Genomic DNA, 72,089 nt, shown 5'->3' with positions numbered 1-72,089 from the left:
AGACTTAGCTCCAAATAAATGTGGTAATGTAATAAATTTACACCATATACCTTTACAAGTTCCATTTAGAATTGTAAATGTTACATTGCGGGCAGCATCATTACATTGCGTACGTTTCAGGTCTGGATTTATAGTCAAATTGGTATTAGTCAAATTTAACAGCTTCATCCATGCATTATAATGTGCGGTATATAGAGTAAGTTTCAATTCATTCTGTTGGGCTTCTTCTTCTTATCGTGTCCACAGACAGTCTATTCATGGCCCAGCCAGAACTGGACAAATTTTTGCGCCTTGTTGAATTCAGCAAGATCTGCAACAGTGCAGGGTTTCTCTAGCGATAGACATTGCAGGAGATGTTGCATAGTCTGTGGCTCAGTTCTACATTCACAAGTTTTCGGGCAGGTTGTATATCCCCATTTGCTTAGTGACACCTTTGAACGACCTACACCAGTCCTAAGTCTGTTAAGGCACTTACAGGTTGCCCAGTTGCAATTAGCTCCTGGGGGAAGGCTTTCATCCGGTAGAATTTCCATCGCTGGGGGTTGTTCGAGACTGGCGAGCCGATCTTTCCACAAGGCGATGCGGGCTTCAGATGGGGTTGATTGTAATGGAACAACACTGTTCATGAAGCTCTTCCTTGACTTTAGGCGGCTGGGTGTAGGTATATGACTGTGTAGAGGGTGCCTCTCATCTGATGTTTGACGGAGTCGCTCTTTCTTGCTGGCTACCGTTCTTCTTATATCACGGGGAGCGATACCCGCCAGGATATATAGGCTGTTGGTGTTTGTTGGTTTTAAAAAACCTGTGATAAGTCGGCAGCTTGCTTTCAGAACAGCATCCATCTTCTTAGCATGAGTAGATCTTTCCCATGCTGGGCAGGCGTATTCGGCAGTGGAATAGCAAAGAGCAAGTGCACTGGTTTGCAATGTTTTCGAGCTTGTTCCCCATTTTGTGTTAGTGAGCTTATTCAGGATGCTGTTTCGTGCGCTCCCTTTTGCCTTTGTCTTTTCAATGTGGTTCTTGAAGGTGAGGCATCTGTCAAGGGTGACTCCTAAGTAGATAGGGTGCTCGCAATGTGTCAGTGTTGCTCCACACCAGGTTACTTTAAGCTGGCGTTTGGCTTCACAGTTTCTGAAGTGGAATGCACAAACTTGCGTCTGTTGGGCTATCTCATACAACTCCATCAAATTGCAATGTGTTAGGGCAAAAAATAAGGTCTCATGTCCATCCATCAGAGGTATAATGATCCGCAGAAGTAACCACGTCATCTTCACCTGTAATGACATAATGTAATAGCTGCTCTTATTTACAGTTTCACTCTCTTTTCCTCAGTTTATCAGTATTTATACAGGTTGGTATATCTTCATTCTCAAGTAACACCCAATAGGTATTACCTTCCCCATGTGCCAATACTTCTCCTTGTACTGTTTTTTTATTAGGGTAATGCACCCATACTTTTCCACCTTTACATACATTTTGTTCAGTGAACTTTAGCTGTTGGGGAGGGACTCGGTTCTGCCCCATCATCCATTCAATAGGAGCACCCCAGGCCTCGGCCGATTGTTAAGATTGTATTCTGCTTGAGCTAATACTTTCAACCATCCCCTCAGAGTTTGGTTGGGGGTTAGCAATTTGATATGTTGCTTCAATAGCCCATTCATTTGTTCAATTAATCCTGAGGCCTGTGGATAATGTGGTATAGGATACACCCACAAAATCCCATTGTCCATTGCTCATTGCCCGACTTCTTGTCCAGCAAAGTGTGAGCCATTATCTGATTGCATCTCATTAGGGACACCGTATCTGCACAAGATACTTTAACCCTTTTATTGTTGCAGCTTGGTTTGCTTTCACAGTGTGATGGGTGGCCATATAACCTGAGTACGTATCTACCATCGTAAGTACATACTGATATTATTGCTGAAGGGGTAAGGGCCCTATATAACCAATTTGCCAGATTTGCCCTGGTCCCACCCCCCTTTTTATCTGCCCTAAGGATTTCTTCTGTAGTGGGAATTGTTTCACATTCTGGCATGTTGGGCATTCAGCAACTATCATTCGTGTGGCATCATGTGTAACGGGGATTCCTCTGTCAGATGCCCATGGTCGGGTTCCTGCCACCCCTAGGAGTCCGGATTTCCAATCAGCCCATTGTGCAAACTGCTTAACTTCCTCTTCTTCAACTTCAATAGCTCAAACTCTTGTCATGTCATCAACATTTGCATTGTTCATGCTAGTGGATGTGGTAGTTTTCATGTGGGCGTCCACATGATTTACATACAACTGTCTTTTATGGGCTTCTTCCCATATCTGAGTCCACAAATCTTTTCCCCAAAGGGGTTTTCCATGTATCGCCCACGGATTATCCTTTCACTTTGGCATCCAGACTGCCATTCCATTGGCTACTACCCAGTGTAAATATGTACTGCCGGTCCCTCCTTTATCCTCTTTTTCTCGGCAGCTGCAGCAGCAATTTTCTCATGTATCTCAGCTATCAGTTCTCGCATTTGCAGCAAGGCTCGCTCTGCACTCAGAATATCCTCCTAGTGTGGCACTCCACCCTTGGAATCCTTGCTGTTGTTAAGATCATTAATAAATGCTGCACATTGGTCACAAATATCGTGCAACTGTTGGTGCCACTGCATGGTGCTTGAATCTGCCTTTATCTGCAGCCCTTCTTTACGACTGGTTTTCTCTTGTGGAACAGGCTTTACTATGTCAGCTTTGACTTCCTGTTTTTTCTGATGTGCTTTCTCCTCCTCCTTTATCCTCTTTTTCTCATACGTTGCACCAATGTAGCCAAAGCTTCCCCAACTATCTCTTCAGTTGGTCCTCGCATTAGAATATCATCAATATAGTGGGCGGTGCTAATTCCTGGGGAGAGGTTACAACTTTCCAAATCACGTGCTATCAACCCATGACATAGAATTGGACTATGTAGATAACCCTGGGGCAGTTTCTGAAAAGTATATTGCCTACCATCCCATGTGAAGGCAAACTGATTCTGTGATTCTTCATCCAAGCAAATGGAGAAGAATGCGTTGGCCAAATCAATCACAGCATACCATTCACTTGTACTTTGCTATGGCGGCTCTCCCTGATTGCCTTTATCGTGTGACTTATCTGGTTTCTTTAGGTCAGACACCGCTTCCCGCACCAGAGGTGCACTCAGCTCCCTTTTACCCCCACACTGTTTCTTCCATAATGCCTACATAGTCCCAGCCGGGATACCATCTATTTCTTCCTCAGGTACCCCTGACTTCAAGAGAGCTATAAACATCTCTCGTCTGGTAATCTTCCTCCTAACATCACCATTCCCCTTTTTATCTCCCCTCGGTTTCCTTTCTCCACTGTTTGTGACTCTGGCTCTCGCTCGCCCTTCTTCGACATCCCCTAACTGTCCTAACAACATTACTAAAGTTCCCACTGGTTGTCCTTGTGCCTAACAAAGCGCCTTTTCAGTGTGGAGGACCATGTCGCATTAATCGATTTCACATACCAGCCGTAAATGGCTCAAGATCTGGTCCCCGAAAGTTTGCGGTAAAAATCCTTATTTGGGTCGCCATCTCTCGCAAATAGTTACCCGCCTAGGGTGCCTGGACTAATGTGACAACCTGTGAAGCTGCCTGCACAGCAGTGGCCAGTCGTACAGCCACTTGTGTTGGCTGATCCTCAGCCTTGGCTGCTCGCCCCTGAGCAGCCTGCACTACTTCAGTGAGAGCAACATTCTGCTCCTGCAATCGGGTTATCTTTTCCTTACTCTCCTGCAATTCTTTTGCCTGTCTTTCATCTTCCCATGTAAGATATCGAACTGCAGTAAGCAGAATCCACCCCACTTGACAAGAACCTTTCCACTTGGGGATGCCCGCTTCCTCCAAACACTCCTTAATAGCATAAGGTAATTTATTTGCCCTATTCTCTATCTCCTTGCCCCAACTTTCGGGTGACCCCACTTTAGCTAACATGCTCGTTACCATCCCAAAATGATCTGAGGCAATCTATCCTGGCACCCGACACATTCTATCACCCTCAGGGACACTAGAATCTGCCTTTTTCTTCCACATATCCCTCAGATCCTGCCGACTACGCCAAATGTTATGTTGCATGCAATATAACGCTTTGTTCAGATCTGACCGATATTAGTGGAATCAAAGGAGACAACTGATTATAAATGTTACTTTATTATATTTACAAAACTACAAGCAATAATCTCTCGTCCTTCTGCCCGTCGGGGACCCCGTGGCGACGGCTGGTCAAGAGATATCCTCATGTTCCTTGGCACCGGTCGCGAACCCAGTCCATAGGTGAAGTCCGAATTTGACTGGGCGGTCCCCACCTTTATAGTATGGTATAAACAAAGGACTTATCTTCTTTGCTACATTCTTTTTCGAGTTAGTCATGGCCATCTGGTGTTTGCAAGCATTAGACAGATTATACTATATTAACCCATGAGTATCATTCTGAGACCGTAGCAATCCGCAGAGTCCCACACCACCACCAACACAGAGTGGCAGCAGTGTGTACCATGTACAAGATACATTACAGAAACTCACCAAGGCTCCTTTGCTTTCGCCTTCCAAACCCATGAGCTCTATCAGCTAAATGGGCAAGGGCAGCAGGTGCATGGGACAGCAGCACCTGCAAGCTGTCCTCCACTCCATACCCCATAACTGTCCCTTCACTGTGGCTGGGTCAAAATCCTGCAGTTGCCTCCCAAACAGCACAGCACATGAACTGCAGCTGTTCACGAAGGCAGCACCCCACCACCTTCTCAAGGTAACAAAAATGCTGGTCTAGACAGTGAAGCCCATGACACATGACAGAATAACAAAATGAGTGGTGATATGATTTTGCAATGAGTAGAAGCTTCACTTAGCCTAGGGACGCAGATTAGATCATTGACCCCTTTTCTGCACTGCAGGGCATTCTTCCTATGGACCCCACGGGCACTGACCACTCTTGTGACCTCCTTCCAAGCCACCGTGGACAGTTGGAAGGGCCTCCTGCTGACATCCCTTGGAAAGAGGACTTCCTTCCATGGCCTGGAGGAGATTCTCCAGGGAGGCATCGCTAAATCGTGGAGAAGACAGCCCCACAACAGGAGGGAGAGAGACAAGATGGCAGGTGGGATGCCAGAGCTGAGGAGGTTGCTGCCTTCTGCTGCACATCTTCCTGCAAAGGGTCTGACGCCGTTAACTAAAGGCTGTCTGAGTGCCTTTTAAATATGGTGCCTGGACACGATGGCAGGGGAACGGTGGGTCCTGCCCACCCTGCCATGAGACTTGATGTCAACCGTGCACATGCATAAATAATGAGGCAGGGACAGGTGATTGTGCGCAATAGCCCACCCAGTTCAACAGTGAGAGTCACTCCGACTTCCCACTCCCACCACAGGATTTAGTCCCAGAGCGGAAAATTCCGTCCATTATCCAGTGGTACTTATAATACCACAGCTTGGAGACAACCTGCCACCCGCCTCCCAGTGACCTGTGATTCATGGCATTCTTGTACCTCTCCCTGTAGGTGGGATGTTCATTGAGTTCAGATGCTTCACTTTTTCTTGCTGTCTAGGAAAAGGGTACAGCAAATGTCATTAGTTTGTATCATTCAGGGTTATTTTTGTATTTCTCTTCCTGTTGGTAACTGCCAATAGTAGCAATGTTGAAATTAGAAGCTCATCATGTGTGCATTCAGATAATCCCAAATCCAGTCAAACTGTGCTGCAGCATTCCTGATAATATCTACTGAGCAGCACATTGTTGGGCTTTGAGACTCGAAAAAGTTAGTGACTGACACTGGGTTTGGTCATAATAAAGGAAAATATGTTTTGCTATAAATGAAGGCAGCTGGTATTTTATTAAAATGTTATATTAATGTCAAACTACACAACACCTTCCACTTTATTTGTTTACTGCCAATTCCTCAAATTACCTCTGCACTCACTACAAAATAGCATCTGTGCTGACTAGTTCCCTTTTTTACTGGGTTAGACTTTAATATTCAGTATAATTCACACACACACACAAGAATCTAACCACTTCCCCTTGACATTCAATGGCATTACTATTGCTGAACCCCCCCACTATCACTGTCCTGGGGGTTACCATTGACCAGAAACTGAACTGGACTAGCCACAGCTACGAAAGCAGGTCAGTGGCTGAGAATCCTGTGGAGAGTAACTCACCCCCTGACCTGTCCAACATCTACAAGGCACAAGTCAGGAGTGTGATGGAATACTCTCCACTTGCCTGGATGAGTGCAGCTCACACAACACTCAAGAAGCTTGACACCAACCAGGACAAAGCAATCCACTTGATTGGTACCCCATCCACCACTTAAACGTTCACTCCCTCCAAAACCAATGCACAGTGGCAGCAATGTGTACCATAAACAAGATGTACTGCAGCAATTCACCAAGACTTCTTCAACAGCACCTTCCAAACCCATGACCTCTACCACCCGGAAGGACAAGGGCAGCAGATGCATGGGAACACCACCACCTGCAAGCTCCCCTCCAAGTCACAAACCTTCCTGACTTGGAACTGTAACACCATTCATTCAATGTCACTGGTTCAAAATTGTGGAACTCCCTTCTTAACAGCACTGTGGGTGTTCCTACGAGACATGGACTGCAGCGGTTCAAGAAGGCAGCACATCACCACCTTCTCAAGGGCAATTAGGTATGGGCAATAAATACTGTCCTAGCCAGCGGCGCCCACATCCCATGAACAAATAAAAAAATCCACATGCTCAGAGCCCTGGATATTTGCTACCAAGTCTGGAAATTTCCTGACTCGGCAGACTCTCTTTGGTTTAAGGGGCCCTGTTAGACCCAATTTTTGCTCAGAGGAGGCGGGGGCAAGTTTAGAGTCTGGCCTTTTGATCATGGAAACAGTAGATGGCCACGGGGGCGGGTGGGTGCTGAGGCAGGCTGGTTAGAAGGCATGCCTCGGTTCTCTGGGACTTCATCCCAGTTATTTCAGAAGCTTTAAGTCCTCTATCTTTCACCTCTACACCCCCTCATCTCCCAGCCCACTCTACATGCTCCCTCCATGCCAATTCATGTTCCTCCATGTCCTCTGTACCACCTCATACCCCCATGCCACAATGTGCCAACTCATGTTCCCTTAATGCCACCCAAGCCCCATCCATCCCACCTCATACCCAACACCACCTCCGTAACTGCTCACCCACTGTGGACAGACCTCAGGAGCCATGGCAATGCCTCTACCACTCAGAGTCCACTTGCAAGCCAATCAGTATTCTTTTCTCATACAGTATAAATTTGTTGTTTTCATTTATATTGGTATTCTTGCGAATTTCCTAATAAGTGCAAGATGAAAAGCTTTCACAAAAAATATCTCTTTTTTCAGCAATAATCCTGTTCCATTTAGATTTAGTCTCACACTCCAGGGTTTTCCCCATTACCATGCAAATTAATCTTTTCAAGTGTCTATCCAATTGGTTTTTAAAAGTTCTTTTTGAATCTTATGACACCACTCTTTCAGGTAGTGCATTCCAGATCTTAATAACTACATGTGTGAAGAAATTTCTTCTTATTTTCCCTCTGTTCTTTTGCCAATTATTTTAAATCCATGATCCTCAGTTGCAGTTGAGGAAATATTTTCTTTCTACTTGCTCTTTTAAAACCCCTCATAATTTTGAATACCTCTTTTGGGTTTCCCTTAATCTTCTCTGCCCTAAGGAGAAGAATACAACTTCTCCAATTTCTCCATATAACTAAATGCCCTCATCCATGGTATCATCCGAGTAAACTTCAAAATTGTACTGCCTATATCCAAGTCCAGGTCATTTATACTTAAGAAGAGAAGTAATAGTCCGAATATCAATCCATGGAGATGCATGGCACTTATAATCGGTCAGAAAAATATCTATTCCCCACTACAGACCTATTCCTTAGCCAATTACATACTCGAGTTACCACCATCCCTCTAATATCATTTGCTTCTATTTTCCAAATAAGTCTATTTTATCAGTTACTTTGTCAAATGCTTTTTAACAGTCCATAGATACAACCATCATCTGCCCTCTCTATTACTTCATCAAAGAACTCAATTATGTTAGTCAGATTTCCTGTTAAGGAATCCATGCTGGCTGTCACTTATTAACCCATACTTAAATATTGGGAAGACTGAAGCCATTGTCTTCAGTCCCTGCCACAAACCCCATGCCACTGATTCCATACCGCTCCTTGGCAAATGTCTGAGGCTGAACCAAACTCTTAGCAACCATGGTGCCATATTTGACCCTGAGATGAATTTTCAACCATATATCCACGCCACCTTTAAGACTACCTAGTTCCACCTCCAGAACATTGTCTGATTATGCCCTGTCTCGGGGCTCCTGCTGCTAAAACCTCATCCATGCCTTTGTTACCTTCAGACTTGACTATTCTAATGCACTCCTGGCTGGACTCCCACATTCTACCCTTCATAAGCTTGAGGCCATCCAAAACTCTGTTGCTTGTGTCCTAACTTGCATCAAAAACTATTCACCAATCACTCCTGTGCTCACTGACCGACACTGGCTCGAGGTTAAACAATGCCTTGATTTCAAAATGCTCATCCTTGTTCTCAAATCCCTCCATGGTCTCACCCCTCCTTAGATCTGTAATCCACTTTGTATTATAAAGGGTTAATATCCAAAATGGAAATAGACAGTCTCCATCATCAGTGATGTAAGGTCACATGACAACAGAGTATGCTAAGCCTTATACTGTACGTAGTTGGTAGAATGTTCAATAAAAGGTAAAGTTTATCAACAGCCTTCCCTCCAGCAGTTACTATCAATCCTGATCTAAGACCCACAATAACAGATCCTCCAGCCCTACAACCCTCCGAGATATCTGCGTTTCTCTAATTCCAACCTCTTGAGCCACACTGACATTAACTGCTCCACCACTGGTGGCAGTGCCTTCAGCTGCCAAGGCCCTGGCCGAGGAATTCCCTCCCTGAACCTCTACCTTTCTATCTTACTTTCCTCCTTTAAGACACTCCTTAAAACCTATCTCTTTGACCAAGCATTTGTTCATCTGTCTTAATATCTCCTTATGTGACTCGGTGTCATATTTTGTTTTATAATGCTCCTGTGAAGTGCCTCGGGATTTTGTATTACATTATAGATGCTATATAAATACAAGTTGTTGTCGTTTTTTATCCACTCTTGGTGACAGCTTATGCGGTCTTTCCAGCCCCTCAAATACCTGCCGGATTTGGCTGTCCTGCACCTGCAGTGGCGACGTAATCTGTGGAGGACCTCTCCCAGGATTCAGAAGCTGTTGGCTGGAGATCATCTCTGTTACAAAAGGCTTAGAATATCACAGCACAGCCATGCACCACTAATGTCCCTGGTCCTCCATTTGACACTTTAGCACAGCATTAATAACAGCAAAATGAGACACCAGGGGTAGACATGGTTACAGTCAGGAAACTTGTCTGTAAATATAAATGCATGGAGAAACTTGGTCTGTCCTTTGTTTTCTATGTTTGAGAGTATGCTTAGTCAGTTTGCCACAGAAGACAAAGTTCTTCTGTGCCTCACTAAACCTTTGCCTCCTTAAGAAGATCTTTCCTGAGACCTCCACTGCATTCATTGATGACTTAATGGGGTAGAATGCCACTTACCCAAATTTGTCAATGACACAAAGATAAGCAGTGTTGTAAGCAGCGTAGATCGGAATGTAAAAACACAAAGAGCTGTTGATAGATTAAGTGAATGGGTAAAACTGTGGCAAATGAATTTCAATACAGGTAAATATGAGGTCATTCACTTTGGACCTATAAAGGATGGAACTGGTACCTTCTAACTGATGAAAAGCTAGAAACAGTGGAAGTCAAAGAGACTTGGGATCCAGGAATATAGATCATTAAAATATAATGAGTAGTTACAAAAAATAAACAAAAAGGCTAATGGAATGCTGGCCTTTATATCTGGTGGACTAGAATGCAAGGGGGCAGAAGTCATGCTTGAGCTATAGAATGACCTTAGATTAACACATCTGAAGCACTGTAAGCTGTTCTGGGCACCACACCTTAGGAAGGAGGCAGTGCTGTGTAGATTTACCAGAAAATACTTGGACTTAGGTATGCAACTGTGATTAAATGTATTCCTCGAGGTTTCATCACATGACTTTCCCCCATGTTCCAGTCATTAGTCAGCCAACACATTCATCTTTGTGACACACTGCCTTCCTATGTCAATTGGAAAACAAAAAGGCTCATTACCCAATTGATGATGCTTGACTGTCAGCCAAACAGCCTTTTTTTCCCCCATTTCCACTATTTTCATATCTGGTAAAGAGAAATGTTCAAAGAAAATGACAAAGAGAAAATCTGTTTTGATGTCCCAATGATTTTTCTCCAGAGTTGCATAAGGCAGTGTCCTGGAGTTTGATCTTCAATTCCTGAAGACTCCAGATGAATCCTGGAGGGTTGGCAGCCCTACTTGGACGCCAAGGCTTAACCTATGGAGAGAGATTAAACAAATTAGGGGGTGGGGGTTTGCATCCCTGGAATTTAGAAGGTTAAGGGGTGATTTGATCAAAGTATTAAAGATAGTAAGGGGGACAGGGGGAACAGATAAGGTAGATTGTGAGAAACTATTCCTGTGGACAGTGCAGGGCTGGGGAATGATCATAATATTATAGCCAGACCTTTCAGGTCTGAAGTTAGGAAACACTTGTTCACTCAGAGGATGGTAGAAGTTTGGAACTCTCTTTCACAAACTACAATTGATGCTAGATTAATTGTTAATTTTAAATTTGAGATTAATAGATTGATAGTTAAAGGGACATGGGGTATAGGCAGGTATATGGAGTTAGATCATAGATCAGCCATGATCCCATTGAATGGTGCAACAGGCTGAAGGGGTGAATGGCCTATTCCTGTTCCTATCTTCCTAAAATGAATAAAACAGGAAAAGGAAATTTACAACAAATGTCAGCTATAGAAGGCTAGTAGAAAACCAGGCAGAATACAAAGAGTGCCAAAGTTAACAAGTCACTTTGTCCAGATGGAATGCATCTAGGTTCCTTAGGCCAGCAAAGATGGAGATAGCAGAACCTCTGGCCACCGTCTTTCAATCCTCCTTGGATATTTGGGCAGTGCCAGAGGACTGGAGAATTGCAAATGTTACACCCCAGATCAAAAAAAGGGATGAGGGATAAACCACATAACTACATGCCAGTTAATCTAAAGTTAGTGTTAGGAAAATTACTGGAGACCATTAACAAGGACAAAGTACATTATCAATCTCTGACTCCTACTACACCCCCCCCTCCAACTCTGACTCCAACCCCTCTGCTCTCCCACCCCACCCTATTCCACTCCACTCTCCTTCTTCCCCCTCATTCACCCATACTCTCCCTCTGTCACTCCCTCTCCAGCTATTTTGTGTTAATTACCCCAATTACGGCCTATTTGGGGAGTCTAACCTCCACCTGCATTATTTTCCTTCCCCCCACCCTGACCCCCCCAGCCTCCACTCCAGCATATTCAAGGCATCGTAGCCTGTAACTGCACATCTTAAATGTCTTTCATTATTTCAATTGGCCAACCTCACAACTTACATCAGGATCAGTGCCATGATCTAGAAGCAGTTAAACATTTCTCTGCCCTTCAGTTCCAAAGATGTATTTTGCACCTCTTATGTTTAAACATACTTTGCAGAACTTATTTAAGCATAACAAAATGAGAAATATCACACAGTTACGTTATTTATCCATGATAGTTATGCATTTTGTTCAAAATAGCTATCACTTGCACCATCATAAATTATGACAGAAACCATGCCAGTAATGAATTAAAATTAATGAGAATTACTAAAGCATAAACTTAGTGCCAGGCATTACTCATTTTGTTCATTATTCATTCTCCATTCCCTGAAGAAACACAACACTGTAAAAAGAATTATGAAGCACAGATCAGAAGCGATGAGAAGCAGGTTGACTCGTGTTAATGGTTTTCATTTTTCTCTGCCCCTCTGCTGAAAGCATGGACTCTTGCTGTGAACCAAGACAGAGATAGCCAATAGGCTAAACTATTCTATTCAGCGGCAGTGTGGAAGGAGAGTGTACATGGGGTGTATCAAAGCTGCACCTGGTCCTCTCCTCAGCTAATGGCCTCATGAACACTTTCTAGCTGGCATCACTGAATAGAGATCAAACTTGGAATCTCCTATTCTGTGTGTTTCCTTTTTACATTGTGAAGTGTATCATCATCTTAACAAACAAGGGAGCTGCCTCACCGAAAGCAAAATTCTGCAGATGCTGGAAAGCTAAAATGAAACAGAAAGTAATGGAAATACTCAGCAGAGCTGGCAGCATATCTGGAGAGGGAAACAGAATTAACATTTCAGGTCAATGACCTTACATAAGAAATGGGAAAAGTTAGATACATAATAGGATTTAAGTAGGTCAAATGGGGAAGGTGGAAAAATAACAAAAGGAAAGGTCTGTAATAGGACAAAAGACAGGAGTTATTAAATGACAAAAGAGTTGGTGGGACAGAGCCAAAGGGAGTAGTAAAAAAACAAAAGGTGTGTCCAGAAGAGGTGTGAATGGCAGAATAATGAACAACTGCTGTCCAAAAGCAAAACATGAGAAATGAAAAGATTAAGACTGAACCATACAAAGTAAATGAAACAAAATTGGGCAGCAATTACGGTTTGAAAGGGAGCTGCCTAGTTTACTCCTTTTTAAGAAATATATTGTAAATTACAGGTTATAATTGATAGCGGAATGGAATTCACATGGTATACTGGTGTTAACTATTATGAGAAACTAAATTATAGCATATTATCACTTGTTCATATCCAAATTGCAAAAACTGTAAATAGATTTGATATTATGTAGGTTTCACCCCATGTTTTGATAAGCAAATTTCACCCTATTTCCTTTTACTAACGCATTTATAAGATTTGCTTTGAACTGTCAGTCACACTTTCCCTTTGAGAATCTCATACCTTTACATAAGGAACAAAGCTCACACCTATAAATATATAGACAATCTGTCACTGAACAGTAAGTGCATGTTTTAATGCTTTCAACTCAAAGGCAGATATTAATATGAGTGCAATGTTCTCCAGACACAGAATTTTATGGCATCATAGAATCTCAAAAGTGCAAAATGTCTTCTTCCTGTTCTTCTTCCTATGACCCACCAGCTTTTAAAATCCAAGTTGAAGTCACCTCATCTCTGTTTCATCATTTGTCTACTCTTGCAGCCTTGACTGCATCCTATACCCAGGGCCTACTCCTTCAGTTACGTTTCTCAATTGAAAGAATTGCTTCCATTCATGCACACTGTAATATTCCTAATTTGAGCAGAACCAAATACCTTCATCCAAGTGCAACAATGGTTTCTCCATTCTTGTTTTTTAATAGTTAATTGTGTGACAAAAAACACATTGCGATCCAATCCCATGGGAACTAAGAAATATCATATTGTTGAACTTTGTTGTATCATTGTGTTTCTGTTTACCAGTTTGGAGGGAGATGGATATGTTTGTCATTTTATGAGTATAGTAGAAAGAATTCCCATGTTTAGTCTTTCTAGCAATATCATAAAAGCATTCCAAAAGAACAAATTTATGATTTTGCTGGACACAATGACGGATGGTATCTCCCCACTATGTTTATGAGGTCACCAAGATATGGTAACCAAGTGTCCCAATCATCAACTACATTATAAAAATAAATTCTCAATCAAAAACATACCCATTGCTTAAAATATTTTCCATTTTGAATATTTAAAAATAGGCCATGGTACAAAAAAAGCAGCCTTCTATCCTTGCTTAATTAACTCTTGGCAGAAAATGAACTAGATAAACATCTGATTTAAGTAGGCTAGAAAATTAAGTACTCTGATAATCAAATAGTCCATATAGCACTCACCTGTACTGACTGTGAGGAACAAATGTGACCTACAGAAATTAACTACCAAGGTTGGACAAAAAACACTCCTGTGGAAGTTAACAGTCTGTGAATGAAGCAGACTTAAAAAGTTGAAATGCTTTGCCTGGTTTTTTTAATGTTCTTATGTTAAATTGTATAATTTAAATTCCTCTTCTTAAACACACATAATATAATGCATTTATGGGGAGGCTGGGTGAGCGCATACGCTCAGTAAAACCCTAATGAGTCAGATCCCAGGGGATCCGTCTGCAAATTTGTGTTAAGCGGAGATTCATGATAGCTGAGGTGGCCCCATTCCCACATGAATGAATCTCTATATAACCCAATGTGTCCACAATTGCAGCCCATGTCAAAAACAACAAATTCAAATACCAAATGAAAACACTGTAAATCAGTAAATGTGTGAAAAGGTCTTTATTCAATTTATCCACACATTACAAAGGTCTGGCCTTGGAAAAGGCCAGACCTTTGCATTGAAAAATGTTGGAAGTTAGCTCTGGAAAACCTCTGTAATCTTTTACTGCTTAGAGTGCTGTCTTCAGGCCTGCGCGATACAGTCCACCATGTCGTTAACAGAATCAAACATGTATTCAGTGTGTTTGTGCTGCAGTGCAAAATCCCGGAGCATCTCTTTGGCCTTTGTGGCTTCAGCTAGAGAGACAGGCAGGCGAGCAGGCAGGTATTCCTTGGACTCTTCAGGATCGTCGGCCTCCTCGGTTGAAAAACATACTGCATCTATGATTGCTTCAACTGTCGGTTCTGTCGTACAGTGTATAGCATCATTCACCTCCATGTAAGCTTCCATTGCTGCCTCTGCTGGAACTTCCACGCCAGCCTCCTGCAGGTGAGCAAAAAATGCCTCATCATCCAGTTTGTTTGGCCTCACCCTACTCCTCCTCGCTCTCAACGTCTTGTGCAGTCCTAATTTGTTTGAGCCCAGCATGGCGGAAACAGTTGGAAATTGTGGCTTCCGTCACCATCTTCTGTGCCTTCTTCATTATGAACATGGCTTCTAGAACAGTTGGATTCTACTCCTGCTTCTTATCGGAGGCCTCAATAACCCGAGAGATCAGCTGCCATCAGCAGTGGGTTTTCAGGTTCCTAATCACATTCTGATCCACTGGCTGGAGCTTGGCTGTGGTATTGGGCGGCAAGAAGATCAACTTGACACTCTTGAGGTTAGCAATGTCAGGGTGTGTGTAGCAGTTCCTTCACTGTTGCTGGGTAAAAATCCTGGAACTCCCTTCCTAACAGCACTGTGGGTATACCCACACCACATGGACTGTAGCAGTTCAAGAAAGTGGCTCACCACCACCTTCTCAAGGGCAACTAGGGATGGGCAATAAATGCTGGCCCAGCCAGCGAAGCTCACATCCTATGAATGAATTTTTAAAAATTGTCCGTAATGATGATAATCTTCCTTTTCTTTCACTGGCGTGTTTTGTCTTCTTTCCTGATCCATGCCTTACAAATGCTGGAGATTATTCAAGCAGTTCTGTTAGCCTCATACTGCGTGGGTAGCGGTTTGACATTCATGAAGTAACATGGCTTCTTGCACTTTCTTACCAGAAGAATTGGCAGTTTTTCAGTGTCATCCATGTTGGTGCAGACCATAGCAGTGACACATTCCTTGCTCCGCTTTCCACCATTACACATTTCACCTTTAAACATCAAAGAGCGGCCTGGCAAAAGACGTAAAATACTCCGGTCTCATCTGTATTAAAAATGTCTCATGTTGTATACTCATTCAAGTGATGGTGAGACCATTTTGGAGCCAACCATCCATCATTGCTGCCGTAACCACTACACCCTCACCGTTTACCATGCAGAGAACGATACTGCGCCATGTCTTGAATCGGTCCAGCCATCCATCACTGCAGGTGAACTCCATGTGGCTCAGGGAGACTCCCCTTTCCTGTAAGATTGGACCTGAGAAGGGTACGTTCTCTGCTCAGGCTGCCTTGAACCACGTTAACAGAGGTTCTTCAGCATCGGAACAGGCAGCCATTCTCATCTTCTTCTCTGCTGGAGAGAACGCCTGTTTGTCAAGCTGTTCCAAGATGTTTGCCTTGTGTTTCATAATGGCGGACAAACTCGATGCTGGAATCTCCCACTCCTTTACCATGTCATGCCCCAGTTTTCCACTTGTTGCTTCAACTTCACCTTCTCTCCAGTCGACAACACTTTTAACTTTCTCACACGTTTAACCATACTTAGACTTTGCACATCCTTACACGGGGAGATCGCAATGTCAAATGATGGCTTGCCCAATGCTCCATGATTTCTCCCTCTTGTTTGCTGATTGGTCCAGTCATATGACAAGCTTGGACAAGTTTGGCTAATCCAGAGTTACCAGTATGGAATTTTGGTTTACCACGGGCCTGGCTCTATTGGATTTGCTATTCTGGCCATAGGAATAGTTGACAACTTTGACATAATTGGAATTTCATGTCATTGGAGCTTGACTCATCACCATTTCGCAGTGAGAGAAAGGAATGGAAGGATCGGGGTTGAGATGAAGTAGGGCAGAGGGAGCTTTTGTGGCGCATAAACACCAGTGCAAACCACCATGGGCTGGTCAGCAAAGAAAGACAGACCAGTTAGGTTGAATGTCCTGTTTCTGTACTGTGAAGTTTATGTAATTCTATGAAACACATAACACTGAAATATCTAACGCTCCACATTACTAATCAACTCCAAAACTCTTTTCTTCCAAACCCAGGGGCTTCTCGGAAAGCAGGTTTCCACTTCTAGCACACTACAACAAAAAGTCTAGACAAATTAGATTGCAGCAGCCCACTGCATTCAAACTTTTTTTTTGATGACTGTGTGTGAGAAGGAACACACATTTCAGAGGTGTGAAAGCGTGTGGTTAGAGCCTGCCTTCTAAATAGAATCAGAGGAGCGCGGCTCTGGAGAGGAAAGCTCACTGTGGTTTAAACGTCGGCCACGCAAGAGTTGACATTTTATCAGAAAGATTTATTCCCCCAGACTTTAAATAGATGACTAAAAAGCCAACCTCCCCCCCTTGCTAACGCCGCTTTGTGATCTGCATCTGAATGATTTACATCCACCAGTGAATTCCGGGAAAATTTACTGGTGACATGTGGAAAATGAGCCTCAAGTCGGGATTGATGTGAACGGTGAGTGATCTCGCTTTGCCCTGCAGCGTGATTCGGGTTTATTTTTTGGGGGGGTGTGGGGGGTGGTCCATTTCGGGCGTAGACATCAAGTCTCGGAGCAACGTGGTCAGCATGTCCCTGTTGGGCGCGTTAGTGAAGTGTTCAGGGCGCAGTGGAGAAAGCTGGGCAGTGTTTACAGTGGAAAATAAATCTTTCCGAATGATACAGCAGGATCTCCAATATCGGATCTTGCGGGGGGGTTTTTTTTTAGTTCAATGATCTTCATTGCTTTAGTTTGATTAGTTCAGAGAGTCTGCAATACTTTGTTCAGCAATATCAGCTTTTTTTAAAAATCGACTATGTACAGGGCGGAAAAATGAGAGAGAAACAAGTGGACGAATTTTAGTTGGAATTAAATGACAGGTGGGTAAAATATTTTTGTTTTATTTCATGTATTTATTCTGCGCTGTGACAATAAAACGATTTCTAGGCAATCTGTAGGAAATGTTATTAATTAGCTGTTGGCTCGATTATTTCATTCATTTTCATTGAAATGTACGATAGAGAGGAGTAGCCGGTCGATTGGTCAACAAGGTCAGTATATGTTAAAGTGTGTTGCTTTGATCATCAGTGCCAAGTGCTAAAGGCACATTTAGTTGTTAGCACGCCTGGACACACACAGCTAAGGAGATGAGGTTATACATTGGGAGAAAAAAAGCAAAGAACTGCGGATGCTGGAAATCGAAAATAAAAACAAAAATACCTGGAAAAACTCAGCAGGTCTGGCAGCATCTGTGGAAGGGAGCACAGTTAACCTTTCGAGTCCGTATGACTCTGAGTCATGCGGACTCGAAAGGTTGACTGTGCTCCCTTCCACAGATGCTGCCAGACCTGCTGAGTTTTTCCAGGTATTTTTGTTTTTGTTATACATTGGGAGCTCAGGCTCGGCACTGTGGCAATACATGCTAACAGGGTTTGTAATATTGTTGGCCATTGAATGTTTAAGCCGTAAGATTTGCTGGTTCTTGGTATCTTTTGATAGGGAGAATACCTGATTGGAAACAGGATTGCAAATGGAAAAGACAACTACAGTGGAGATGACGGGTTGCTATGTGAATAGTTCCCCGTATGATTGGAACCAAGGGTGTTCAGCTCAGTGGTGAACACCATAGAAGTTTCTTACACAATGCTTGTATTGTTTCACTCTCCTGAATGGAACCCTGAGGGCACTTTAAGCAATCCTGATTTGTAAACCTGCATATTCCAGATCTACCTGCAGTAGTGTCAAGTTCGCATTGCAGTGACTGGAGACAGTGAGTTTATGCCTCCCTGGTGCTAGGGTCAAAGAAATAACTGAGTGGCTGCAGAGCACTCTGAGGGGGAAGGCGAAACAGCCAGCAGCCATGATCCATATCAGTGCTGATGACATAGGTCAAAGATGGATAGGTCCTGCACGCAGATTTTAGGGAGCTCGGAAAGAAACAAGCAGGCAAGACCTCAAAGGTAGCAATCTCCAGATTACACCCTGTGCCATTAGTGAAGATAGAAATTTAAGGGTAGAGAACACATGGCTGGAGAAATGGGGCAGGTTGAGAGGAGGCTGTAGAATCCTGGGACATTGCGAATGATTCTCAGGGAGATGAGACCAGTCCAGACCAGTTGCGCCTAAACAGAGCTGAGACCAATAACCTTGTGGGGTAGTTTGCTAGTGCTATTGTGGAGGGATTAAATTAACTTGGAAGGGGGTTGGGAATCAGGAGATAGAAGAGGAAATATAAGATGCCCAAAGAATTGGATGAGACAGCTAGCACAAGAGTACGAAATAGTGAGGTACGAGGTGGGGTCAGAGTAAGAGGAAATGCAATTAGGCCTAAATTGGGTTTACCAATCATGTGTGTGAACACACAGAATGCGGTAAATAACATTTGTGAGGCACTGATGCAATGATCCATGAGGAATATAATGTTGTGGTGATAGCAGACTCCTGGCTCATAAAAGGATTGGGTACAAGGTGTTCGGAAAAGATAAGGAAAGAAAGAAAAGTGGAGGGGTGGCAGTATTGATTAAGAATAATATTACAGTGCTGCAGAGAGAGGATATCCTAGAAGGTTCAAGGACAGAATCTATTTGTTTAGAGCTAGGAAACAGTATAGATACCATTACACTACTGAGAGTATTCCAAAGGCCATCAACTAGTGAGAAAGATATAGAGGAACAAATTTGCAAGGAGATTATAAAGAGGTGCAAAAACTAAACAATAATTATTATGGGGGACTTCAATTATCCTAATATAGATTTGGTGTAAAGGGCAGAGGGGGGGGAAGAGTTTCCAAAGTTTGTTTAGGTTAATTGTCTACATCAGTATGTTTCTGTTCCAAAGAGAATAGAGGCATTGCTGGATCTGGTTCTGGGAAAAGAAGCGAAACAAATGGATCAAGTGTCAGTTGGGGAACATTTAGGGTACAGCAATCAAAGTATCACAATAGTCGTTTGCTAGTTTGGAACTTGAGTATTGCTGAAAAAAGAGACATGTCTTTTTGTCTTGCACTCATTAGGACAATCGCAAGAAGACCTGGCACTGGTATTTGCATTTCCTCTTACTCTGACCGAAAAGCTTCGACGTGTCTCTTTTCTCAAAGCAAAGTGTCATAAGGTGTAGGTTAGCTATGGAAAAGAACAAGGAACAATTCAGAGTAAAAATAGTACATTTTGGGGAGGGAAATTTCAGTGAGGTGAGAACAGATCTGGTCCAGGTAAATTGGAATCAAAATTTGATAGGCAAAACTGTAATTGAACAATGGGTTGGCCTTTAAGGAGGAGATAGTTTGGGTAGAGTTGAGGTACATTCCCAGGAGGGGTAAAGTAGGATAAACAAATCCAGAGCTCCCTAGATGATGAAAGAGTTGGAGAGTAAGATGAAGCAGAAAAAGGGTGCTTATGACAGATGTCAGGTTGATAATACAGGTTTATTTTTATTCTTTCATGGAATGTGGGCATTGCTGGCAAGGCCAGTATTGTAGGGTGTTGGTTACAGTTCGGTATGTCTGAAGAAGTCTTCATAGTCATTTAAGAGTAACTTGTCTTTATGGACTCCTAAAAATATTTACAAATATAAGGTAAAGGGTTCATCACTGTGTAGGTGGCACCGTACTCAGTCCCACATTAACCATATTTGTGTTGGAACATTTCACCACACCTCTCCCTAAGTCTTTATCCAATATATTTTAAGTGATTATAGTTTACCTTCTATCTTACGTTGTTATCACTATGGTGCATCTATATTGCCATTATTACATTATCACTACCCCATCTCCCTCCTTCAAGTCATTGACTTCAAAGGTTCAAGCAATCTGCAGGCCTTATAACCCTTCCATATCTCATTCACACTATTGTCGGGAGAGTGGTAGGCCCTATCGCTGTTGGTTCTTCCAGTTGGTTTGGAGATTGTTCTGGCATCTGGGTATGTTTTCATCCTTTCCCATTATTTTGTGTTGCACTGCAGTTAGTCGGTTTGGCTGTTGCACTGGTTGGTAGTTGCTACCCTAACCTGTTTCTTGCAGGGTGGATGAACATTGTCATGGTCTCCTTGCTGTTTCTTTTGCTTCTTCCATCATCATGTGAAAGTTTACATTTCGAAAATGAACACTTGTACCCACTTGTGTCACAATTTTACCCACATTTTTAGGTACTTTCTTCTTTTCCAGTTGTTTTTCAAGCTCAGCAACTACCCTGGTAAATTGAGTTGTCTTTGTTTCAGAGCTATCTGTGGAACACATATAAGTTTGACACCTTCACCTGGGAATTCAGTTCTGTTCGTAATCTTTCTTCCATGGTCACTGACTGCCCCTTGGACTCTTTCAATTCACTCGTTAGGTCGGTCAATCTGTTTTGTAGAGTTTCTCTTATCTGCTTTCAAAGTCTGGATTTTCTCTATTCATATCTCAATCTTCATGTTGTTCAGATTGGACTGAAGCTCAAGAAGTTAATCAGATTTGTTTGTTAATTCTGCTTTCAAGCAACTGTTCTGATACATCAGCAATCCTTTCTCCTGTTCCAAACATTTTGCACAATGCTTACTAGAGACTTCTGATACTTGAAGTTCATTAAATTTTAATTGAAGATCTATCTTTGTTGAATTTTTTTCTACAGGCTCATCATTTAAGCATTTCAAGTCCTTTCAAGCGTTCTACTTCCCGTGAGCGACATTCCAATATTCTTATCAGTTCTCATTTTCCTTAATAAACTCACCTTTTATACATGAAAGTTGGTTCTCCATGTTGATCAGTTTTTCTTTAGCAGAGCATCATTCCTCTGCACTATCCTTCAAGCTCACATTCTGTCATTTCATTTCTGTCAATGGTTTCTGAGACTCTTCACTCTCTTTGTGAGAAGCTCTACTTGCTCTTGCCATTCTAAGTTCCTAATTTTCACCTTTTCACATACATCGTTGGAAATGTAATATTCTCCCAAATTTTCTTCCAAATATTCAACCATTTTCTTCAGCTCTGTAGTTTCTTTCTCGTACCTCTTGGCTTCCTCCTGGAATATAGAACATTCCCGAGTCTTCTTTGCCAACTGGCTCTTCAGTTCTTTCAAGACTGCAACTTCTTTAAGTGCATTTGTTGCCTGCTGTTATGCCTGGCTGTATTTCTGGTTGAGTTTTCCCAACTCCTGCTTTGATTTGCCAAAAATGGAATTCAGGGTTGTTATTTCCTCCTGGTACCTTTGTGATGCTTCAGAAATTTGTTTGCTCAGATCTCAAACAGTTTACTTCATTGAAGACTTCAGTTTATCGTGCATTTTCAAAGGTATATACTCAGCTTGAATTTTGTGTTTCAAATCTTCCAGTTAAGCTTCGATACGGATATTTTCCAACCTTATTTCATTTTCCTTTTACATGGTTTGTCTATTCTGGATTTCATTAGATAGCTTTCCTTCATTCACAGTCAGCTGCTCGCTCTGCATTGCCACCTGCTGTTGCAGTTTGGGTATGGTGTCAGGATTTCCAAAATGATATATTTTTTGGATTGCTGGAAAGTTCTTTGCCTCTCTGGCACCCCTATATGGCTTACTTATCTTTTTATCTTCACTGAGGGTTTTCTATCCCTCTTTTTAAGCTCTGTGTGCGACACAATTTGAAGATTAAAATATTTGTCAAAGGGTTTTAATGTTTCATCGAAGCTGGTTGGGAATTCATCAATGCATTGCATTAAGATTACTTCATCCGCAAGTTCACCAAACCAGTATTAAAAGGTCTGGACTTTTTCTGACTTTCTACTTTGACCTGATGTACTCTGGTTGTTTAGAAATTGTGTTCTCCAGGACGCCCAATTTTCCATTGGATAAGTCCAAATTGTTCTAGATGAGTGGAATTCTGATCCATGGTTAACAATTTAAAAGTGTAGTTTCTGCTTTAAGAGCTTTTTGAACTTCAAAATGGCATCAACGTTCACTTGGAGACAAAGGGATTTCTTGTATTTGCTAGTATTGGCGGGCTCTGCTAAAGTGGCTATCGTGCTCAACTTGCAAAACAAAACAGTTCCTCTGGATCAGCTGCCTGCAGAGACTCTTGCTCAGCTTTACTTTAAAGCCATGAATTTGTCGAATCCTGGCTTTTGCTTTCTCTCAGCTAAGTTTAGAAGTCGCAGTTCTCCTGGATTATTTCATTAATTATTTTTTTCGATTTCAGAGTGAGCTCAGACACCAGGGCCAGAATTTTTAGCTCGGCAGGTGGGCGAGCGCCCAATCTGGCTGAGCGTAAAGTGACGTGCGATGACATTGGGCGAGCATTCCGACGTCATCATGTAGTCCTGTAATATTTCATTCGGCAGGCATGCTCCAGAGTCGGTGGCACGCCTGCCGACAACTAGAAGGTCTATTAAGGCCATTAAAAAGTTATTACATTCAAATTTACACTGCCTGTCCAACCTTTGCCCACGGTTGGTGGGCAGGCGAAAACGCTAAGCGCCCTTTGTACTTTTTAGGAAGCCTCATCCATGGGCAGGATGAGGTTTCCCAAAGCAAATAAAAATAAAATAAATATTTTACTTGAGTTAAAAACATGTCCCTGCTCATATGACAGAATCACATGAAGGGACATGTTTTGACATTTTTATTTTCTTCATTAGTTTTTTTAAACAGCGCATCATCTCCCTGAGGCAGCTCCTTAATTGGCCCGCCAGCGTGAAATCGCGGTGCAGTGACAATCGTGGGCAGTGGTCGGCTTCCTGACCGCCCCCGCCCGCCTCTGCCAAGACCACCCGCCAAGGGCAAAATTCTGCCCCATGTATTCAGGCGCCGACTCGGGGACTGGGTTTTAGCCAACAGCTTTCTTTCAAACTGCACTTTTGACTCTGAATTATTTAAAGATTTGTCGGGCCTTGCTGTAGCTTGGATTCTTAAAAGATTTAGTTCACCCTCACAATCCTGCTGACTCAGATTAGAAGCTGGACTTCCAAAGGAGATCCAATTGAGTCTTCTGCTGCAGTAAGGAACTTCAAAGTTCTGCCTCCAGCTTCCAAGCCTTTCTCTGGAGCTTTTTCCTGGCAATTTTCCTCTGCGCCTCTGCTTCTGGAGCATCTTTTCAGATCAGCCTGCTTTGTTTTTCCCAGTGTCCTAGCATTTTAGATTTTCTCTGCATTTCCTGCAAGGTCTTGGATTTTTCTAGAACTGCCACTATGTTGTAGGGTGTTGGTTACAGTTTGGTAGGTCTGAAGAAGTCTTCATAGTCATATGTAGGTTAACCGTATGAGTTTATTGACTTTTAGAACTATTTACAAATATACAATAAAGGGTACAAGCTAGAAGCTGTCTCCATGCTTGCTGGTACACACAGCTCTGTCCAACACTAGACATACCCTGGGTGCAGGTCATGTGCTTTCTTACATCAATGTATGGGCAGTACTGTACTCAGTCTCATAATAACCCTATATGTGTCAGAACCTTACACTGCAGCCAGCATTTCTTGTTTGTCCCTAATTGCCCTTGAGAAGGTGGTGAACTGTTGCAGTCATATGGTGTAGGCACCCAGTGCTGTTAGGAAGGGAGTTCCAGGATTTTGACCCAGCGACAGTGAGGGAATCATCCTTTAGTTCCAAGTCAGGATGATGTGTGGCTTGGACGGGAACTTGCAGGTTCAAGAGAAGCAAAGAAAGAGTATGAAGAAAGACTGGCAGCCAACATAAAAGGAAATCCAAAAGTCTTCTACAGGTATATAAATAGCAAAAAGATAGTAAAAGGAGGACTAAAAAAGGGATTTACGTGTGGAGGCTGAGAGCATGACTAATGTACTAAATGAATACTTAACGTACTAAATGTCTTTACCAAGGATACTCTTTTGAGTTATCAACAGTCACAGATTGCAACTCTTTTGAGTACAATCACAGTTCTTGGTTTCCAGGAGTGGGACATGAACCCACAACCCTCTGATTCAAAGGCGAGGGTGCTATGAACTGAGCCACAGCTGACACCTCATCTTTACCAAGGATAATGATGCTGCCAGAGTTGTATTGAAAGACGAGATAGTTGAAATACTGGATGGGCTAAAAATTGATAAAAAGGTGGTATTAGAAAGGCTGGCTGTGCTTAAAGTTAATAAGTCACAAGTACTGGATCAGATGCATCCAAAGCTCCTGAGGGACATAAGGGTGTGAATTGCAGAAGCGGTGGCCATAATCCTCCAATACAGAAATACAGGGGTGGTGCCAGAAGACTGGGGAATTGCAGATGTTGCATCCTTGTTCAAAAAGGGGTGTAAGGATAAACCCAGCAACTACAGGCCAGCTAGTTTAACCTCGGTGGTGGGAAAGCTTTTAGAAATGATAATCCAGGTCAAATTATCAGTCACATGGACAACTGTGGACTAATTAAGGAAAGCCGGCGTGGATTTGTTAAGGACAAATCATGTTTAACTATTCTGATTGAGTTTTTTGATGAGGTAACAGAGGTAAGGGTGATAAAGGTAAGGATGATGTCGTTATGTTTTGTACATGGGATTTCAAAAGGCATTTGATAAAGTGCCACGTAATAGGCTTATCAACAAAATTGAAGAACATGGAATAACAGGGACAGTGGCAGCATGGATAAAAAATTGGCTGCGTGACAGGAAACAGAGAGTGTTGGTGAACTATTGTTTTGTGGACTAGATGACGGTATGTAGTGGAGTTCCCCAGGGGTCGATCTTCAGACCACTATTTTTTTTGATCTAAATTAATGGTCTAGACTTGTGTGTATAGGGCAAAATTTCAAATTTGAAGATGGCACAAAACTTGGAAGTATTGTGAACTGTGAGGAGGGTAGTGATAGATTTCAAGAGGGCATGGACAGACTGGTGGAATGGGCAGACAATTGGCAGAGGAAACCTGATGCAGAGAAGTGTGAAGTGAAACATTTTGGTAGGAAAAGCAATCTAAAATAAAGGGTATTGTTTTAAAGTGTTTATAGGTCACAGCTCATTCTTGAAGTCAGCTCCACAATCATTCAGGCAAAACCCCTGCAAAACCAACTTCAATGGACTGGATACGGTGTCTGGATGGCCGAAAAGCTTCTCCCATGCCAGATCCTGTTTTCTCAGCTCTCAAATGGCCGATGTTCCAGGAGAAGCAAAAGAAAACACTTCAAAAAATTCTCCTTGAAGTGTGGCAGTATTGACATTAATGACTGGGAGGAGCTTCCTACCAATTGTTCAAAATGGCAACAGCCTATCCATCAAGCTATGCTTTGAGTCACAAAAGGCAGAAGTAGAGCAGTGGCAAAGAAGTAAAGGAAGCAAATTCTTCACGCCTGATTGCACTGCCTTGTGGGACATGCTGTCCCATGTGCCCAAAGATCTCTGGGTCAAGAATTGGCCTGTTCACTCACATGAAGACCCAAGGCAGAGACTTGTGACCCTGAGTAGATATCATCCTCAAATCAAGGGTCAGCCGATGATGGCAACAGGAGCAGAGTGCCCTGGGTGTATATGTGCACAAATTGTTGAAGGTGTCAGTGCAGGTTGAGGAAGTGGCTAACAAGGCATTCGGGATCCTGGACTTTAGAAATAGAGGCTTAGAGTACAAAAGCAAGGAAATGATGGTGAATCTTTGCATCACACTGCTTCGGCCTCAACTGAAGTATTGTGCCCAACTCTGTGCGCCAAACTTTAAGAAGGATGTGAAAACTTTAGGTGCAGAAAAAATATATGAGAATGGTTCCAGGGATCAGAGACTTCTGTTACATGGATAGCTTGGTGAAGCTAGGACTGCTGTTCTTATAGAAGATAAGGTTGAAAGGAGATTTGAGAGAGATATGCAAAATCATGAGGGGGCTAGACAGAATAGATAGAGAAAAGTTGTTTCCATTGACATAAGGGTCGAGAACCAGCGGGCACAGATTTAATATGATTAACAAAAGGACCAGAGAGGAGCTGAAGAAAAAGCTTTTCACCTAGCGAATGGTTAGGATCTGAATAGCACTGCCTGAGATTGTGATGAAGGCAGATTCAATTGTGACTTTGAGGCAATTTGATAATTACCTGGAGAAAAGATTTGCAGGGCTACAAGGGAAAGGTTGGGGATTGGGGTGACTAGCTGAGTTGCTCTTGCAGGGAGCTGGCCCAGACATGATGAGCTGGATGGCCTCTACCTGTGCTGTAACAATTCAATGATTCTGTGAAGTTTATGGTATGTAAACTCAGTGTAATTGCACTTCCAAACTGTAATACTTAAATACCCATTGAAGCCAAGCACAAATTTAAAAGTTCCAGCAACCCCTAATCTGAGATGGTCACAGCAGGTCTGAAGTGCGCTGGGTGTCAGAGATTCACACCTGGTGGGGAATAGCTTTAGGAAAATGATCTGGTTCTCACTTTAGGTGTAGCTTTAAGAGAGGAAATGGTGGTTGTGGTGGTGAGTGGAGGGTGGGATGGTCATGGTAGGGCAGATGCCCCACAATTCTTCTCATGGATTGTGTTCCTAACATCCAACTGGTTGGGATGGAATCATCCTCAGGTGAATGTTTCTGCTACTTCAAACATCCACGAAGAACCATAGACATCTCTCTCCATTAGAGAGAGAGACATTTTGGTTATATAGCTTGAGGGGCACCATTCTGGATCAGGCTTGGGGCAAAGTAAGGAGGCAGGTCTCCATGAGCTACCACAGCCGTGATATGGAGATTGTACCCACTCCACTGCCGTTATTCTGCACCACACTCTAGCCATCTAGCCAACTGAGCTAACCGCTAGTGACACCCACTAGAGAAAATAATAAGGATGAAAGACCTGGCATCTGGTTTAAGAACAAGTTGATGCATAAGATTATTCCAGCGTCTACTATAACAACTTTTTCAGTGGGGTACATAAGCATATCAGTAACAGTGTATTTAAAATTTAATTTTGATCTAAGAAAAACTTATTTCTAGCACTATGTATATTATTTTTTTTGAAAAGTACATAGGGATGGTGCCACTGAACACTCTAGCATCAAGGGGCAAAGGGGAAAGGAGATGAATAAAGAAGTGTGGCATTTGAGAAAGCTGTTGGGTTCAGCAAGATTGCACAGATGGAATGGGACAGGACCATGTAGGTATTTTTAGACCAGGATAAGGATTTTAAATCTTAAAAAAAACAATCTTGGCTGGAGGGATTGTTTCCATGAGAGGTGGGGTGGGATAGATGGGGGGTCGGGGTTGGCAAAGGCAAGATATGGATGGCATAGGAGGGATGGAAGGAATGTGATGGGTGTAGCATGGCATGGGAAGGGTAGCATGAGAAGGATGGAATGGCATGTGATGGGGATGGCCTGGGAGAGAGGGTTGGGATGGGGGTGGATGAGATGGTGGAATTGGTTATATGTGGCAAAATGCAGCAACAGTTATTTGATACTTTGTGCTAAGAATGAAGACTCACTAGATTTGAATGAAAATGTTTGAGAAAAAGTGTCAGATGAATTGAAAGAATACACCTGTGTTGATTCTGTAGAGAAAGAAGATAGTAACAGTCTAAACCCTCCAGAATTTCTACATAGTCTAACTGCAATGGGCATGCCACCACATAAACTTGGGGCTGAATTTTCACTCGAGTTGGGAGCACAGGGATGGGAAAATTTCCGACTCCACTAACCTGACTAGGGAGAAAGTGCCCCATTTTCATTCCAGGGGTGGGGGGGCAGGGGTTGGTGCTAATGGGAGTTGGGTCAGCTGGACCCAGAATCAGTGCGGAGGCAGCCACAGTGGTGGTCAGGAGCAGCGGCGGCTGAGTGAAAGGCCGGCCTCAGGGCTCCGGGACTCGTAAAAAAAAGAACAAAACAGAAATCAGCCCTCTAGCCCTCACCCCTCAAAGTCCCTCACTCCCCACACACTTCCCATACCCATCCATGCCAACTCATCCCCCCACCTACCCCACATGGCCTCTCATACCCCATGCCAATCTATGCCCCTCTACCCATCCCCATTGCCCTTTATAGCCCCATGCCATCTTAATGCCAACTCATGACAACCCCTGCCCTCACTCACCACCCTTTGCCCTTACACCCTTCATGCCATAGTGTCCACCATGGGCACACCACAGGAGCCAAGCTGAGATTGAATAAAATTAAGTTTTGTGGTTCTAAGTACCTATTGAGGATTTCACTATTTAAAAAAATCACCCTCATTGATAAAAACCCATTCACTACATTTAAATTCCTTCAACTACGTAATTCCTTATAAAAGCAAACATTTCATTCAGGTACTTAATCCTTTATAAAAACAAGCATTTGTGTTCATAGCCCCACATTGAAGACTTTATAACCACTTGGAGTTGTCAATCAAACTGTGAACTAACACCCCATTGTGATAAAGATAGGTTGTGAAATCAGTCATGCAGCACAAATCTTATAATGATAACCCTCTGGCTTATCTGTCAACAGTGTGAAATAGCAAACACTGATTTTATTTTAAACTGCAGGCTTTTTTTAGATTTAAATGCCTTGACAGCTTGACAGTTCCAAAGGGATTTAGATGTCTTGGCAGCTTGACAGTTCCATGAGGTTATCCACTTTTTGCACACATTCATGTCTATTTTTAACAATCCCAAAGGGCACTTGATCTCTCCCAAAGGGGTCATTGGATCTAAGCATGTTACCTCTCAAAAAGGGTACTGCAGCTCTCCAAAGTACTGTGCTAAGCTTAGACCTTCTCCTAAAAAGTGTAAAGCCCATGAGTCATATTTCAGTAACATTGGTGATGAAAATCACATCTGACTGAAGGCAGCTACACTTTTACAGCTGCAGCTGTGTCAATGAACCACTGACGTGCAAACTACCACCCCTCCCCCCCAAACCAAAAATGGTGGGTGCCAGTTCGGGGGAGTGACTTGCAGAATTGGGACTCTGGCTCAATATTTGGCTAAGCCAGAGACCCTCTTCTCCCCGTAAAAATTCAGGCCTTAGACTCAACAAAGGAGCAATTATAATGTTGTTGCAAAGCTTGAATTCTAAACAATGACTTGATCATGGAACAAGTTTCCTCGATGATGGATGTTGGAATTATAATGGGAAGATTTCAAGGAAATAGTCCTTATTCCTGGAGTAATATTGGGCCCATCAGATGTAAACCTGCCTTTGCAACTCAGGAGACAACTGTATGACCATAAACAAGGCACAACACCAGACTCTTGACAAAATTTCTATTTATATTCCTGGGCCTGTTTAACTGATAAACTTCTTGATAACCATTGTTTTGTAATCAATGCCAGATGGTCATTTCTGGGGAGAATTTTCATGGGGCTTTCCCAATCTCCTGAAGTAACTTCAGCAGAAGGTCAGTGGAAACCCCGGAGAAATGGAATAAACATTGTTTATGCTGTCCCTCAACTCCACAAGAGGGAAGCCTCCATGGAATTCCATACATACATTTATAATATTCGATTATTGTTCCAACACAACGTTAACTTATATATGTCCAGCAGCCTCAGTATTTGAAACTGAACTCCTAGCATATTGTATTTGATAGTAAGGAACAAGTTTAATTAAATTCACTTCAGAAAACTCAAATCCTGAAGGCTACAAGGTTCATTGACAGAATAACTCCTTCAAATGATTTAGCATCTTGAGTGACAATAAGAATATCCGTTTGGATTCACAATGGATTCCATTTTACACTATTTTTAGGTGTGTTAACATTGGATAAACTTTGCGGCCTGGACTTTCCTCTTGGTTGCATTGATTTTTTTTAATGCAATTCATCAGAAATTAGCATAACCAACGCAAAAGATTGAGGAATTTTTTGAGTGCAAATTATGTTCAGAGCATATTGAGTTTCCATGATCTTTTGTGCTTGTTCAAAAAATGTCAGAAGCTGGTGAAGGTTCTTCAGAAATAGGCTAACTTTGGAATCTCATTCTGTTCGTCATTCTTCATTGCTGGAGCTGATTATTTCACCACAGAGAAATCACAATGTAGTCATTATTGTAATGCAGGAAATTCATCAGGCAATTTACACACAGCAATGCTATTCAAACAGCAATGAAGTAAATTATGAGGTAATCTGTTTTAATGATGTTGGTTTATCTTTGGAACCTCAAATATTAATATCACATTGTTTGTTTGTTACTGCAGAGACCCCATTCTGAAAAGCATGACTGTAGTGTCACTGTGCACCAATGTGAGTATTCCAATATCTTGGTTGTGTTTGGACAGTAGCCTATAGAGAGAGATTAAAGAAATAATCCCAAATTGCTTGACAGGTTTAAAAATATAGCCTCAGTTCTAATGTAGGGAAATAAAGCAGCCAATTTGCACACTGCAGTGTCCCACAAACTTCAATGAGATAAAAGATCCTGTAATCTGTGTTTAGTGGTTTTGATTGAGTGATAAATATTGGCCAAGATCATTGCCCTGTTCTTCTTCAAATAGTGTGATAGGACCTTTTACATCACCTAGGGGGAAAACAGGGCCTTGGATTAACATATTATCCAACACAGCATCTCCAAAAATGCAGCATTCCCTCAGTATTGTACTGATGTCTGCTTAAAAAAAGAAAGGCTTGCATTTATATAGCACCTTTCACAATCATAGAATGTTCTCTATTGATAGTGCTTATGGCACCTTTCATGATCATTGGATGCCTCAAAGCGCTTTACAGCCAATGAAATACTTTGGAACTGTGGTCATTTTGTAATGCAGAGCTGTTTAGAATATTGTCTCAAGTCTCTCTAGTGGGGAAAAACTTCTGACTCATAGTAATTGCAATGCTCAGTATGGGTATGAGCTACATAGCAGAGGAGGCCATTCAGCCATTTGAGAATGTTCTGTCATTCTAGCCTGATCTATACCCTAATTCTCTATGTACCCTTGTCTAACAAAAATCTATCATTCTCAGATTTAAAATGATCAACAAGCATCTACTGTTTTGTTTGTTGGAAAGGGCTCTACACTTCTACCACCCTTTGCACTTTACAGCCAATGAAATACTTTTGGGCCAGGATTTCTAGGACGGCAGGGTTTCAATTCCTGCCATTCAGAGAATCAGTAGAGAACACATCTCCATCAATACTGCCTGCCCCGCAGCCTTCTCATGCTCCAACAGGTCTTAATTGGCTGGAGGCGGGACTTCCACTCCTCACTCGGGAGGAAGTTCTGCCTCAGAGCTGCCAGCCAATCTGATTGATCGGCAGCTCTCTTGCCCCTGCAGCGCCAGAAGCTGCAGTGGATAGGATTGAGAATACTAGCAGTCCCTGGAGCCTGAGCCCTGGGATTCCAGGACTATGTAAGCTTTGGGGTTACAGGATGAGGAGGGTAGGTGAGGTCTGGGGGGAATGGACAGAGTCGGGGTGTCAGTGGAGAGGCCGGGGGGAGGAAGGGCCTGCAGGGACCAGACCTTCTGGGGAAAGGTGGGGGGGTGGGTGTGAGGCTGTGGGGGGTACCCGATGTTAAAAGGAGGTTGCTGATGAAGGTGCCCCAACTCCTTCCTGCCTGAGGCCTGAACTGAGTTTATTTTCAGGCTTCTCCCCTGCTCCAGAGCTCTTCCTGCCAGCCTGAAAATTGAGGCTTGGTGGGAAACAGCCCTTAAGTGGTCAATAATTGGCCACTTAAGGGCCTCAAATGGGGCAAGAGCAGGCCAGCCTAGGCCTCGCCTGTCCAAGCATATAATTGCAGAGGGGTCACAGCAGGCGGGAACCCAATGGGAAGGCCGTCCAAGAATTTTACGCTCACCCCCTGCCTACTAACCTGCTGGTGGGGGAAGTTGAAATTCAGCTCTTGAAGTCTCCTGAATGGCTTGGCTCTCATTTTTAAGCTTATGTCCCCTTGCTTTAGAAATTCTAAAATCTTGAATCAAAACACCCCCAAATTTCTATATTCCTGTTTATGTAATCTCTCCTCATGCCCATGGAGCTCTGGTTGCATTCTTGTGAATCTGCACTCCTTCCAGAGTCAATTTACCCTTTCTAAGGTGTGGTGCCTGAACACAGTACTCCATAGGTGGTCTAACTGGAGCTTTGAATAGATGTAGCAAAACTTCCTCCCCTTAGACTAACATTCCATTAACCTTCTGGATTTTTTTCCTATGTAAGCACTACATTTGAGTGATGCATGTACATGGACCCCTAAATCTCTTTGTACCTCCAATGGTCCTCAATTTTCATCATTTAAAAAAATATATGATTTATCCTTTATTGGCCCTAAATGAATGACCTCACACTTAACTGCATTGAAATCCATCTGCACAGTTTTACCCAATCACAAAGTCAATCAATGTTTCTTTGTAATTTTTTGCTCCTATCTGCACTACTTGCTTTACCACCAATCTTTATATCACTTGTAAAATTGGATGGCTCCCAATTGGGTTACCCAAGTCATTAAATATGGTAAATACTTGAGGCCCAAGCACAGATCCTTATAGGACATCACTAATCACTTCCTTCCGAATCATGTACATGCCCATTATTCCTAATTACTGTCTTCTACCATGTAACCAATCTCCTATCTAGGTCAACAATTTGCTCCATTCAAGGAAGAAACAGAGAGCCCACAGACCATCTTTGTGGGGGATGGAGGTGCAGAGGGATTAGACATTCATGGCAAAAGGAGATGGTTAGGGCCTGGAAACTTATTAGATTGACAGAGTGCATTGGAAGATTCATGGGTATAGATAGCAGGAGATTGGACAAGGGGAGAAAAATAGTCGAGAAAGGAAGAAATCTGTTCGGTGGGGCAGAAGCAGGCTGAAGTGACGAGTCTATTGGGGCAGTTTTGTTTGTGGACTGTGGGAAGGAGGTAGAAATGGGTTATACAGGTTTGGGGACATTAGGTTGGAGGCCTTGGAGCTAAGATCTCCAGAACAGGTGAAGACGGTGACAATCCTGGATATAGGATGTTTGGTGGTGGAATCATTGTGAGGGGGAGTGAGAAAGAAATATCAGAGAGTTGGCATTCAGTTGCTGCTAGGTAGAGATCGGTACAACAAACATTACCAGCACCACCCTTGTCAGCATGTTTGATAATATTGTTAGGGGTTGGCCTGAAAATAGAGTGCTGCAAGTTCGGAGGGAGAAAGATTTGAGTAAATGAGGGGAACAGAGAAATTGAGATGGCTAATGTCATATTGGCAGTTCCCAATGAAAAATCTAAAGAGGATAAGAGGCCAGAGGGAAGGGTCCATGTAAAGGGAGAATTACTGGATATGGGTGAGAAGATCCACTGTGTGGGGGGAAAACTCCTGGCTAAAGAATTAGGTATGGAGACAAAGGCAATAGAAGAAGAGCTCAGCATTGTTGGAGATTGAGATAGAGGCTTAAGGGGATGAAGCCGAGGCCTTTGTTAAGGACAGGTCATTCAGAGTCAGAGAGGCAAGATCAGAGGGTATCATGAATACACAGCAAGGGGTAAGATTTGAAGAAGTGATTGGTTCAGGAGAAAGAGAAGAGAAGGGAAGGATCCAGAGGGGTATTGGTACCCATGAGTTGTTGAAGCTGTTGAATTGAGCAAATTCCTAATACTGGATGAGCTGTTGCAGCTGCAGAGTTGGTGAAGCAGTTTCCCATACTGTGTGAGGAATGATCACTCTAGATTGCACAGAGTCTGGCAGACATTTGAGAGCACGCAGGCAGTTTTTCCATGCTTTTTGAACGACATGATAGGTAATATGGGTGCAATATTTAATGTAACTTAAATGTTTGAGAGTTTGTACCTCAGGAGCGATTTTTCAACTACTTCCTCTTTCCAGCATAAATGGGAAACAAGGAGTTGAAAATTGGAAATAAAACTGCATACCCAGTAGCCACTCAATACGGTTTTCAAGCAGGCCTCAAATGGAAAGCCAGCCCTTCCATAGGTGCCAATGCAAATTGGGGTTCCATGCCAGTTAGAGGATTCTGTTTGCAATTTTCAGTACCATTGGGTTTTACAGTGAAGCCACTGGATTTTTGTTGCTCTCCAATTGCAATCTGCCTAAAATGCACAAGCAGCTCACCAATGGCATGGAAATGAGGCCCAACTTTGAAAATTGGCCTGGCCTCTTGCTGTAGTCATTGGGTAATTATAATAGATACCCTGACAGCTTTGTACCTGTTTTAGGTGATCAACCTCTCTTTAGAGGTTAAACACTGAGTAATTAAGGTCATTCTACTCAGTGTCAACAATGTTCCTTTGCCCAGCCTGCTATTTCTGCTTCCATCCTCACAGCTTCTCTGAGGCAACTGAGGATCAAAAATTATACTCTGGGCACAAGGAACTAGATTGAGACTAACTCAAACTCATTTTACATTGGCTGATAGTGGAACAAAAGGAAATAACATAAGATAGGAATGTGTGTAACGAGTAAAGGTGGATCAGACCTGAAATCTGGAACTAAGACTGTTGAATAATCTCTTTACAGGAACAGCCTACAGTTCGGGGTTTCTGGATCCCGACCTTCCCTTGTATTATTTGATGGAGTTTATTGGAATATGTTTGTTAATCAAGCTAATCGCCATCTTGTTGTGCAACAACAAGGGAGCCGGTAATTTCCGATTAAACAATTATAATTGTGCATATTAATTACTTTTATGTAAATCTTCTTTGAGCTCCTAGCGTATTGCTAGTTGAATTGAAGTTACGTTATTATTTTTTCCAATCCCCCTCTTTAAGTGCTAACTCATGCTGTATATGGGTTCCACGGGCACTGACATCTCCCTGGAACCATATCCAACCTGTAATCTGCATGTATTGGCCTACACACTGAGTATTTAATGGCTGGTCAATCTTGGGGACCATCACTGCAGTGCCAAATCCTGTTCCCCATGGGTACAGCAGATATCAGTGGCTAGCTTTCAGAAAGGGTTCTTAGCTGATTTAAGTGCCCCAACATGGCTTCTCCTATGATCAACTAGCTCAGTACGTATATATGAGTAACCTGAAAGCCAGTCACATCATGGTACATTCGGCACTAAGCCATCCAGGGATCACTAATTTTAATTCCTTCTCTAGCAACGCTATAAAACAATACTCAGTGAGAAACTCTGGGATACAATTGATCGTCAACCCATGGCAATGACTGTAAATCATTAGTAATTATTTGCTTGAGTTATTAGACCGCCCTGCTCATTGGATTTAAATCCTCATTGGTGTCTTATCTGTTAAACAATCTTTTTAAACGAGTAGAGAGGCCCCTTCCACATATGACAGAAAGAAGAAAAAAGTTGAGATTTGTAGTGCATTATTCACAACCTGAGGACATCCCAAAGTACTTCACAATCATTGAAGTCCTTTTGAAGTGCAGTCACTGTTCTAATAATTCTAAGATCGACATTTTAAGGACATAAAAATAGAAATTACAATTAGCAATGTTATCAAATAATAAGGTTATCATCAGAAAACAGAGAAATATCATACAAATGCATTCTGTTAATATTGTCATTAGCTTTTCTAGCTTTTTACATGATTTTCAAAATATTGCCATCTTGTTTCCAGAATCCTGCGCTAATGGAGAAATGCAAGTCAGCCCTTTGTCTATAATAAGACTTGGATCGAGCATTAATGTATCGTGTATATTAAAGGGATCATTCTACAATGAATGTACGGCTCAACAGCTACGTATTATCAAAGACAATACCAAACGGCTAAATACTGTACAGATCTCCACAAATGCAGTTATTGCACACATTCCAAAGTTTGAAAACCCCAGGTCCAGTTTTGCCTGTAAACTGCATTGCAACACTGAATATTTGATTTGTGGAATTGATATTAAAGCTGGCAGTAAGTGGTATTTTTAATTTTATTGATTGAATTGAGCTTAGTGTTATGACTAATAACTAAATTGTGTAAGCTTTTCAGTTTTTTTGTTGATTGATATAAATATGGCAGCTGTACTGCCTGAAAGATGATGGTGTGAATGGCAAAACAGATAATCACTTTACCATGCTACAACATCATGAGCGGCTGAAAAATCCAACTCTCTCCCTGGCCTCCCTGATGCAAAGCCAAAGAAGTATTTGCATAATTGTAACCGCTTTTGAAATCAGTAAGGGTGATTTTGTTTTCTTTAACTCTCCATTTGCATTAAATAAATACATCAGTCTCTCCTGCAAAAAAAAGTGGATGTGGGTAAATACATGCCCCAGGCAAGGCTTCAACTCTCACCATTATTAAGCAACTTATTAGTGTACATGATGACAGGAACTGGCAGCAAGTGTAGTCAAGGGGAGGCTTGGGTTGTGAAGGCTGTAACAGATTTTGAGGGTGTGAGTGCAATGACGTTTTCCCTGTTCTTATGGAGAGTTATGGGAGGGGGCAAATGGAAGAATTATTGATCCTAAGGCAAAGGCGGGATTCTGCAGGGCTGTGCAAAAATAATGAGCAATGTGAAAGGGATTCTTGGCACTCATGGTAATTTCATTAAATTTCTTTCTGCAATGCAGCTAGGTCCTGAAGGTAATGCTATCTGTATGCCCATGTGCCCCATCACCAACTTGCCTTGGCACCTGCCAGCTATCCAAGAGGAAATTGGCACTGCTTCTCTTCATAGCTGTTTCTGAGACCCTCGGGACTCTGCTGCAACTCTCATATCTTTCTGCACCCTCTACGCATTGGCCACATAAAGGTGCACCTCTTTAAACTGTTTAAACTACTGCAAGCCTGTAAACCTTAAACAGCACCCAATTTCCTGCCCCCCAATCAATGACCGGCCATTGGGAAGCCCGTGTCACACTGGCAGCCTGTCTCACTCATGCAAAGGAGTGGCAGGCAGCACATGTGGGACAGGTTCCCCATTCGCTCCTTCAAGCAATGCAGTGGCCCCACACACCACCTGCTTTTCTCGGCAGCAGATCGAAATCGACCTCGGTATAGAAACTTGGGTCACTGGATAGCACTCTCAGTCTGGGTGAGAAGCTTATAATTTGAACCCCACATCAGAGTTTGAACTGCCAGTCTAGGCCAATCAGTTTAGACTGCCAGATACTGAGATATTGCTACATTGTTGGCAGTGTTGCCTTTTGATTGGATGTTAAACCAAGATGCCATTTGCCTGCACTGGTGCTTCAGATAGTTGTTAAGGACCCACAACACTACTTTGAAGAAAACTTGGGAGTTCTTCTAGTTCTCTCACCAACATCCTTACCTCAATTAATAGTACAGAAGGCAACACCTAACCAAGGGGCTTGACAGCTTTGAGTTCAAAGAAAGGATCTTGCAGGGAAACTTTAAATTGTCTTTTTTATCTACAGATGCTAATTGACAATGTATATTTACAGCATTTCTGCCTTTATTTATGATTGTTAACTTTATTAATATGCATGCAACATTACTGGCACAAATGAGTTTCATGCTAACCCCTGCCATTCACAAATTCATTGTGTTATGTACTCTTGATGTTACAATAAACACGTTTAACAATTCTAGGAAATAAGTCTACATCAAAAATTCCTAATTCTGCTGTTTCAGATCCTCCAGATCAGCCCCAAAACTTGAAGTGTGTTCAAAATGGAAGAGGTGGTGATGTAACGTGTAGCTGGTATATAGGACAAGTCACACATATAAGTACAAATTATGTCTTATGGTAAGCTGATTCTCCAGATTCAACACTGATGTTGCCTTTAAACATGAACTAAATAAATGATAGAGACGCATCAAAACATAAGGAAGCATGGTATAAGAAAAGGTCATTCTGCCTTGAAGCTTGCTCCTTCCAAAGACAATGTACAAACTGCCCCATTGTGAAAGTTGCAATATCCATTTGATTTTGTGAGGGGAAAATTCTGTGTGAGTACTTCCTGATCTCCAAATCCTGGTATCCTCCTCCCCCAACGGGGTGGGAGAGTTCAGGAGCCCCATTTTATGTGGGTGGGCCAGTTAACGCCCACCCAGCATGACGTCTGCCAGGAAGCGCAATGCGCTCCCTGTGCAGGCGGAGGAGAATTCCCTGAGCCAGGAGTGCGCTCTTTCACGCACGCTCACAAAAGAGTGCACTCATCTCCCTGAGGCTAAGTGCTGCCTCAGGGAGAACGGCGCCAAATTTAAAAATGGCACATGCAGACAAATGAAATTTCCCTGACATGTCCCCTCATGTGACACTGTCACATGAGTTGGGACATGTCTATCACTTATAAGTAAACTTTTATTAAATTTTTAAAAACCTACATGAAACCTCATCCCACCTGTGGATGAGGTTTCATGCTTTTTCTGAAGCCCGCCAACCTTAAGGTTGGATGGGTAGGTCCATTAACTAGTCTAATTACTTTTTAAATGGCCTCAATGGGCCATTGACAGGTCGGTGGGCGCACAGTTGATTTGGCTGAGCCCCCGCCGACCTGAAAATGGAAATGACGCAGGATGACGTCGGGAGTTCCACCTAACTTCATCCCGTGCCGGCAAGCGGGCCCCACTCCCCGCTTGCCAACCTCAATATCTTGCCCTATGATTCATGGATTTCCATGAACATCATTCAACTCTTTTCCTTCCTCCACCAACGACCTCTTTTCCCCCAACGTGCAGCAACTATTGCGCCCTATAAAAGCCTAGATATTTACAGCACCAAAGGAAGCTACTTTGCTACAGCAATTCAAAATACCTCTGCCCCATCTTTTCTCCACAATCCTGTATGTTCCTGTTTCAAATATTTATCCAATTTTTCCCTTAAATCATGCAATGGTCTCTGCCTTAATCACACCATTTGGCAAAGCATTCTTAATTCCAACAACAATCTGTATAAACAAACTCTTCTAAACCCCTCTCTTCATGACAGTTTTAAATTGATAACCTCTTGATACCATTAGGAACCCATTTGTTTATGCACCCATTAGCCATCAGTGCCAAATCTACGAGACAAATGCCCTTATCAGACCGTCTCCAACTACATTCTTATGTTAAACTGTCCTACGTGAAAATATAATTGTCTAGACATCACTGGACTGATGGCTCAGCTGAGAACAAGAGTGAATATATAGATAGAGGATCATGGGTATGACAACATTGCACAGAACTTCAGAATTCTGGCAAAAACTCACCTCGGCCATCCAGCAATAAATATAACAGCTCAGCGGATCTCAAATCCTGTGGGTGTTAAATGCTTTAATGACGGACTGTGTTTTGCAGAGTTTCAGGGAAATTTTGAATTTGAACTAATGCTTTGGTTTTGCTATTGCTGTTCTTTAAGTGCAGAAAATGAAGTGTTGCACCATTCATTTCAAACGTACAAATGTGTTTTAAAATTCATGACTATGTAATAAATTTTTCAGGTTCCGAAATGAGTCACACAGTTTCATTGCGTCAGCTACCTCTGCAGAGCCATCAACTGGAAAATGCACAAGGCCCAGGAATACTCTGGAACACCAAAAGCTGGGCTTTGCTTGTGAATCTGGGCACATTTTCAACCCGTATTCTGTTTATTCAGCTTGGGTAACTGCTTCAAACCAACTGGGGAATCAAGCTTCAGCTGTTATAAACTTTACCTTGGATGAAATCGGTGCGTGGCGGATTCTTGAAAATGTTTCCAATGTACACTTTGCCATAGCTCTGTCTAGGACAAGAGGCTGGGTAACCAGGTTTCTAAAATCCCAGCACTCTGCCAATATTGTTTTGAAATCAGCTGCACAATACTGGCCTGAAGCTGCTACCTCCATAGGTTTTCCCTTTTGGCTGACCTAGAGTAGATATACAAACAACTGACCCTGGGAACTGAATATTGTGTGTTTGCAAAGGGGCTGAATGTGAACACTACTACATGCCAACAGTACAGTTTACACACATCTTGCCTTTCTCGACCAGCTTTAATCATCAGGGAAGATGCCGGACTATAAAATTGGCCACTTGCAACTTAGGGTGAATAAAGGAGTGTCATAAATTATTTCTTGAAATATGTAAAGTAATTCAGGGGAAAGGTGAAAGAGATTCATTACTAGACCTGGTGTTTAACATGCACAATCAATAAAGAGCATCAATGACAATGGCAAATAGAATGCTAAACTATATAACCGAAACTGCAGGGTACTGTAGGTGGCGAGGTCCAAAATGCCAGTACAGAACGTGAGGGGCCAGAAGAGTATAGAGCCTTAGCCTCTGTAAGAGCTCAGCCATAGACTGAGTTAGAGCAGGACATTTTTGCCCTAAAATGAATTTTGTGTGAAATGAGTAAGAGGAGTTTGATTATTGGTGCTAGTGGGAATTCAGCCTAACACTAAGTATATATTTTTTAACTGAAAGATGGTAATTCAGGGGAATTTAGTGATTTGTATAGAGTGGGCCATCATGGCTCCTCCAGTGTTTCCAGCACATGTGAACTGAGTCTCAGAAAATGTAGATTTTGAGCAGAGGATTTCTGTGTATGAGCAGCAATTGGGCACTTTTGGAACACCAGAGAGGATGAGGGATTTCTGACAGGTATGTGGTCATCCAAAGGCAGTACTATACAATTCAGTACATTGGGAGAGTGTGGGAAGAGAGAATTGGGATTGCCATCTACAGGGGCAGCAGAAGGAGACAGGATTCAAGTTTTTTTAATTTATTCATGGGATGTGGGCTTTGCTGGCTAGGCCAGCATTTATTGCCTTCCCTAATTGCTCTTGAGATGGGCAGTAAACGCTGGCCTAGCTAGCAATTCCCACATCCTGTTATTGAATAAATAATTTTTAAAAACTAGAACTCTCTCTCCTTCGACTGCCCCTGCACAGATTCCATGGGCTATTAGAACTGTCCAATAGGTAGATTGGGGCGATCTTCATGTATTGTACAGACAATGGATGGGGTAAATCTACCAGCCGTTTGGTATGATCAATGGGCGACGTTTGGTGATTGAACTTCCTTTAATTAAAATTAACAGATGACTGATTTAAATAATTACTGACAGGCAGCTCGCTGATGGGGGGTTGGGAATGATGCAAAATCTGGCGGCTCTTCCCATAGGGCCAAGCTGCTTGGGAAACAATAAAGGCAGGGGAAGAGAGGGGCTGGGAAGAGAGTGACATTGGTGGGAGCATGCATGCTCCTCCTAAGCTCTCAGAAAACAGTTTGTAAAAACAAAAAGCCCTTATGTTTTCTGGGCATCCTCCTGCAGACCCTTTTTGAGGATTGATGACGCTTGTGCTCTACATTCAGTTCCATTGGATTGAGCTTGTGTCAGAGTGGTAAATACATTACAGGACCCTAATTTGGATGTATGTATGGTTCAGGAGTGCTGACCACCTAAACTGAAGGCCACTTGAAAACTTCCACAGGTGGCCTTAGGTGGAAACTCCTTTTCTCATTGCACCTGTTACCACCCATTCACATTGGAAAATGGAGGAGCAGTGAGACAAAAATGGCCCCCATAGTCTGAGCTGGACAGTGCCAATGGCTCAGAGATGAGTTGCCTTAGTTAATACTGCAGTATGGTGGAACAATAAACTAACCAAAGGATGAGAGCCAAGGAGACTACAAAATCGTAAGAATGAAGGTCCTTGAGAGGGTGCAGAGCAGATTTACCAGAATGGTTCTAGGTATGGGGGGTGGGAGTACTTTAGTTACAAGATTAGGTTGGAAAGGCTGGGCTTGTTCTCCTTGGAGCAAAGGATATTGAGGGGAGATTCCTTGCTCTTTCCTTGGAGAGGAAAGGTTTTGTGGGCTTCCACAATCTACACAATGAGGAAAGGAGCACCCATAGGACATGGGTATCCACTGAGTGGCAATCCAGAATTCCAGAGCCTGTCTGGAGTGAGGTATGAATCTTGCACCCTTTGACAAATTAATGTAACCGAGACTTACTCATATGAAGATGGGTATTAACACATTGATTTTCAATGAGCTATTGCCAGTGTTTACTATAGCAGGTACACCATTCCTGATGAACACACTAAGCATTTGTATTCAAGCATCCCACAGCATACATGTTAGATCTTTACATGATGCTGTCAGTAAGAAGCAGTGCACATAATTTTTACTTCTACATTTAATCAGTGCCTGGGTCTTATTAATAAATCAATATATTGATGCCAATAGAGTGACTATAACTTTAATCTATTTTTTTTTTCAGTGAAACCCAAGGCTCCCAATATCAGTAAGGTAGAATTCAGCAGCAGTTCACCAATGATTAGTACAGTGTATTGGCAAGATCTTCAGAACACACAGTTGTTTGAAATCCAATGTCAAAGTATGAACGGCAAATGGGGAAAGGTAACATTTATTAATTTTAAATTGGTTCTTCCACTTGCAGTATTTCCATATGATAACTTAGAAAAGCCAAGAGACCAAGTAGTGTTTGATTTTTCATAAGTATTTGGGCAAACATGTGATTTAGAGTAACTACACTGGATTCCTGCCACTTCAGTGTGCCTCTATTCTCCAATGGCTTTTCTGGCTCATTCAGATGAGGTGGTAACATTGCTTTTTCCTCTGTCCCCACTTCAATGGCTATCATGCCCGTAAAAAATGGACATTCAGCGTTTAGGCATTTTGAGGATTTGTTTCTTGTTTCTACAACAAGTTTGGACTTTTTTGTGCTCCTGCCAAATACTTTTGTTATTTGCCTTTCTACAATTTGTGGATTGCCATTTCCCCAACTCCCTTCAAACAGGGCACAATGGGGTTTCCATGGCAACAATGGAGGAAAGCCACACTGCACCAATAATAAATGGCACTTACCCACCAATCCTCCTACAATAAAAGGATATAACCAGGAGTTGAGGGGCAGTGTGCTGTACCTATTTGCCTGATCAACTGCCTGAGGATGCAGAGCATAAACATCTGTGTGCAGAAAAGTAAATTCAGATCATACCAATACAAGAGACCTTCTCATGGTTGGTGCATCTGACTGCTGCTTGAGTAGTCTTGTGTCCAGCAGTAATATGCCATTGTCTACAGAATCTATCATGTGCCATCAATCACATTGCTCCCATTCATTCCACGAGCTGAAAACAATGACCAAACCTTGCAAGGATTGTATCAAAATAGGTTATACTTTTAAGCCAAAAAGAGCAAGTCTGTGTGAGGCTCAACATCAGCCAGGTTCCTTAAGATTTGCTAGAGTATTTTACTCCCTTCTGCTTTGGTTTCAGAAATTCTTAGTCAATTCAACAAGTTGCAAGGTGACTGATTTGGAGCATTTCACAGAATACAAGTTCCAGGTTCGCTCAAAGTTTCATTATACCGGAGGATTATGGAGTGACTGGAGCCCTTCCTTTGTAAGCCAGACACCAGAGGCAGGTAGAGTTCCCCTCCGTTGCTGTACTGTTTGGATTTGTTTTGCGTCAACTCTGTGAAAATAATTCCTTTACTGCGTGAACATAATTCTATTTTAGTTGTGGAGATGCAAATTGCCATTTCTTAATTATGACTGTGGTAATGAGCCATACAGAGTAAGCTGGCCTCAGTTTTATTCCTTAGTTTGGATTGAATTAACTGATTTAGTGGTAGGCCATGGCTACAGTATCAGAGTCCCTGGTCCTAACCATTATCCTTTGACTCTTCTTGGAATATGCAATATAGGAAGTCAGATGAGACAAGGGCTGTGCTCCCAATAATCAAATATTCTGCCAATGTTTACTGTACTGGCTCATAAGGGACAGTGTTTCATGGATGAGGTACCAGAGTGTTTGCAGAACTAAGTCTAGATGAGTGAACAAAATCCTAGAGGGTGGTTTTCAGGGACCAGCACTAGCTGGGTGCCTGTTTGCTAACTCGTACTGTACTTTTCACACCCTGCCTCCCCACTCAGACAGCTCCTGATCAGTTATAAAGCAGAATGCTGACCTCGTTAGTTTCTTCATGATGCACTAATGAATGATTTGACCAAAGGTGCTTTCATTATTAAATCTATTAACTTTGTGTTACAGTAATACAGTTACACAGTGATCAGCAGATATGGAGCTCAGTGGGTGTAATTCAGTTCCTGTCAATTCTGGTGTATACTCAACTTCAGCACACATGCTGATGTTTAAAAAATCGAAATCCACACTCGCCAGAATGCATTCTATGAATAGTGTATTAACTTGCAGAATGTCATAGATTGAGTAATCACAGCAAATGTGCAACACAACCCTTGCTTATTGCACCAGATTTTGTTAATATTCTGAGGATGGGTAGTCACTTCCACTTAAGGAATTAGAAAATAGGTAACTTTAGAACTATCTAACCCAGGCCTCCATATTGGATATGTTGATGACATTGTACGCATATGTGCATAATGTTGGTTAATCCTTCTGCTTTATCACCACCAAACTGATAGTGAAGGGTTACTGCATTGAAACCTACAGTGAAACCCACAAAAAGATGGCTATTTACAATGAATATACATTAACCTTTTACTTCAGGTTATTACTTTATTTCAGTAAGTTTCTTTTTTGTTATTGCATAGTTCCCATAGGCCAACTGGATGTCTGGTATACAATGGACCTGTCAGATCCTAACAACCTGCGAATCACTCTCTTATGGAAGGTAAGAGATTTCAATCACTAAATCAATGTCTAGTTATACTTACCAGGCAAACATGAGTAAATAAACCATTGACTACCAAACCAGATGTCCCATGTACTTTACTTTATGTGGGTGTTGCTGGCTAGGTCATCCCCAATTGCCAAACCTTTTCCCAGGTTGGCTGGCCTGACTGCACCCTGTAGCCAACTCCTCACAATGAAAATTCGGTCTTTGCAGTCACTTTCTCCCCGGCCGGGCAGGCTCTACCCACCTTGAGAATGAAAATCTAGCCCAGCGTTTCATGACCTTTTATCAGGACTGAACATTGGTTGTATTGGTTATATAAATGCATAGTATCAAACCATGGTTCAACTGTTAGCACTCCCACTCTGAGTCAGGAGATCGTGCAGTACTGAGGAGTGCTGTACTACCAAAGGTGCCATCTTAAAACGAGGGCCCCTGTCTACTCTTTCAGGAGGGCTTAAAGATCTCATGGCATTCTTTTAAAGAAAGTTGGAATTACTCCCAGTGTGCTGGCCAGTATTTATTCCCTCAATCAACATTATAAAAAACAGATTATCCTGTTATTAGGGGTGGGTAATAAATGCTGGCCTGGCCAGTGACACCCACATCCCATGAACGAATATAACAAAAAAATCACATTGCTGTTGGTGAGAACTTTGTGTGCTGAATTGGCTATCCCATTTTCTACATTACAACAGTGGTTACACTTCAAAAGTCTTTCATTAGCTGTAAATCACTTCGAGGTATCCTAAGATCATGAAAAGCATGAAATAGATGCAAGTCTTTTTCATTGTGCCAGATATGCAATATATGTATTATATACATATACTGCACTCTTAGCATTCCTCTGATATATACTGGGTATAAATTTTGAAAAAAAGTGTTCATAGCAAAAAAGCCCTTTGTTCAAGAGCTATCAGATAAGCTAATTAAGCATGATTCTTATCATCTGAATTAAGGTGTTGCTAAAGATTAGATTCACACTCAAGGCTCTTTTAAAGTTCACGGGTTGAATTTCAATAAGGGTTCTGTAGCTTCAACTTCAGTCCTAACCAGAGGATCATTCAATTTGTGGCTGTTCTCTAACACCAAACTCATGAATGTGCAGTTTTTGCTCACATCACCCAAGATTCAAGGTTTCACAGGCAGCTGCAAATGAGAACAGTTTTATATATAAAGTAGTGGGTACGTTTAGGAACTGAAGAATAACTGAAGTAAGAGAAAACTCTTTTAGTTTAAGCCAGGTCTTCTCGCACATCATGTGTATTTTTTTTCCAGTTGTGCTCTCATCATGATGCACTCAGTCCTGTAATTTAATTGGCCAACTATAAACTCCAGGAAGAGAATGCTGACACCCAACCATCATCACCCCCCTAACCCCCCCACCCCTAAAAAAAGTAAACTTAAAATTTATTGAGATAGATTTTCAACATGCTGCCCGAGGGCAAAATGGGTTCAATGGTAATTAAACTTGTGTGCTTTCTAAAACAGGTGACAGGTTGCAATGACAGTTTTACACCAGAGCATCGAATTCAAAATCAATCCCATAATTTTTCTGTGACTGTATACTCACTTACAACTCTAACCAGCGGCATTGCACAATGACTTACCTAGATTCTGGGGAGTACCTATATTAATACTTGTCCTATAACCTTCAACTCTGTACTTAATAGATACTCATCCAAGTCAATTCACTCTTGACTGATTTAGTTAGATGTCTATTTCTTATAGCCACTACTCTATGGAAAGAGTATCTACTACTTGAGTTTTGCAATTTTTATACATTTAATTTGCTCCAGTGTTCACAGCTTGAATTCAGCCTGTTTGCATCTAAATAAACCTAACCTCCTGTCGTTTTAAATAATGATACTGAGACTGTCCTTAGAGTCTCAATAATTGTTCTTCTTTCAGGATAAAATAAATCCCAATGTGGAAGAAACAAAACAACTCTTAGCGCAATGAAGCAGTGTTCAATTACCTAGCAACTCAGCAAAAAAATGCACCCATCACATCTAAGGCGAAAAAACATTGAAAGCATGACTTAGTTTCAATATGTGATTGTTTTATTTCCTTAAACTGGAGATTACTGGTGAGGGACGAAAGCAGTATTTATTAACAAAGTGTTTGCTATCTTTTTAAACTTGAATCCTAAAGAGGAGAAAATTAACTAACCAGCTTTTAATATCATAGGCCCTCAAGGTGCTTGAAAGCAGAGGAAGAATCCTGGGTTACAATGTAACACTTTGGAAAAGCACAAAGGAAAATGCAACCATCTGGGCACAGCAGACTAGGTACACCATAGGAATCCCCAGGACAGGCTGTACCGTCACTGTATCTGCTTACAACTCCAAGGGGAACTCTCCACCTACTCAACTCCACATATCACACCTCACAGGTAAAAGAAAGGCTTCTGTTTTTACATCAGACCTTCTTGCAACATTATCAGTTTTGAGAGAATGAGGGGCAACTATCAGGAGAAGAAAAACTGAAGAGAAACATTAAAATATAATTTTTTTTGTTCAGCTGCCTCCTATTCTTCCCCCCACTTCCAACCAGCTAACCTTCTCCTGAAAACCCGAGTTTGTGCTGGTCGAAGGTTCTACAAGTGCCAGCTTTCCCCTATTCAAATGGCTGTTCTTCATATATACTGGCTGGGTGTTTAATTGTGACGTTTAATTGAGCATCATTCTTTACTCACGTAACATTCATAATTCCAGCAGAAGGCACCAAATAATATCCAGGGTAGAGACACTGGTTGAATTTGCCTCTTCGAATTACATGGAATTTTACAACACGGGAATAGGTCACTTGGCCCCACAGGCTTGTGCTGGTGTTTATTCTGTACATGAGCCTCCTCTCACCATACTTCATCGCACCCTATCAACATATCATTCTATGCATAAAAACAAAAAGCTAAAAGCTACTGCGGATGCTGGAAATCCAAAACAAAAACAGAATTACCTGGAAAAACTCAGCAGGTCTGGCACCAAAACAAAAACAGAATTACCTGGAAAAACTCAGCAGGTCTGGCAGACCTGCTGAGTTTTTCCAGGTAATTCTGTTTTTGTTTATCATTCTATGCAGTTCACCTTACATAAAGACAGAAGAATTCACGTGTATCCTAGTAGCAGGTATACAGAACAAGGATTCTGTTACAATTCCTTGGCCATGCACTCAATATTATCTCAATATTTGGCGAAATAAAGATGCTTTGTAGGGATCTGAGGTCTGCTTACAAAAGACTGCAGACATATAACCAGAGATTATAGCCTTGAGTTTCCTCAAACTTTTTACACTGTGTGAACAAGGTTTCTACTATATTTCTGCCAAACTAATGGCATCTCAGTGGCAGGAAGCTGAGAAAATACAGGGTTATCAAACATAAAACCTCAAAACTGTAACAGCATCATAAAGGAGAGTTATTTTGAACAATAAGTGCTCCGCTTATATGTTCCTTTTCCCTTGAGAAATTCCAAAGAACATACCTTCATGAAAGTAAGTTAACAATTGCAAAAAGACAGGAGCCATACATGACACAAGTGGCTAATTTGGGACAACATGTTTGAATTCTTTTACAATAGAAGACCAGATTTCATTAGAGGGAAGAGGCCTTATGAACAGCAACTGGAACCTCTCCTACAAAACCTGGTCTGAAATTTTCTAAAAACATTTGCACATGTAGCATGGCATTGCTCATGATAAATTAGATGATGTGCTGTTTATAAAGAGAGAATAGAGATATTATAGCGTTTCATCATATAATGCACAATTTCTTATTTTGCTAAGGTGGAGCTAAATCACAAAGACCACAAAGTAACGCTGTAATTAAATTGTGTTCAGTTCATCACCAAGGTTGATTGTTACCCGAATTTCTGCTGCAACTGAGATCAGGTAATTTCATGCAGACCAGGATTGATCCTGAGGTCTTACTGATCTATATGGTTGAAAAAAACCAGACATGATCAGCTTCCATGAAATTGTACCCCAGGACGCTCTAGACATATGGGAGAGGAAGAAAAAAGCTCCGAGCAGCTATATGAAGCATTATTATATTGCACCTCCCTTAGCAGAACTCACTGTTTGAATGTTTCCCAGATATATTTGGATATTTTTCTTCAGTAATTTTCTCTCCATCTCTCCTGAAAGTTATGGCTCCTGCTGGGACATGTTTCTATGGATGCTGGCCAGCACCTTCCCCAAGTAATTATTTTGGGTGTTTGAGACTAGACAATGATATTCCACTGTGAGACACATCATAGATGAACCGGTTCTCAAACTATATCCATTGCTGCATACTTGAAGCAGGGATCATTGGATAGCAATCAGCAATAGGAGCCCTGCCTGATATCCCCTTCCTAACTCTTGAGATGAAACATGGTGAAACAATATAACTCTGGTCATTGCTACTCCTACATCCAACTTAGCACCTGTTGTATTAGAAAGCATCATTATTGACAGCTGCAAAACTTTTTCCTTCACTGGTATCCTCCTAAACAATGAGTATATTCTGAAGACTGTGGAACACTGAGGAGGGAGTATATCACTGTGCATTGTCCAAAATTAGAAGATTAAACTAACACAGCAAAATGTTGTGCCGATGTGGTTCATCCAATTTAGGTCTTAAGTTTAAAACTGCAGTGAGAAACTTTTGTAGTTGGGAGCTGGATGCAAAATTCCCAATTAGTCACAAGCATCAAAGTTTAACTCATAGCTTAGATGCTGTCACTCCTTGAACTGGTCAACATGTCTGATATCCCCTCCCTAACTCTGAGATGTCAAGACTATTTACAATGACATTATCCATGCACTGGCAGAAATAACATGCCACAGACCAGATATTGACTGAGTATTTTGTTGATCTGCATGATACAACTACACACTGAATAAATGCTACGTGCCCAAAGGACCTGGACATCTCTAAAGGACTGTACTCACTTTTTATAATCTATTGACTTTTTGATTGACAGATCTTCCTCCACCAAGAAACATCTCAGCTATGTATGCTGGAAACAACCAGTTCTCAATTGAGTGGATGGAGCCAGAAAATCACATCCAGTCAGCCTCAGTGAAAGGATATGTAGTGGAATGGACAGAAGTAAATGGCAAAGTTAATCTGAATATCAACTGGATTAAAGTTCCTCCTCAGAAACATTCAGCAACATTAACAGGTAAAGTGGGTCATTATTGTTTAATAAACAAAAAATTTCTTCACCTCTGTCCCAGTCAAACACCCTAAAGGGTCATCATGTATTTTAATGACAGAATTTCATATGATAGTGCGAGATACCAGAGTTCTGTTCATTTTCAGATTTTAAGGTTCTCTATATTATGGGGTAGATCTATACTCCTGTGTATTATGTGGCAACACTTCAAAGTCAGCTGTCTGATCTCTTGTTCAACAGGGTTATTTCCCAATTAGTGTCAGGCAACAAGATTATGTACTTTGGCTATTCCAGCAAAGAAAGACCCTTACCTATTGTTGCTTTGTTCTACCGAGGATTGAAAAATCTGTTTAGGTAATCTTTACGCTTTTGAACCCTACTTTGACAGTTCTGACTGACTAGAAGGTTACCGTTAATCTTTCTTTTGTCACAGCTTTGAAAAAGCGCATAATCCAAGTTAGTAGGCCCAACTCATTCAAAAAGCAAAATATTGAAGGTGCTGGAAATCAAACAAAAACAGGAAAGGCTAGCAACACTTGGGAGGTGGAATGTCTGAAAAACAGAAGGCAAGAATTGAATAGTGATGCGAGAATAGATGACTGCTCCAAAGTATGTCATAGGATGCAGATTAGCATCTTAAATGGACTATTGCCTAACTTGGGCTGCACAGCTGTAGGCCGGTGGGGAGCATTGTCTTCATCACTGTGGACATGGCAATGGGCAGATTGAACATCATTTTCATGGCAGTACTTGTTTCTGCTGGGCAGAGGGCCGGATAATTCAGTCCTCCTGTTTCTGTGTGGGCAATAAATATACATCACAAAACAAACCAAGTGTATAATGGTCAAGTGTATACTGAAAATGCACCGATTGGTATTCAAGTTGGAATCACATGTCAGAGTACAGTAATATGGATGGGGTGGGCTGGGGGAAGGTACTGAATGGGGAACCAAGCAATCCCCTGGGAGTTTTTTTTAAAAAATCACAGGCTAATTTAAGAGAAACCCAAGAAAATTTCTTTACAACTTCCTGTTCCAGAGACTATGTTGGCTGGGAAACACGATCTCCAAATGACTTATATGTGAAAATATGTCACTCTCAGGAATTCATTTAGCTTTCTTTTCAATGTTTGCAGCAAATCAGCACACTCTGCATGAGCTAGCAATTTATTCTAGAGGTCGACGATCCCACAATAAGTACTTTCTTGCATCTTAGCTGTATGCTTATGTAACTCATATCTATGTCACATGATCCTCCTTAGCCTACTAGCTTGAATAGCAATTGCACATGGACTGGGTCTATTCCTTTCAAAGTGACCTTTCAATGCCTATACCGAACAAAGAAAAAAATGAGTTACAGTGCAAGCAAATCATTTTTGACTTGAACATAGTGAAAATGTAGGGAAGAGGTAGCATATTTGGAGCTTGGGAAGAACAAGAGGGGGGCGGGGGGTGGGGTGGTGGTGGTTGGGTTCAGAAGAACAATGACAATAATAGCATTGATAAAATAAAAAGAAACACGAAAGGTGTTATTACCATAACCGATGTTATTCACTGGGCAAGCCAAATCCCAGAGGGAAACTTGCCTTACTAATCATAACTCTTTTTTGAATTTTGAAAATATGGGGAAAATTACTGATCCCAGAAACACAAAATCCGAGTAACACTTTTAGGATTTTAAAATTAAAAGATTTATTAACAAGAAGAAAAAAAATTACACACACAAGATTGAAATTACACACTTAAACAGTCTTACAAAACAATACCCAAAAATCCCTTAGTCAAAATACACAAGTAAACTACTTGGCAACAGCTCCCATAGATTTCAACCATAAAATTCAGTAATATTACCTAAGGGAAAACCTGCTGCTACTTTAATAAAGTATGCCACATGACTTCTCACTCTCTTCCTGTTGAAAAAAACCGAAGTCCAGGAACAGACTGCTCTCCGAAAACAAAGACTTCTCTGGCTTGAAACTGAATGGCTGCTTCAAATTCACAACGTTTCTCAGCACAGAGCTGGTCTCAGGGCATCTCCCCCACACAACTAACACAACTAAACATCTTTCCTTAAATGTCCATTTCCCCTTTGATCTTAGACTCCATTGTTCTAAGCATCTCTTTGAACTCAATTTTTCCAAAACATAAAAATTTCTCATGTTTTCCTATTGCCTCCACTTTTGGGTAAAATAAAATTCAATAGACCCTTGTTTACATATGAAACTTTTGAAAGTTGCAAAAGTCCCTTGTCACTTCTAAACTCCCCTTGAACCTTAACAGCTGAAGAGTCAAGTTCTTATTTATCTTACAATGAAAATTTCAAACCCAACCTATTTACTCTTACATTCAACTTCACCATAGCCTCTCATTACAAATGCATGCATCTAGCTCCTTTACCTTTCATCTCTCAGTCCCCACAGAAAAGATGTCTATACTAACCTTCCCCCAGTTTAATTACACACACACTCTCAGCCTTCTTTACCATATTCCCAAAAATATTACATCCATCTTCATGAAGGTTACAACAGTAAAAAGGATCATGAGCAATGAGGGAAGATAATTGAAGTGTTTAAGATGATTAAATGATTTGACAGGGCAGATAGCAAGAAATTATTTCCTCTGGTGCAGGAGTTCAGAACAAGGGGGCATAATCTAAAAATTAGAGCCTGGCTATTCAGGGGTGAAGCACTATACACACACAAAAAAATCTGTTCAGTTTACACCAATTGTTCAAAATTTCAAAACTAAGATTGATGGATTGTTTTTGTTATGTAAGGGTATTAAGCATTATGGAACCAAGCTGGGTCATGGAGTTCAGATACAGACCAGCCATGTGGTCTAATTGAATGGCAGAACATGTCTGCGGGCCTGAATGGCTTACTCCTGTTCCTATAACAAGCCACCCACGAGTATGCGAGATTCTAAAAGGTTTTCCCAGGATTTTTGCAATAAGCAGTCACACATTTCTCTTGTTTCCCCCCATCCTGTACATTAAGCAGAACAGAATACTTTTGGGTATAACTATTATCTACTGTATTACAGAAAATATAAAGCCCAAGACTTGTTTTCAGATCTCCGTCTATGCCATTTATGAAAGTGGGACAGGAAGACCACTGTCAACTCAGAGCTACTCGGCCCAAGAAGGTAATTAAAGTAGTGGCAAAATTTAAACCTTGGCTAAATAATTGACATGTGTTTATGGTAATGAGATGTCATTTTAATCAAGGCTTTTAACAATTTTTTATTCAGCAGCACCACTGTCAGGGCCTATAGTCTTCAAGCACAATGCTGCTGTAATATTCTGGAAGAATGTTCCACAAGACCAGAAAGAGGGCTGCATCGAAAGCTACATCATCTACTTGCAGGAGGAGAATTCAGAGTTGCTCCCTTCAATTTATAGTATGTGCATCAGCGAAATAGTGGTTAAGAACATAAGAAATAGGAGGAGGAGGCCATATGGCCCCTTGAGTCTTCTCCAGCATTTGATGAAATCAAGGGTGAACTTTATATTAACTCCACTTTCCTGCCCCATAGTTGCAGAGAAATTCTGTTTGTGAATGGAATTCAAGGTCTTAGTAATGACTAGAAACATTGAAGCTCGCAACCCAAATGGCAGCCAATCAGCCCATTGTGTCAGTGTTGGTTTTTTGCTAGAGCAATCCAAAACTAAATCTCATTCACAACAAAAACAAAAATACCTGTAAAAACTCAGCAGGTCTGGCAGCATCTGCGGAGAGGAACACAGTTAACGTTTCGAGTCTAAATGACCCTTCAACAGAACTAAGTAAAAATAAAGAGAGGTGAAATATAAGCTGGTTTAAGTGGGGGGGGGGGGGGGGGGGGGGGCGCGCGGTGGGACAGGTAAAGCTGGATAGAGGGCCAATGATAGGTGGAGATAACCAAAAGATGTCACAGACAAAAGGACAAAGAGGTGTTGAAGGTGGTGATATTATCTAAGGAATGTGCTAATTAAGGGTAGAAAGCAGGACAAGCAAGGTACAGATAGCCCCAGTGGGGGTGGGGTGGGGTGAAGGAATCGAAAAAGGCTAAAAGGTAGAGATAAAACAATGGATGGAAATACATTTAAAAATCATGGAAATAGATGGGAAAAGAAAAATCTATATAAATTGGGAAAAAAAGGGGGTGGGGATGGATCTAAAATTGTTGAACTCAATATCCAGTCCAGAAGGCTGTAAAGTGCCTAGTTGGAAGATGAGGTGCTGTTCCTCCAGTTTGCGTTGAGCTTCACTGGAACAATGCAGCAGGCCAAGGATAGACATGTGGGCATGAGAGCAGGGTGGAGTGTTGAAATGGCAAGCGACAGGGAGGCCTGGGTAATGCTTGCAGACAGACCGAAGGTGTTCTGCAAAGCGGTCACCCAGCCTGCGTTTGGTCTCTCCAATGTAGAGGAAACCACATTGGGAGCAACGAATGCAGTAGTCTAAATTGAGGGAAGTGCAAGTGAAATGCTGCTTCACTTGAAAGGAGTGTTTGGGCCCTTAGACGGTGAGGAGAGGGAAAGTAAAGGGGTAGGTGTTGCACCTTCTGCGGTTGCATGGGAAGGTGCCGTGGAGGGGGTTCAGGTATAGGGGGTGATGGAAGAGTGGAACAGGGTGTCCCGGAGGGAACGATCCCTGCGGAATGCCGCCGGGGGGGGGTGAAGGAAGATGTGTTTGGTGTTGGCATCATGCTGGAGTTGGCAGAAATGGTGGAGGATGATCATTTGAAAGCGGAGGCTGGTGGGGTGATAAGTGAGGACAAGGGGGACCCTATCATGTTTCTGGGAGGGAGAGGAAGGTGTGAGGGCGGATGCAACACAAACTGGAGGAACAGCACCTCATCTTCCGACTAGGCACTTCACAGCCTTCCGGACTGAATATTGAGTTCAACAATTTTAGATCATGAACTCTCTCCTCCATCCCCATCCCCTTTCCGATCCCCACCTTTTTTTCCCAATAATTTATATATATTTTTCTTTTCCCACCTATTTCCATTATTTTTAAATGTATTTCCATCCATTGTTTTATCTCTACCTTTTAGCCTTTTTCGATTCCTTCACCACACCCCACCCTCACTGGGGCTATCTGTACCTTGCTTGTCCTGCTTTCTACCCTTAATTAGCACATTCCTTAGATAATATCACCACCTTCAACACCTCTTTGTCCTTTTGCCTGTGACATCTTTTGGTTATCTCCACCTATCAGTGGCCCTCTATCCAGGTCTACGTGTCCCACCCCCCCCCCCCCCCCCCCCACCAACAACCCCAACCTCCTTAAACAAGCTTATATTTCACCTCTCTTCTATTTTTACTTAGTTCTGTTGAAGGGTCATTTGGACTCGAAACGTTAACTGTGTTCCTCTCTGCAGATGCTGCCGGACCTGCTGAGTTTTTACAGGTATTTTTGTTTTTGTTTTGGATTTCGAGCATCCGCAGTTTTTTGCTTTTAACTAAATCTCATTGCTGCGTTCTCTCCATGAAGTTCTGAATTTTCTTCTGCTTTGAATATTTATCCAATTTCTACTTTAATGATAGAACAATCTTGGCTAACAAACTGACCTCCTGTGGCATTGGACCCCAAAATTGTGACATTGAGCTGCTAACCTGGTCTCGGGTTATGGCCACTGCTCAGTCATTCCTACGAGGACATGATCTAAATAAGTAGGCCTGGAAGTCAATTAGGTACTAATACAATTACTGTTTAAAGTTCTTTACCTTGATAACTACTTGATTCTGCTACTTGCACAAAGGTCATGTCATCTCAGTCAGCGAATAGATCCCCGCCTCCCTTTGTGCATTTTTAAGATGGACCAATTGTGTGTAATATAAATTGTGACATCTGAAACATAATGGAAAATTCAAAAACATACACACATAAATATGCCTTAGATGCTATAGCTTCTGAAAATAAAAATAAGATTAAAAAAACAGGAGGAAAGTAGTTCATTGTTTTATCTTGAAAATTACTGAAATCTAGTTAAGTTTTCATATTTTACAGGGGTGGGGGGTGAATTTTTGGAATAGTGGTAATGCAATATTTCTCCTACAAATTGTGCCCAGTGCATGAGTTAAAAGATAAGAATGTCCCAATCATGACTCAGAGTGACAGCTCTACTTCTGCCTCCTGCCACAATTGGGAATTTGAAAATCCCTTAAGTAGGGTTTTGTGCAATTAATTAGATTTAGGCTCTTGGCAAATCATTTCACATAACGTGCTTACAACCAGACAACAATGAGACTTCCATCACACTATTGAGAGCTGGGTTCCAAAGGTCCAAAACAAGTTCCAAAGACAAAATGATTTTTAACGGACTGCATCACTCAATCCTTTAACAGCTACTTTTGATACATAGTGACATTTTGAAATGACTAATTATTTGAAATGAGTAATTATTCCTTTTATTTCTAAATGATTATTCCAATAGTCTGATCAAATATGTGGTCTTGGGTTACTACTTTTTAAAAGAAGAAATGCATTTTATTGAAAAGTCACACAATCTAAGTTGCATGACAAAACAGAAATGCAGTTTAATAACTATACTCATCAGTATTTCTCTCTCACTCATACATGTTTACATTCTAGAAAAACCTGCTAAAACAATTTAAGGGAGACAGTGAGTTTAATGAGCTATGTGCTGGATTGCAGGGAACCTTAACTGACAGGGCATATTGAAAGGTTTTGAACTCTCTCCCCACTATTTTCCACTCAGAAAAATCTGTACTCTTTAAAAAAGAAAAAGTACCCCAGTGAGTGTGAAATTCCCCTGCATGTGATATCATGAATAGACCCACATGCCACTAAACCTATCCATGATGTCACAGGAAGGAAGGTTTGACACACAGTATCTACAAACTGGCTGCCTCCAACTAATTAAGTTCATGTTTCACACTGGCAACTAAGAGTACATTGATAATCAGGAGTCAGGATGAAAATGGATTTGATTTAACGTATGAGTAGTGACATGCAGATACAGCACATGCACAGATGGCTCCCTTTGTACTGTACCAAACCACGTGATCATTGAATAAAATGCAGTTCAACTTTTTTATCCTCATATCTTGACTTTGAATGTGATGTTTGCAATAGTCAGAGATTAGGTAAGAGCCTACCCTCAACTGATTACACTGCATGCCTCATGGAGACCCAAGTGAAGAAAAGTGAAAATAGATTTTAAACATAGACAAAAGCAAAATGCACTCACTGGATTCACTATTAAAATGCAAGAAACCTGGAAATGGGCTCCTCCCCTCCCTTCATGACTCAGTTGGACATCCACTATGTGGTCTTGTGAATAGTCATACAGATCAGGAAGCCCCAGATTCAATTAATGATCTGTGCAGAGTTACCCAAGGTGGCAGTCAAGATGCTATAGTTTACCTCAGTGACCCCAGTTAGGAGAAGAGAAATAATTGGCCCAGAATTCCAGTTCAACTGATCTGGTTCACTGTTGGTTCACCACCAACCAGATAGAAGGGGAGAAATGGGGGAGATGAAAGAAAGTACTACAGACGCCAACAAAAGAACAATCTGGAATAGATTCATTAAGGGTCAATAACCTGTATGTTTTTGCTGTTTTGTAGGGCCTATTGACCCAACCAGCAGTAATTACTCAATTCCAGATCTGAAACCTGGAACAGGATATATTGTGTGGATGAAAGCAGTCACTAGAGCTGGTGAAGGGAAGAATGGAGAACGACACAGATTTTACTTCAGCCAAAGTAAGAAAGAAAGTGTAACAGAACTCTGAATGTTTCAAGTGTTACAATCCAGTTAGGGACCATTAACAATTAAAGGGAAATTTGAACACCTCGCTTTAACCAGTAGAACTTCATCACAAGGTTTCACGTCTAAAACAAACATTATTGTGTATGAAAGACAAAAAGAAACACTATTAACAAAATGGTTTACAACTACCTATGTTATGCACTCAGGTTTACTTCTTACCTTCCCCAGGAATTCGCTTTTAAGACACATCAATCCTAAAGTTATTTACTTCTGAAGGGACCACCCATAAGTATGCCAGTTTTCTGGAGAACTCTCCTCAGCTCTAGCTATTCTCAACAACAAAACTTTCATTTACCATCTCTTGACTGGATGTCTCAGTCCCTTGTTCTGGATACTTTTCCAATACTTCGCAAGCTAATCTGCTGGTTGCTTTCTTTGCCACAAGATTCTGGGGACCACTGTAGATTCTTCCACTAGTTTCAAACTAAGCAATCTTCAAGTTTCTATTCCCTCACTAAAGTTCAAACAGATTAAATCTTGCCAGCATTCCACACAGTCAAAGATGAAGAAGTTGCTTTTTTACTCTGCTTACAGTGCAGGCCTAAACACTCATTTGCTTTGGCTATCTATGCTCATTGAGCTGCAAACCACGAGGTCCTAACCATCTCAGCAGACTCTCACAGCAAACACCCAGATAAATGGAAACCAGAGAACCTTCCTAAGCTCCACCTACCTCCATAACGACGTACACTGGTGGCATTTTAAAGGCATGTAAATTATTTCACTCGGGGCCAGATTTCAAAATGTCTAAATGTTCATGTGAAGGATAACACTTGGACGAGATCTCAGAATGTGACCATATCCCAGCATTGGTCAGATGTCTTTAGTGGTTTAGAAGGAACAGAGAAAATTGGATGGACAAGAATTAACAGTTCTCAATGTTGTAAGGGGAAGTTGGTCAATATTTTGGAATTACAGACTGCATGAGGTTGGTCAATCTGAAGTTGTTATTCTGATCAGTGAATTGAAACTGAAATGTTCTTTTCCTTCAGGTATTCTTCCACACTCTGACAGCAAGTCCATCATAGTGGTGGTCATTGCAGTAACATTCTTGTTTGCAATCATACTTTCCGGATTTTGTTTATGGCAGTCAGTGAGAAACAGGTAAAACATCTAAAATTGTGGTCTACTCATTGTGATTATGTGAATTCACAAGTCGTTTCTTTTCAAATGTAAACTTCGCTACTGTTTCTGTTGTGTTAATAGCTTTGAATTTCTGTGACCAGGAAAGGACCTACCACAGATTAAAGAAGAAAAACTTACACCAGTCTTTATTTAAACCTTTTCCACATAATACTTATTTCAAACACTATTACAATCAGTGCTTTACAGTCTTTTGAATCAATCAAGAATTTTTTCTTCAATTTTACCTTTGCTGAGTGTTACTGGCTAGTGGAGAATAAATTACATTCAGTGGTATGTTGTGAATGGCATTCACCAGGATCCCCAATTGATGGGAGGAGAGAAAGAAATTCGGATTGGTCAAACTCTTTTCTTAAACTAAGAGGCTAGGGCTGGTTTATGCACTGTACATTTAAACTTGCAGGACAATGGGGGTGGACAGGAATGTGACTGACTAGATTGTTCTACGAGAGCCAGCATAGAAGCTATTCGTCTTCTTCTGTGCTATAAATGAATAGGATGTTCAAGTATTTCTAATTCATTACTTTTTGTATGAAGTAGAAGTGCAGCCCTTGGAGGATCACAACCCTTTCTGCATTAGCATACAGGCCCACACTCAGGCACAATGCAACAGCAGCAGGGCAGCATGATGTTCATTCCCCAAGTTAGCACTTAGATGCAAGCACAACATTAAAATTAGAATGAAGTTTTAAAATAAGGAAGAAAAATCAGACGATGACATGGGATAAAATTATAAATTTGTCCAATGTTTCTGTCTTTCAAATATTTCAATATTGCATCCATTGGAGTAAGTGGCAGGGAGCAGTAGTTGGAATAGAGCAGTGACTTTAGTTATTTGTCCAATATATTATAAATGACATACTTGTGACATCAGACTGTTGCTCATTACCCATCAACATAAGTTGGCATCTTTCCAAATTCGCATTCCTAGCTACCCCACTGAAATAAATGAAACCCATCACGGCTCCTCATCCGTTCAATGTGCCTGACAGCTCAAAGCAGTGCATTATTAAAGGTGAAAAGAGCAGGGGAAATAGTCAGCCTGATTTAACATGAACATTTCTGGAGTAGAACTCATTTTCATTCCAGATACTTATGCCCTTTCCCTTTTAAATGTTCTAACAGGCTGACATTCAGCCAATCCACCCAATTTTCCAATTCCAGTTTGGCAAGTGGCCTGGTGGGAAGCATGGACCAAGAATCAATACAGATTGGAGTCCACATTGACCTACAGTATCTGGGTGACAGCTACATACAGCTTTTAGACTATTATAAATCAACTCATCACTGGTATAAATAGCCCTCAAACTGAAAGAAGTATTACAGAATGTGGATGATTAATGTATGTGGACATTCCTCAAGCTGGAATTGTAAGAATTGAAAAAAAAGGAACTGATCTCACTTGCATTTCGTATTGCTGCAGGATATGGTCCATTCTATTGAAACTCACATCTCAACTGTATGTGAGAAACATTCCTGATCCGGCTAACTGCACTTGGGCAAAGGAATATACTGCAATTAAGGTAACATGTTTGTTATAAGAACCTTCCATTCTATGCTAGAAAATACATTCTGCAAGCATTGGTTGGCATTGTGACAGTAATTATACATTATTTGGTGAATTCTCCTCTTTCATTTCCACTATGCTTTTCCTTTTGTATAAGGTGTTAAATTGAAGCCCTGTCTGTCTTCTCAGGTGGATGTGAAAGAGTGCACAGCACTATTTCAAAGATGATTGGGGAATTGTGCCCTGTGCTATGGCCAACATTTATCACAACACAAAAACAGATCATTTGGTTATCACCATATTGCTGCTCGTGGGAGCTTGCTATGCTCAGATTGGCCATTTCATTTCCTATCTTACAACATATTACACTTCAAAGCACTTCATTGGCTGCAAAAAGCACATTGGGGTCATGAAAGACAATATAAAAATCCAATTCTTTCTTTCTTTCTTCTACTAGGGACAGATTTTAGCAGTTCTTGGTCAAATCACTAGATGGAGCACTTTGCAAGTGATATCCACTCCAAACCTGCTACGGGTCAATAAGGAGTCTTTGTCCATTTGTAGCTGTTTTAATAGTGGACCTCACATTCAGTAAGATGGAGGAGAGTATTTGCCAGAATGGAAGGAAACTGACCAAAGCAGGAGGAAAAATGGAACAGAAATCACAGAGAAAAGCTTTAATAAAACAGATGGGGCAATAGTAAAGGAAGAGATGAACTGCATTCCTCCAGCTTTGGCCTCTTGTGCGGTCCCCTCAATTTCCCCTACCATTCACAGTCCTGCCTTCAGCTGTCTAGGGGACCAAGCTCTGGAATTCCCTCCTCAAACCTCTCCAGACATTGCTTAAACCTACCTCTCTGACCAAGTTTTAAGTTGCATCCCCTAATATAAAATTAAAGAATAATACAACACAGGAGGCCATTATGTCTATGTGAGCTCTTTGAAAGACCTATTACACCATTCCTATTCCTATAGCCCTGCAGATTTTTTACCCTTCTTTGATTTTGTGCCTATCATTCCCATGGTATCTTTGTTGTAATGTAGGGAAACATCGCAGCCAATTTCCAGACCGAGCTCCCACAAACATCAATGAAATAAATGACCAGATTATTTGTTTCAGTTGTGTTTCTTAAAGCTCCTCAAATAATGCAATAATGCAAATAACGGAGCTTTTTACATCCACCTGAGAGAGCAGACAGCTTCTCAGTTTAACACCTCATCCTAAGGTTGCATCCTTTAAGTACTGAAGTATCAGCCTAAATTATGTGCTCAATGTTCTGACTCAAGGTGAAGTGTGCCATTAACTGAGCCAGGCTGGCACTTAAGCAGAATTACCTGTTTTAAAAGGCTCTGCAGATACAATTGCTGACCTGAGTATGGAAGAGGATTGATGAGATGGAGAATAATTTCCACTCTAGCAGTTTGTCTATTGATTTTAAAACTGTCACTCTGGGGGTCAATACAGCACTATAAATAGTTAAACAAAGCAAAAAGCAACTCCTACTTATTGATTGACAGAGTGGCCCTGATTTTGCAATAGTAATGACAGCAATTTCTGGTATATGGACATGTACAGTTAATTGCAGAAATCCAGAAGTTTTTCTCTTCTAATGAATTTTTTCCTAACTTGTTTTAATCATCTGTCCAAACATTACTATCCATCACTGGGTTGGTATGCAGCCTTAGGGTTGCCACCCATACTATAATAGAGGCCTTTTATTTTGGAAATGTATGAAATATAAATCAGCGATACATCATAGCCTGAAAATCAGACTTTTGTAGTCACTATTGTTTCAAGACAATCAATTGCAAGGAAATTAGCAGTTGCCTGGGAGACGCACACTTTCTTGGCTGTAAACATCTAGCCTGTCAGCAGAAAAAGATTTTTAAGACACCAAAACATGAAGTCAGGTGAGGAGCGGGAAAGGGAAAAGCTATCTTAAAGAACCACTAAAAAAATATAAAATGTACTATGGTTGGTTGCATCTGTTGATCAAATTTCAAAAGTGCAGTGTTCCTGAATCTGCTCACTTTTCTTACTGCAGAACAAGACGGACCTAACATACACTGACTTCCAAACTGGATTAATTTCACCTTATGAAGTCCCTGAGACTCTACAAGTAGAGGAGATGTCACCCGAGCAGGAATTCTGTATCAATATGGAGATTGTTGACCAAGAACAGTGTAGCCTGCAATCCCTATTGCTAATTCAGTCCACAGCTAGTCAATTGCACCAGAACAAGGAACTAAGCCAAGGAGATCTTTCACCTGGGAACAGTGAAGAGAACATCGTGGATTACAAATGCCAACTCCCTTGTTTATACATTGAAAAGCTACCTTCTGTGGAAATTAACCAGGACCTCCCAGATTCAAACAACTCCATAATAAACCAAAATACTGGTTACATCCCCTCCAACTTTCTACATGTTACTGACAACACTAAAGAGACTAATAGTGAATGTTTTGCAGACTCCTTTTCATTCATGCCTCTTCCTTCCTTGGCTAGAATGGAAATCGCCTATGGAGGGAAACTGACATTAGATGTAGTGAAAATTGACTGCAGTTCGCTTGTGGAATAAGATTTTGTTAATATTCTTAATCTATCTGTATGTAGTATTTTGAGAGCTTGCATTACTGACCATTGACTGCCAGGAAGTTTTTTTTTCAAATAATGAGCACTTCTTGCTCTTTTCCGTCTTCATAACATCATGCAACATGTTAGGAAGGTTGCACATGTCTTTCACTGGATTATACAGGTTTTGTACTGCAAGTGTAAGCATTTGGGACCAACTATAATGTAACTAAGATTATGAGTATATAAATTTGTTCTATAAGGTGAGATAGCTGTATATCATTTATACTGAGCATTTTTTTTTTGGAACTGCAGAACTACTGGCTGCAGGCAGCCTGAAAGCAAATGTTTGCTGTAGATTTTTTTTCAGTGAAATCATGAAGGTTTGCTCTAGTGCCATGAGGTAGTATTTGTGGACATTTCTCCCCATTAGTGATGGCACTGGAACATCTTAAATACAATTCATAATGTCAGTCAATGGAGATTTACACAAAATTAGTACACCACTTTCCTCCAGCCAACAGTTTAATGGAGCAGTAACATTGCAAATCACTACAAATTGCTATTTGATGTCAGCCATTCTACCATTAGCCACACAAAAAAAACAGGACCGTGACCTTAATCTCCCTTTGAGTTTCATGAAGTTACTGCATTTTCTTTCTTTGCAATTGGTGCATGAACATTTCCTTAAGGTAAAAACCAGCCTTTTCTTGTCCCATTAGCTGATACTTGCCTCTCTTAGTCCACCAACTTCACCTTGGTTTAAATTTGGTTTATTTCAAGTTTAATTTGTTCAGTCATTCAGGCTGCTTTCCTTCAGTTTCACTGCTAGCACTATTGTAATTCTAGTCCATGACCATTGTCTCAAGGTGTAATTACTAATGCTGTCCTATCCAAGCTTCCCTGCTTCCAGCCTCCATAAACTGGATTTCATGCAAAACAGGAGAACAGGGAAATGGTGGAGAAACTAAAATCACTTTACATCTGTCTTTACGGAAGATACAGAAAATCTCCCATAAATACTAGGCAACCAAGGGATTTGTGAAACTGAGGAACTAAAAGAAATTAGTAAAGATGCAGTGCTCAAAGTTAACTGGATTAAAGGTTGATAAATCCCCTGGACCAGATGAGCTAGAGAGATAGTGGATGCATTGGTGGTTATCTTTCAAAATTCTATAGGTTCGGGAAAGGTGCCTGTGATCGGAAAGTAGTAAATGCAACCCCACTATTTAAGAGGGAGAAAGGCGAACTACAGAACTGTTCGTTTGACGTAAGTAGTAGGGAATTGCTAGAATCATCTTATCAAGTGATACTTGGACATTTAGAAAAGAATGGTAAAATTGGGCAGGGTCAATGTGGATTTACGAAAGGAAAATCATGTTTGACAAACTTGCTGGGAGTTTTTGAGGATGTTACTTGTAGCATTGATAAAGGAGAACCAGTGGAAAAGATATATTTGGATTTTCAGAAGGCTTTTGATAAGGTCCCACATGAGGAAGTTAGCAAATAAAATTAGAGCACAAGGTATTGGTATTCACTAGCATGGATTGAGAATTGGTTAACAGACAGAAAGCAGAGTATGAATAAATGGATCATTCTCAGGATGGCAGGCTGTTACTAGTGGGGTACCGCAAGGATCAGTGCTTGGTCGACAGCTGTTCACAATCTATATAAATGATTTGGATATGGGGGGCCAATTGTAATATTTTCAAATTTGTTGATACACCAAACTGGGTGGGAACGCACATTGTGAGGATGATGCAAGGCGGCTTCAAGAGAAGCTGGGCAGGCTAAGTGAATGGACTAGAACATGGCAGATGAAATATGTGAAAAAGTGTGAAGTTATTCACTTTGGTAGGAAAAACAGAAAGGCAGGTTATATTTTAAATGGTAAGAGATTAGGAAGTGTGTGTGTGCATGCAAAGGGACCTGGATATCATTGTTCATGAGTCATTAAAAGTTAGCATGCAGGTGCAGCAAGCAATTAGGGAGGCAAATGGTGTGTTGGCCTTCGTCACAAGGGGATTGGTGTACAGGAGTGAAGATATCTTGCTGCAGTTATATAGAGCCTTGGTGAGAACTCACCTGGATTATTCTGTACAATTTTGGTCCACTTATCTAAGGAGGGATATACTTGCCATTGAGGTAGTGCAACGGAGGTTCACCAGATTAATTCCTGGGACGGGGGGATTGTCTTATGAGAGTTTGGGGAGACTGGGTCTGTATTCCCTAGAGTTTCAAAGAACAAGGGGTGACCTCATTGAGACTTACAAAATTTTTAGAATACACCAGGGTGGATGTAGATGTTTCCCCTGGCTGGTGAGTCTAAAACAAGAGGACATAATCTCAGGATAGGGGGTAGGCCATTTAAGACTGAGATGAGGAGTAATTGCTTCACTCGGTGGGTAGTGAATCTTTGGAATTCTCTACCCCGGAGGGCTGTGGAATCTCAATCATTGAGCATGTTCAAAACAGAAATCTATATATTTCTGGGGACTAATGACATCAAGTGATATAGAGTTAGCATGGGAAGGTGGTCTTGAGGTAGATGATCAGCCATGATCTAATTGAATGGCAGAGCAGGCTCGATGGGCTGAATGGACTACTCCTGTTCCTATAATATGCTATATTCTTTTCCCTACATGTTCAAAACCCACACTTCCATTCCCACAAGTTCTCTGTATCAAACTCAAAAATCCCTACCCTTACCTTCAAATGCCATAATGAACATAAATAGGAGCAGTAGACCATGAGGTCTCTTGAGCCTGCTCTACCTTTCAATATCATGGCTGATCTTCTGCATCAATTGCACTTTCCCTCTCTCCCCATATCGCTTAATTTCTTGAGACACCAGAAATCTGTCTAACTTGGCCTTAAATATATTCAAGGATGGAGCATCCACAACTTTCTGGGGTAGACAATTCCAAAGATTCACGACCTTCTGAATGAAGAAACTTCTCATTTAAGTTTTAAATGGCCACCCCTTATCCTGTGACTATGTTCCAATCTTTTGTTCCCTAGCCAGGGAAAATAATCTCCCATTGCAAGCCTATACAGAACCACACATGTTTCAATGAGATCACTTCCCATTCTTCCAAACGTATAGGCCCAATTTACTCAGCCTTTCATCAAAGGATGACTCTCATATCCCAGGAACAAATCTAGTACCACCAAAGCAAATATATCGTTCCTTAATTATGGAAACCAAAACTGCATGCAGTACTCCAGGTGTGGTCCCACCAAAGCCCGTACAATTGTAGCAAGATTGTAAGGTTGATAGTTGATAGGCAAAAACCAGGAGGCTGAACATAGAAAGTTCAGAGAGAAATTAAAAAAGAGGATAGAGTATGAAAAGAGACTGGCAGCTAAAAAAGGTTCATATAGCGATATAAATATAAAAAGGGTAGTAAAAAGGAGTGAGGCCAATTAGGGACCAAAAAGGGGATACACGCATTGTGACAGAGGTACTCAATGAATACTTTGCATCAGCTTTTATCTAGGAAGATACTACCAAAGTCATAGTGAAGTATGAGGTATTTGAGACACTGGGTGAGCTACAAATCGATAGTGGAGTTATTAGACAGGCTGGCTATACTTAAAGCTGTTAAGTCATCAGAACCAGGGTGATGCCAAAGGACTGGAGAATTAGGAATGTTTCATCCTTGTCCTAAAAAAGGGTGGAAGGATAAGCCCAGTAACTACTGGTGAGTCAAATTAACTGAGTCAAGTGGTGGGAAAGCTTTTAGAAATGATAATCTGGGACAAAATTAACAGTCACTTAGACAAATTTTGGGTAAGAAAAGCCAGCATAGATTTTTTTTTTACAAAATAAATAATATTTGAATAACAAGTTTTTTTTGATAAGTTAACAATAAGGACTGCTATGGTGTACATGGACTTCTAAAAGGCATTTGATAAAGTGCCACATAACAGACTTGTCATCTAAGATAAAGCCCTTGGAATAAAGTGACAGTATGGATATGAAGTTGCTGGAGTGACAGCAAATAAGTTTTTTTTTTAGATACATAAAGGCTAAGAGAGGCAAAAGTGGACATTGGGCCGCTGGAAAATGACGCTGGAGAAGTAGTAGTAGGGAACAAAGAAATGGCAGAGGAACTGAATAGGTACTTTGCATCAGTCTTCACAGTGGCAGACACGAGTGACATCCCCAAAGTTCAAGAGAGTCGGGGAGGCAGAGGTGAGTATGGTGGCCATTACCAAGGAGAAGGTGCTAGGAAAACTGAAAGGTCTGAAGGTGGATAAATCACCTGGACCAGATGGATTACACCCCAGAGTTCTGAAGGAGATAGCTGAAGAGATAGTCGAGGCGTTAGTGGTGAGCTTTCAGGAATCACTCGAGTCAGGGAGGGTCCCAGAGGACTGGAAAATCGCTAACGTAACCCCCCTGTTTAAGAAGGGAGTGAGGCAAAAGACGGGAAATTACAGGTCGATTAGCTTGGCCTTGGTCGTTGGTAAGATTTTAGAGTCCATTATTAAGGATGAGATTTCAGAATACTTGGAAGTGCATGGTAAAATCAGGCAAAGTCAGCATGGTTTCATCAAGGGGAGGTCATGCCTGACAAATCTGTTAGAATTCTTTAAGTAGGTAACGAGCAGGTTAGACAAAGGAGAGCCAATGGATGTTATCTACTTGGACTTCCAGAAGGCCTTTGACAAGGTGCCGCACAGGAGGCTGCTCAGTAAGAGCCCATGGTGTTAGAGGCAAGGTACTAGCATGGATAGAAGATAGGCTGTCTGGCAGGAGGCAGAGAGTGGGGATAAGGGGGTCCTTCTCAGGATGGCGGCCGGTGACTAGTGGAGTTCCGCAGCGGTCAGTGTTGGGACCGCAACTTTTCACTTTATACATTAATGATCTAGATGAAGGAACTGAGGGCATCCTGGCTAAGTTTGCAGATGATACAAAGATAGGTGGAGGGACAGGTAGTATTGAGGAGGCGAGGAGGCTGCAGAAGGATTTGGATAGGTTAGGAGAGTGGGCAAAGAAGTGGCAGATGGAATACAATGTGGGGAAGTGTGAGGTCATGCACTTTGGTAGGAAGAAGAGGCATAGACTATTTTCTAAATGGGGAGAGAATTCAGAAATCTGGAGTGCAAAGGGACTTGGGAGTCCTACTCCAGGATTCTCTTAAGGTTAACTTGCAGGTTGAGTCAGTAGTTAGGAAGGCAAATGCAATGTTGGCATTTATTTCGAGGGGACTAGAATATAAGAGCAGGGATGTGCTGCTGAGGCTTTATAAGGTTCTGGTCAGACCACATTTAGAATATTGTGAGCAATTTTGGGCTCTGTATCTCAGGAAGGATGTGCTGGCCCTGGAGAGGGTCCAGAGGAGGTTCACGAGAATGATCCCAGGAATGAAAGGCTTAACATATGAGGAACGTTTGAGGACTCTTGGGTCTATACTCGATGGAGTTTAGAAGAATGAGGGGGGATCTGATTGAAACTCATAGAATACTGAAAGGCCTAGATAGAGTGGACGTGGGGAAGATGTTTCCATTAGAGAGACTAGAACCCGAGGGCACAGCCTCAGAGTAAAGGGAAAACCTTTTAGAACAGAGATGAGGAGAAACCTCTTTAGCCGGAGAGTGGTGAATCTATGGAATTCATTGTCACACAAGGCTGTGGAGGCCAGGTCATTGAGTGTATTTAAGACCGAGATAGATAGGTTCTTGATTGGTAAGGGGATCAAAGGTTACGGGGAGAAGGCGGGAGAATGGGGTTGAGAAACTTATCAGCCATGATTGAATGGCGGAGCAGACTCGATGGGCCGAATGGCCTAATTTCTGCTCCTATGTCTTATGGTCTAAATGGGGTAGTGATAAATAATTGTTTATCAGGCTGAAAGATGATCTGTTGTCGAGTTGCCATGGGTCATTATTAGGGTCACTACTTTTCTTGATATATAGTAATAACTTACACTCAGGTGTACAGAGCACAATTTCAAAACCTGTGGATATTACAAAACCTGGATGTCTTGTGAACTGTGAGGAAGATTATGATCGACTTCAAGCGAACAATCTGGTGGAACGGACAGACATGTGGTAGATGAAGTTAATACAGAGACTTTTGAAGTGATACATTCTGGGAAGAAGAATGAGAATAAAATAAAGATCACAATTCTAAAGCGAGCGCAGGAACAGAGACCTGGGGGTTATATGGCTACAAATTATTGAGGTTAAAAAGACATACGGGGTTCTGAGTTTTATAAATAAAGGCTTGTAGTACAAAAACAAGGAAGTAGTTATGAGGAACCCTTATATATTGCTGCTTTGGTGCCAACTGCAGTACTGTACTCAATTCTGGGCATCACACTTTGGGAAGGACACGAATGCAGACAGGGTGCAGAAAAGATTTATGAGAATGGTTCTGGGATTTGGGACTTCAGCTACATGAATAGCTTGGAGAAGCTGGGGCTGTTCTCCTTAGCGAAGGTTGAGAGGAGATTTGATAGGTGTTCAAAATGAGGGGTCTGGACGGAGTAGTTTGGGTAGAAATGTTCCCATTCATGGAAGGATCAAAAACCAAAGGACACAGATTTAAGGTGTTGTCAAAAGGAGCAAGGTGACATGAGGAAAAGCCCTTTTTAAAAAAAATGCAGCCAGTGGTTAGGATCTGGAATGCACAGCTTGGGAGTGTGTTGGAGGCAGATTCAATTGTGGCTTTCAAAAGGGAATTGGATAATCTGAAGAGAAAAAATTTGCAGAGCTACAAGGAAAATGCAGGTAGTGGCACTAGTTGAGTTGCTCTTGCTGAGGGCTAACACAAATGATGAACCAAATGGCCTTCTTCCACGTCGTAACCATTCTATAATTCTTGTATTCCAATCCCCTTGCAATGAAGTCCAACATGCCATTCATCTTCCTAATTGCTTGCTTTGCCTGCATTTAACTTTGTATTCCTTGTACAAATACATCCAAATCTCTGAACATTTACATTTAGAAGTGCTATATATTTTTAAAAAGATATTTGCTCTTCTGTTCTTACTAAAGTGAATAACCTCACACATTCCCACATTATGTAGCATTTGCCACCTTGTTGCCCACTCACTGAATCCACTTAAATCAGTTGCAGCATCCCTATGTGTTCCTCACAGCTTACATTCCCACCTAGCACTGCATTGTCAGCAAACTTAGATGAAAAGACAGAGTAATATATCCAAGTCGTTATATTGAATGTTAATAGCCGAGGCCCCAGCACTTATCCTTGCGGTACTCCAGTATTTACAGCCTCCCAACTTGAAAATGCCCATTTTTCCCTATTCTCTGCTTCCGGTGTGTTAAGCAATACTCCATCCAGCTCCAACTCCACAGGCCCTTATTTTACATATTGACCTTCTGCATGGCACCTTACTGAATGCCTTTGGAAATCCAAGCACATCACATCTACTGGCTCCATTTCTACCCAACTAGCTACATATATTACAGCAAAAAAAACATTTTTCAATCACTATTTCCCTCTTGTAAAACCATGTTGACTCTGATGAGCTCACCCTCATGTCTCATCTGAAAGACAGCACCTTCAGCAGCATGATATTTCCTCAATATCGAACTTGTTATCAAGTCTCTGGGATGGAACTTGAACCTATGACCTTGACTAATAACAATGCTACCAGAGTCAAGGTTGACACCCTCTTGTCAATAAGGGAAGGATTTCATTCCATCCATCTGGGCTGATTTCAAACTCAAATCTGGGAAGTAAAAGAATGGTGAACTTAAGTGGACCATCCCCAGTACCAAGTAATTCAAACCTTAGTTTGAAGAGAATTTTGAAGTTGGCAAAAGTTGCAGTAAATTGGAAGGATTTAGGATAAAAGTTTCAGAGGGCAAAAGTTTGATGGTTGAAGGTTTGACTATTATTAGAGGAGATGGAACAGGTGGCATGAAATAGAAGGACAGACACTACAGGCTGGAGAGTAGGTGATTGATGTAGAGTAATGCCACATTGGAGTCTACAGAGCAGGGCAAAGTGATGGGGCTACAAGGTCAAGGGATATAACTGAGCAGGCAGTGGACACAGGCAGCGCAGTTCTAATGAATTCAACCAAGGATTCCAGCCCCGACCCAACCCCAATATGGTTGGAAGAAAGGTGGAGCAAAATGGAAGGTCAGGGATAGGTGGGAGCTCAGGAGAGATTGAAAAAGATGTCACGGACACAAGACAAAGGGAGTGTTAAAGGCTAAATCTGCTGAGAGTGGCATAGAAGTAAGATAGCAGAACAAAGATTAGCACCCTGAAAGCACAACATAAAAACAAGTGACTGATGGCCTGGAGATGGGGGCTTGGTGTTGGGGATAAGGGATAAAAATAAATAGAACAAATGAATAAATAAAATTAAAATGAAAAATTGGATTAAAAGGGGTAAAGCCCCATTTCCAGCACTATGCTGTCACCCCTCCCTCCCAGAATCATGATAGGGTTTCCCTTGCCCTCCCCTTCCAGCCCACCATTCTCCATAATCAATGGATCATCCTCCACCATTTCTGCCATTTGCAGTGTGATGCCACCACCAAACACATCTGCCCCTTCCCTCCTCTTTCAGCATTCTGAGGGAACTTCTGTTTGCAACATCCTAGCCCACTCCTGTCAGCCCCAATACCCATCCCCTTCCACAGCATCTTTCCATACGTGCACAGGAGATGCCACACTTGTGCTTTTATATCCTCTCACCATCCAAGGCCCTTAACACTCCAAGTGATTTGCATGTACTTCTTTTAATTTAGCATAGTGTACTCACTGCTCAATGTGGTCTGCTCTATAATGGGGAGACCAAATGCAGATTGACTGACTGCTTTGTGGATCACCTTTGTTCAGTCCGCAAGCATGACCAAGCTTCTGGGCACCTGTTATTTCTCCAATTTCATCTCATGAGCTCTCTGTCCTCAGCCTCCTGCAGAATTCCAAGCTCAATGACCGCAGCTCATTTTTCAAACAGGCGTTTGAGTTGTGGTCTTAAATTTCAGACTGCAATCTCTGCCTCCATTTTCAGTTTTACTCATTTTTCTCATGTAT

General features: G+C 41.6%; 1 protein-coding gene across 4 annotated transcripts; it reads left to right on the top strand.

Annotated features, from left to right (window-relative positions):
- The first annotated feature begins 16,848 nt into the window (after nucleotides 1–16,848).
- Nucleotides 16,849–63,328, top strand: il12rb2 (interleukin 12 receptor, beta 2a). Of its 4 annotated transcripts, none has more exons than XM_078561272.1 (17): nucleotides 16,849–17,076; nucleotides 30,630–30,675; nucleotides 34,888–35,010; nucleotides 35,961–36,245; nucleotides 37,932–38,046; nucleotides 39,725–39,951; nucleotides 42,493–42,632; nucleotides 43,514–43,661; nucleotides 44,812–44,891; nucleotides 47,085–47,289; nucleotides 49,862–50,062; nucleotides 53,098–53,199; nucleotides 53,305–53,454; nucleotides 57,635–57,772; nucleotides 58,832–58,943; nucleotides 60,406–60,505; nucleotides 62,535–63,328. In XM_078561272.1, exons 3-17 carry the CDS (start codon nucleotides 34,941–34,943, stop codon nucleotides 63,066–63,068), a joined length of 2,607 nt encoding a protein of 868 aa, XP_078417398.1. In that variant the 5' UTR covers nucleotides 16,849–17,076; nucleotides 30,630–30,675; nucleotides 34,888–34,940; the 3' UTR covers nucleotides 63,069–63,328. The 4 variants fall into 4 exon arrangements, with proteins under 4 accessions (XP_078417398.1, XP_078417399.1, XP_078417397.1 ...); XM_078561273.1 differs by lacking the exon at nucleotides 16,849–17,076 and adding an exon at nucleotides 17,429–17,478; XM_078561271.1 differs by lacking the exons at nucleotides 16,849–17,076; nucleotides 30,630–30,675 and adding an exon at nucleotides 17,429–17,478 and having other exon boundaries at nucleotides 53,308–53,454.
- The last annotated feature ends 8,761 nt before the right edge of the window (nucleotides 63,329–72,089 follow it).

The sequence above is a fragment of the Cetorhinus maximus genome, chromosome 17 (assembly GCF_964194155.1).
Source record: "Cetorhinus maximus chromosome 17, sCetMax3.hap1.1, whole genome shotgun sequence".
Lineage (NCBI taxonomy): Eukaryota > Metazoa > Chordata > Chondrichthyes > Lamniformes > Cetorhinidae > Cetorhinus > Cetorhinus maximus.
Note: the sequence above shows the minus strand (reverse complement) of the source record. Positions and strands in the feature narration are given on the sequence as shown.

Coding starts and splice junctions, on each gene's coding strand:
- il12rb2 (XM_078561270.1), top strand. Junction 35,011..35,960: donor GTGCAACAACAAGGGAGCCG/GTAATTTCCGAT, acceptor TCTTGTTTCCAG/AATCCTGCGCTAATGGAGAA. Junction 43,662..44,811: donor AAGCCAGACACCAGAGGCAG/GTAGAGTTCCCC, acceptor GTTATTGCATAG/TTCCCATAGGCCAACTGGAT.